This window comes from Hordeum vulgare, chromosome 3H, assembly GCF_904849725.1.
Source record: "Hordeum vulgare subsp. vulgare chromosome 3H, MorexV3_pseudomolecules_assembly, whole genome shotgun sequence".
Lineage (NCBI taxonomy): Eukaryota > Viridiplantae > Streptophyta > Magnoliopsida > Poales > Poaceae > Hordeum > Hordeum vulgare.
In genome coordinates, this window is record NC_058520.1 from 503854522 (window position 1) to 503926610 (window position 72089).

Below are 72089 nucleotides of genomic sequence, written 5' to 3' on the forward strand. Positions count from 1 at the left end.
GGGCTGTCCATGGATGACGTTGGACAATTCGAAAGGATGGCGGTCATAAATATGCAAAGACATGCATTTTTTTAGATGTCGCCCTTTCGAACGGGAGACGCATACTGGTCACGCATACTCATGATTGAAGAAACCTATAGCTAGCAAGTTTCATCGGCACGAAGACCGGAACAGAGCAAATTAAGGGGGTAGGAGGAGAAATCATTTGTGCTCACCAACAAATTCAGGGGCGGAGCTCGTCCAACGCACGTGGAGGTCGTCGAACAACTACACATTGAAATTCACCCGATCAACACAAATATGATGTTTTTATAATTAACATAATCGGAAAATATGTGACCTAACTCATAATTTACAAAACTATGACCCCATCGGCCTCTAGAAGGCCGAAAATCACCTTATCGTTCAACAGTAGGCAGAAGAGGTGTCGGGGGTCGGGGCTTAGTGGCGTCGATGGTCGGTGTTGTCGGGTGTCGGTGGCATCGGGGGTCGGGGGTTAGTTGCGCCGGTGGTTGGGGGTCAGTGTCGTCGGGGGTCAAGGGTCACTGGCGTCGGGGGTTTGGGTCTTTTCGGTCAACAAGAGGCCGAAGAGGTGTCGGGGGTCGGGGGTCGAGGGTCAGTGGCGTCAGGCGTCGGGGGTCGGGGGTCGGGGGTCAGTGGCATCAGGGGTCGAGGGTCGGGGGTCGATGGTCAATGGCGTCGGAGGTCAAGGGTCAGTGGCGTTGGGCGTCGGGGGTCGGGGGTCGAGGGTCAGTACTGGGGTGTCAGGGTTCCTTTTTCCTCTTCTTTCTTCTTCTCCTCTATCTTCTTTTTCTTCTTCTTCTTCTTCTTCTTCTTCTTCTTCTTGATCATCATCTTATTATTATTCTTATTCTTTTTTCTCCTCCTCCTCCTCCTGCTCCTCCTCCTCCTCCTCCTCTTCTTCTTCTTCTTCTTCTTCTTTCTTTTCCCTTTCTTCTTCTTCTTCTTCTTCTTCTTTTTTATTCTAGTTTTTCTTCTTCTCTTATTTTCTTCTAAGTTTTTTGTTTTCTATCTATTGTTTCCTTTTCTATCTACTTTATTCTACCTAATAAACTAACTATCAAATTTAACATAAAAAATAGAAAAAACTAACTATCTAATTTAAAAGAAAAAATAGAAAATAAACTAACTATCTAATTTAACAAAAAAACAGAAAATAAACTAACTGTCTAAATTAACTATAAAATTTAAAAGAAAATGCTAAAAAATAGGCGTACGGGAGGCACTCACCGGAGTTGGGGACGGCCGGTGAAGGGAGGGGCGTCATGGGGAGCCGGTGAGGGGAGGGGCGTTGTCGGAAGCCGGTGAGGGGAGGGGGCGTAGACGGGAGCCGGGGAGGGGAGGGCCTGCGCAGGGAGCCGGTGAGGGGAGGGGGCGGCGACGGGATCCGATGAGGGGAGGGGGCAGCGCCCGCAGCCGGTGAGAGGAGGGGCGGCGCCGGGAGCCGATGCAGTTTTCACCCCACCTTAACGACCGAGCGAGGGATGAAATCTTTCGACGACTAGGGAGGCGTCACCCGAGGCCGATTCCAGTGGATCACTATAGAATCTTCTAGAAGCAGGTTCTCCGGGCACTATGGTAGGACGTGGATCGATCATGACGAGAATGGACTTCTCCGTCATGTAATGGTTTAGAAGAGTCACGGTCCTGTTCCCCGCCGGGCTTTTTCCCTTCTCGACTAGACGAAGGAGATATTCATTCCATTCAGGCAGGTGAGGAAGGGCGGCGTCGGCTTGACCGTGTCTTCTCTCTTGGTCGGGTCGGAGGCTAAGTTTCTCATTCAGTGGGTGAGGCGAGGGGGCGGCGAGGGGGCGGCGCCGGGGGCAGGTGAGGGAAGGGGGCAGCTCCCGCAGCCAGTGAGAGGAGTGGCGGCGTCCGCAGCCCGTGAGAGGAGGGGCGGCGTCGTGGGCCGGTGAGGGGAGGGGGCGGCGCCGGGGGCGAGTGAGGGGAGGGGGCGGCGCAGGGGGCGGCACCGGGGGCCGTGGAGGGGTGGCCGGCCGCCGGTGGTGCTGGAGCGAGGCGCGCACACGATGGAGAGAGAGACAGTGGGGGAGTGGGGGTAGTGGAGCGAGGGGCCGGGGTAACGGCTGTTATAGGCTCGTCCCCTTTGCCATCTACCACTGGATGTCAAAGAGCCCCATGACGGACGGCAAAGGCCAGGCGAACGGCAAAGAGCCCTTCCGTCGGACCTGGCCAGGCCCAAGGTCTAGTGGGACCCATCTATCCTCTTTGCCGTCTGCCCTAGGTCTATTTGTCGTCCGCTGGCAGACGGCAAAGGACTGACCAATGGCAAATAGTCTGTTTGCCATCAGTCAGCCCTTTACCGTCTGATTGAAGTCAGCTGACGGCAAAGAGGTTCTTTGCAATCAGCCACCAGACGGCAAAGAACTGGCTGATGGCAAATTACTCGATTCCAGTAGTGATGGCAAAAATGACCTTGCTGGCGTAGACACCCGACGCCACCAATATGGCGCCACAGTTAAAAAATATTGATGGTGTTGGGTCCCATGCCAACAGTATATTACATGTTTATGGCGTTTCCATTTGTCCAACACGAGCAATTTGTTTTTCATAATAAAAAAAGACTACTTCAGAAACTAAGAGCTTAAACTTCACAAAAGGTACTGATCAACTAAACATACTTATAAACTTCACAGCTTAAAACTTAGTACGGATCACCTAAACATACTCATAATTAAACTTCAAACTTTAAAACATCAGAAAAGGTACTAGAATAATTAAACTACTCTTCATCATGGATTATCCTCAGCTGGCGAAGTTTCTTCCGATTGCTTTCTCCTTATTTTTTGGATTGAGCAACGTTTGTCTTTTGGTTAGCGTTCTTTATCCTGAGTTCTTTTTTCTCTAGCTTGAGGATGTCTGAAAGCACAATTGCTCCCTAGGGTGGTTTTGATAATTGATCACAACATATGCATCATTGGACTAATGTGTTTTCCAAGTATATTTCAGGGAAGTTCAAAAGAAGCTATGGCTTAAGGTTTATGTGGAGATGCCCCTGGATACAAGAAAGGAACAATTGGCTCAAGCTTCAAGCTAGAAGACTCTTCATTTTATACTTGTGAGAAATCACTTTTGAGTCCATAAGAAAGCCAATACTATTAAAAGGGGTGAGGTAGTAAAATGAACTGATTGCCCAAAATGCTCAAAAGTTAGCCACCAAAACAGTCAGTCATTTTTCCCACATATCCACTCTGTCAAGTTCCACATATACAAATTCGGTGTCACCAACATTGCCACATCGGACCCACCGAGTTTGATCCTAAGACAAAACCCTAGCCATTCCCACAAATCGGTGCAACCGAAACTGCATTGGTGCTACCGAGTTTGGGTGACCAACATACTGTTGCCCAGATACACAAAATCAGAATTTTCGAGTTTGAGTATCGGTGCCACCGAGTTTGCCCATCTCGCCGTTAGTCGCATTTTTTAGGCCACCGAGTTCTATATATCGGTCTCACCGAGATTCAAAAGTTCACACCTTTGAGCTAATTGGCACCACCAAGTTGTCCACTTTGGTCTCACCGAGTTTGCACTTTTGTGCGTAACGGTTGGATTTTGGTTGTTGCCTATATATACCGCTTCACCCACCTCTCATTCGTGGGACAAGCACGCAGAACACACACTTCATTTCCAGATCCATTTTCTGAGAGAGAACCACCTACTCATGTGTTGAGACCAAGATATTCCAATCCAGTCATTTGAAACTTGATCTCTAGCCTCCCCAAACTACTTTCCACCAAATCAACCTCTCCTACCCATTCATATCATGTGTGAGAGAGATTTGTGTTGAGGAGACTATCTTTAGAAGCACAAGAGCAAGGAGTTCATTGATCTACCCCATCTATTACATTTTGGAGGGTGGTGCCTCCTAGATTGGTTAGGTGTCGCTTGGGAGCCTCCTACTTCGTGTTGTGGAGTTGAACCAAGATGTTTGTAAGGGCAAGGAGATCGCCTACTTCGTGAAGAACTACCGTGAGTAAGGCTAGTCCTCCGTGGACGTAAGCCGTGGTGGGATAGACAAGGCCGCTTCTTTGCGGACCCTCCGTGGGTGGAGCCCTTCGTGGACTCTCGCAGTCGTTATCCTCCGTGGGTTGAAGTCTCCACTAACATGGATGTATGATAGCGCCACCTATCAGAACCATGCAAAAATCACCGTGTCAACCTCATGCGTTTGATCTCTTTACCTTACTCCTCTACTTTACACTTACATGTTTTACTTTCCACTGCAATACTATTAGAACTGCACGTGTAGGGTGTATTTGACTTGCGATAACTGTTGTAGGTGCCTCTCAAGTAAAATTGGGAAAATGCAAAAAAATTATCTTGTAAAGTATTCTAATCACCCCCCCCCCCTCTAGACATACTTTCGATCCTACAAGTGGTATCAGAGCTTTGGTCTCCATTTCATTGGTTTAGCAACCTAGGAGAGTATGGCATCTAGTGAACGAAATTATCATCATAGAGGTCCTTACTTCGATGGCACTATTTTTTCTAGTTGGAAGCATCAAATGAAAATGCATATACTTGGCTTTAAACCTCATGTTTGGGCTGTCATTCGTGTTGGTGTGCAAGGAAACTTCTTTGGAGAAGGGCATGAACCAGATCGTGATGCGACAGTTGATGAACTGAAGATGTTGCAACTTCATGCTCAAGCCTACAATATCATCTTCAACTGCCTTTGCCCCGAAGAAGTCAACAAAATCAGTCGTCTTGAGAATGCAAAAGAGGTTTGCGATACTTTGGTTGATATGCACGAAGGTACTGATTCTGTCAGAGAATCTATGTTGGATGTGCTTCAAAGTCAACTTGATAAGTTCAAGATGAAGGATGGTGAAGGAGTCGTTGAAATGTACTCTAGGCTAGCTCTCATCACCAATGAGATTGCCGGCTTAAGAAGCGAAGAGATGACCAACAAATTCATCATCAAGAAGATACTTAGAGCTCTTGATAGCAAGTATGACACAATGTGCACATTGATCCAAATGATGCCAAATTACAAAGATCTCAAGCCAACTGAAGTCATTGGTAGGACTTTTGCTCATGAGATGTCAATCAAAAACAAAGATGAGCTGAACAACAAGTCAAGCGGTGCTTATAAGGCTTCATGCTATGCTCCCTCTACTTCAAAATACAATCTTGTCACTCATGAAGAGATAAGCCTCATGGTCAGAAAATTCAAAAAGTTCTACAAGAATAGAGGCAAAGATAGAAGCTCAAGTTCAAGACATGCTGAGAAGCGTTCATCCAGTCATGACCGAAACTGCTACAATTGTGGGAAGCCCAAACACTACTCAAAAGAAGAGAAGAGTCACCTCGAAGACGAAGCTCAAGAGATGAGTCACCTCGCAGAGATAGGAGGGGTAGAGAAGATTACTATGAAAGAAGACACTCACGAAGAGGCAAGGAATTGGAGAAGAAGGACAAACACACCAAGAGCAGTTCAACAAGAAGACATCAAGCTCATGTTGGTGAATGGGTTTCTGGATCCGAATATGATCACCACTCTGAGAGAAGCTATCACTCCCACTCCGACTATAGTCAAGATGAAGGTGTTGTCGGCATTGCACTTGTTTCCACCAACTCCTACGACTTATTTGATTCACCAAATGAGGGAGTCCGAAACTCCTTCATGGCCAAAGTCCCCAAGGTATCACACCCTGAGTATCTTGATTTCAATAGTGATGAGGATGACCTACTAGGAAAAGATGGCTTGCTTCTAGATAAAACTAGTGAATGCACTAAAAATGAACTTCTATTTATCATGCTAGTCAAGAGAAATCGAATGATGACGATAAGAAAGAGATTGAACGACAAACTCAAGAATTAAAAACTCTTAAGTTAGCTCATGAGACTACTCTAGAAGATCATAGAGAGCTTGCAGGAACCCATGAGAAGCTACGCTTTGAGAAGCTCAACTTGGAGCAAGAGCATGAGTTCTTAAAAGAAATAAATGATGATCTTCGAAAGAAGAGTTCTTCTTATCTAGCCAAACGATTACTCTTGTCTAACTTTGTTACACAAATTAAGCCTAAGAACACTAGTAACAAAGGCAAGAAGGTTTCTTCATCTAGTAACAACAATGCTAAAGCAAAATCCAATAATGTTGTTGCTAGTAACTCTATTGATTCCACTAACGATTCTCTTAGCCAAGTTACAGTTGAGCAAGAAAATGATTTATTAAAAGGGATTATAGAGAGAGGTGTCTTCAAGAGTCTTTCCGGAAGTAAGCAATCCGAGGAAACTATGCGCAAGCAAAGAGGACATCGGAAGAAACAAGGTGTTGGCTATTTCAACATCAACGGAGATGTTTGGGAAGAAGGTCCATATCCCACTCCCAAGTTTGTTCCCCAAGAGGACAAGTCCACTCCTTTCGAAGGAACAAGCTCACAAGATGGCCTTCTACCACAAGACCAGAAAGGCAAGGGAAAGCTTCAAGATGACATTGACCTATTTGAATAAGAACCCCAAGCCAAGGTCAAGTGGGTTCCCAAGGATACTACTAGCTCTACCTCAAGAAGTGCTACCACAATTCCAAGGATCCCCATCAATTTGGTGTGGATTCCCAAGAGGAAGAACTAGAAGTTCTTGAGGGGTGACTCTGCCAATGAAATTCACTCTTATTCATTTTGGCAAGAACTATATGCAATCAACCTCAACCTTATGCATTAGTTCAATGAGTCACACATTCGAGGTAAGCAAGGAACTAGGTAATCAATTCATCTTTGGACATCATCCCATTTGTGTTTCACTCCATGTCCATATATATACTTGCATGTGTTCCTTTTGCTTTGGGACTAACCCATGTAGGTGAGAAGAGTATGAAAACAACAAGGATTGCTCCCAACTCAAGATGATCTTCATCAACTTTGAGCATCCACCACTACTTCACCTACTTGAAGTCTTCTACGACAAAACCCAAGGTTCGTTGATCCCTCTTTGTGGGGATATCATATCATGGGGGAGCTTTACTCTAAGACTTGAGTATAAGCATCTCCTAAGGATATGAACACATTAACTCTTATGTAAAAGTGGTAACCCCACTTGTGCTTAACGATGAGTATGACATATGATCAAGTATTCTTGCTTGGCTCCTATGTCAATATACTCATATATAGATGACCTAGTCATCGCCCAAGTGCTTGATAGCTGCTAGGATGTGTGTGCATGTTCACCATGTTTGTATCATCATTCTTGTTGTGTGAGCATGTTGGTCTGCATGATTTTAATCATTCGAGGACATCCAGCTGTTGTTATATGGCTGTTGTTTTATCTTTTGCCAATTGGATGGACAAGAATGCCTAGGACCCTTCTCTAGCTATCTATGCTATCTCATCTCAAGTTCTATTCATGCTTCATCACAAAACTTGAACAAGCACTTGTCGATCCCTCTGTGTGAAGGTGCACTCGGAGTACAGTATCGTCAAAGGCTGCCTTCCAAAACCTCTTTGAAAAACTCGGTGTGACCAACTCCACAACTCGGAGCCACCGATTTTCCAAAGTTGATCAGGTTTTCTCATCTCGGTACCACCGGAATCGCCAACTCGGTTCCACCGAGTTTTTCCGTCTGCTGACAGTTGAGGAACTCGGTGACACCGATTTTGCCATCTCGGTGACACCGACAGCGCATGGGTATATATACCTACGGACCGGACCTTTTGATTTCCTATATTCAAAACGGTTCGTCCTCAAACCCTCGCTGCTCCTAGAGACCCCACGTCATCGCCTTGACTTACCGAGCACTGTCGTCGCTGGGATTCGCCGCCGCCGACGCAATCCGCCCTGCTGTCATCGTTGTAGCCGAACCGCCACCGAGCTAGGGTACGGTTTAATCCCCTCTAAGTTCCCCATCTGATTCACACACATTGGGACAATTTAATCTTCTTTCCACTTTGTGCAAACCTCCTGTCCACTAGATAGAATCAATATAATGGGAGAAGTATGAAATTCCGGATCTGATGTGCCGCAAAGTGCAGCTCGGCGAGACCGAGTTTGCAAAATCGGTTCCACCTATTTTTGTTTTAGGGCTCCTGAGAAGCAACTCGGTGAGACCAAGCAGCTATTTTCGGTGCCATCGAGAATCACTTCCAAGTTTCTGTTAAGCTAGTTTGTTTTCTCGGTGACTCCGAAAATGCCAGCTCGGTGCCACCGATTTACATCCTGCACAAGATCATATTCTGAGCTTCAGACTTCAAATTCTCAAAAATTATCTGAATTTTGTGATGCTCATCCAATTTGTATCTCCTACATCCACTTCACAGGTTCTGTTGTTTGCTGCTTTGCTTGTCGGTCAGTATGTCAGGATCAGATGATAGTCAGAATGATTTCACAAAGCAAAGTGTTGACTTGGAAGCTGGCACTAGTCCAGAGAGGACTGCCTCAGATCCTAGTTCTCCCAGTTACCATGGCTTGCCCAAAGCAGCCACTAGGCAAAGGAGGAAGATAGTTTCTGATGAGGAAGACTCAGGTTTCATGCTTGAAGAAGCTTGAGCACCTCCTAAGGATCCTCCAAGGAAAGCTATCAGGAAGGTATCTGCCAGTGCTGCTGAACAGAGAGCACCTGAGTATGTCAGGAAGGGCAAAGCTGCTGCCAAGGATGCACCTGCAAAGAAGGCCGGTGTAAAGAGGCCCGGGAAGAGAACTATTCATCTTATTGGCAGAAAGACTTCTATGTTTGAAGACCCTGAAGAAGCTAAGGAAGAAGCTGAGAAGATCCTAGTTCCTCGCAAGAAGAAGAAGCTGATGGGAGATGCAATAAAGTCTGCCCCAAAGCCTGGTGCAAAAGCAAAGAAGGTTGTAGCTTCGAGGAAGACCACCAGAGATGTACCTGCGGCTGCTAAGAGCAAAGGCCCTGCATCTAGTGCCCATGCTGTAGAAGAGGTAGAAGATGAGAATGTTCCAGTTCTCAGGAAGCTCAGACCATATGTTCCACTTCATAATGATGCTCATCCTGTAGCTGAAGATATGAAGAAGAGGAAGGATGCTGGAGTGAGAAAGTGGAGAGTTGTTCATCCATATGTTGTCAGGAGAAGAACTCTTGTTGATCTAAGGTTTCACACCAAGGAACAACAAGACTTTTATGAGACTGTCTTGTATGACAAGAGTCCTGTTGTCAGTGATATGAGGTATGTCGACTGGGCATACATCAAGGAGAATGAAGATTACTTTCCACATGTTCAAGAGAACTTCAAAGCAATTGACATAGAAGACTTTGTTGGGAAGGAGATAACCCCATGGAATGATGAGATGATCATGCAATTCTATGCAACTGTGCATTTCTATGAAGACTCCCTGGTTTGGATGACAGATGGTCACAGATATGACGATACAATTGCTGAATGGTCTGCTATCATTGGTATTCCTAAGCAGGAAGAAGCAGATGTTGATGTGTATGCAGATGCTAAGCAGAATCACAACTCTATGGCCAACATGTACAAGACCATTCCACATGAGTACTTGGCCAGTCACAAGTTTGGCTCGGTATACTTTCTGCAAGCTGGTATTCCCACTACAAACACTATACTGCGATACACTCTCATGCCTAAGTGAGGAGATGAGAAGATGATCGGAGGATATTCAACCAACCTGCTGCACCTACTTGATATCCATACCAGATTTCATGTGATGGACTTGATAGTTGAGACTATCCGAAGGGCTACTGCGGATCAAACGAGGTCCTGTGGATATGCACCCTATATTCATATGCTCATCAATGCCAAGGTAGGCAAGCATGCATATATACTTGATCGTCCACATATACCTCTTCAGCCAGAATTTGAAGATAATGAGGTTGTCATGGATGACAATGATCCCAACTTAGCTGCAGCAAGAATGGCAGTAGAGGCAGCAACGGCTGAAGCTGCAAGAAACAGGCCACCTCCAGTTCCACAGCTCAGGACTCAAGCTGAGAAAATGGCATTTCTAGTGAGCACTGTCCAAGGCATGGAGAAGACCATTCAGGAGATAATGCAGAATCATAAGAGCCTTGAGAGAGTTGTGGAGACAAAATTCCACAACATGAATGTGAAGGTAACTGACTTGACCACCATTGTCATACAGCTTCAGCATGAAGTTGACTCTATGGAGATTCCACGCTCAGAGGATGATGATGATGAGGAGGATGATTCTCCTCCTCCCACTACTACACAGTACAGCACCAGACCTAGGTCAGTTGTTGTTCCTATTCAGGAGACAAAACAAACATCTTCAGCGCAAGCTTCAGCACCAGCTCTAGCTCGAGCTCCTTCAGTATCAAGTCCTCCAACTCCAAGGACATCAGCAGAAGCCTTCACCGATGATGTTTTCTCGACTCCATCATCAGCTGCCCAGAGAGACGAGTAGTTCTATACTTTTGAACTTTTTGGTAACTTGTTGCCAAAGGGGGGAATGTATAGATCATAGACTTCGTGTGAGACAGAGCTTTTGACTTCATTTGTTCTCGTTTGGTTTTAAAAACTTTGTTTGTTGGATAACTTTATCCTATTGTGTGTGATCATACACTTTATCCTGTGTGATGCTACCATATTATCTTTTAGCTATCCATGTGATGATCATTCACTTATCTTGTTGGGGTCATGTGCATTGCTATTCTTTTTACGCACCACCAAGATGTATGTGACATGGAAGAGTAAACCATGATCCTAATCGATTGTGCATTTGCATTCAAACGCAAATTTTAAATAATGCACAAATTTAGGGGGAGCTCTTGCTTTTCACATACTTCTCAAAGCATCGATGATAATCATTGATTATATCTTTTGTCGAAGCTTTGATCTATATGTTGTCATCAATTACCAAAAAAGGGGAGATTGAGAGCACATTTGCTCCCTAGGGTGGTTTTGAAAATTGATCACAACATATGCATCATTGGACTAATGTGTTTTCCAAGTATATTTCAGGAAAGTTCAAAATATGCTATGGCCTAAGGTTTATGTGGAGATGCCCTTGGATACAAGAAAGGAACAATATTGGCTCAAGCTTCAACCTAGAAGACTCTTCATTTTATACTTGTGAGAAATCACTTTTGAGTCCATAGGAAAGTTAATACTATTAAAAGGGGGTGAGGTAAAATGAACTAACTCCTCAAATGCTCAAAGTTAGCCACCAAAACACTTAGTCATTTTTCCCAAATATCCACTCTGTCAAGTTCCACATATACAAATTCGGTGTCACCAACATTGCCACATCAGACCCACCGAGTTTGATCCTAAGAAAAAACCCTAGCCATTCCACAAATCGGTGCAACCGAAACTACATCGGTGCTACCGAGTTTGGGTGACCAACATTCTGTTGCCCATATACACAAAATCGGAATTTCCGAGTTTGAGTATCGGTGCCACCGAGTTTGGCCATCTGACCGTTAGTCACCTTTTCGGTGCCACCGAGTTCTATATATCGGTCTCACCGAGATTCCGAAATTCACACCTTTGAGCTAATCGGTACCACCGAGTTGTCCACTTCGGTGTCACCAAGTTTGCACTTTTGTGTGTAACGGTTGGATTTTGCCTGCTGCCTATATATACCGCTTCACCCACCTCTCATTCGTGGGAGAAGCACTCAGAATACACACTTTATTTCCAGATCCATTTTCTAAGAGAGAACCACCTACTCATGTGTTGAGACCAAGATATTCCAATCCAGTCATTTGAAACTTGATCTCTAGCCTCCCCAAACTGCTTTGCACCAAATCAACCTCTCCTACCCATTCATATCATGTGTGAGAGAGATTTGTGTTGAGGAGACTATCTTTAGAATCACAAGAGCAAGGAGTTCATTGGTCTACCCCATCTATTACCTTTTGGAGGGTGGTGCCTCCTAGATTGGTTAGGTGTCGCTTGGGAGCCTCCTACTCCGTGTTGTGGAGTTGAACCAAGATGTTTGTAAGGGCAAGGAGATCGCCTACTTCGTGAAGAACTACCGTGAGTAAGACTAGTCCTCCGTGGACGTAAGCCGTGGTGGGATAGACAAGGCCGCTTATTTGTGGACCCTCCGTGGGTGGAGCCCTCCGTGGAATCTCGCAGTCGTTATCCTCCGTAGGTTGAAGTATCCACTAACATGGACGTACGATAGCCACCTATCAGAACCATGCCAAAAATCACCGTGTCAACCTCATGCGTTTGATCTCTTTACCTTGCTCCTCTACTTTACACTTGATGTTTTACTTTCCGTTGCAATACTATTATAACTGCATGTGTAGGGTGTACTTGACTTGATATAACCATCGTAGCTGCCTCTCAAGTAAAATTGGGAAAAGGAAAAAAATCTTGTCAAGTAGTCTAATCACCCCCCCCCCCTCTAGACATACTTTGGATCCTACAATGTCCCTCTCATCCGTCAACTGATCCCTCAACTCGCTCAGTTTGTTTAACTTAGTGAGGGCATTAGCACCCTTTGTGAGATTACTATCCCTTTCCTTCTTCACCGAGGCATTGGCTTTTTCGAGTTTCTTGATGCTCCACTCTAACCCCTCTAATCTGCACTGAATCCACTGCTCCACATCGCCCACCGATTTGTTGTTGCTTGTTGAAATGTCCATATGTGTTGTTTCAAATTATGTATGCAAGCAAATTAAAACTTGTAATAAAAGCTACAAAAGATCTAAGTTTCTACAACAAAAAATAATTAAGTTTCTACAACGAAAAATAACTAAGTTTCTACAACAAAAAAGAACTAAGTTTCTACAACAAAAAATAACTAAGTTTCTACAACAAAAAAGAACTAAGTTTCTACAACAAAAAAGAACTTAGTTTCTACAACAAAAAAGAACTAAGTTTATACAACAAAAAAGAACTTAGTTTCTACAACAAAAAAGAACTTAGTTTCTACAACAAAAAAGAACTTAGTTTCTACAACAAAAAATAACTTAGTTTCTACAACAAAAAAGAGCTTAGTTTCTACAAAAAAAACTTAGTTGAACTAGAATCCTTGACATTCTAGACACTCAAAACATTTCTACTCAAAATGCACTATTAAATCGGATTTTACATCGGATCATCACTAAAATTTCTACACAAAACAATCCATGGAATCAAATTTTGATTCTACATCACACTAAGCAATCCATTATATATATGTACAAAAATATCTACACAAAGCAATCCTTAATCAACATATAGATGAATCCCACACATATGGAAGGAGATGCAACATGAGGGGCAAGAGAGGATTCAACCTTGCTGGTCGGCAAAGGGGCGCGACGGGCGGTGACACGCGGCGACGGGGCGGCGACGGCGTGACGGCGGGCGAGGACGGGTGGTGGTTGGTCGAGGGGTAGTTTAAATTAAAGGGCACGTGGACTAGGTCTTTTACTAAGGCGTGGGAGTTGTCTAAGGTGGGCCTTTGTTGGTATGGGCCTAAAATGCAACACCATATCTAATGAAATACTAGATTAAGTGGATATATAATGTCTGGCATACAACAATTTGGCATGCCATCACTAATTAATTATCTATGGCATGCACAGAAATGCAACGCTGCCACTATCTTCTAGATGATGCGTACAGATGGGCCAACAGATTTGTGGCTTGTCCAAAAATATCCATGCCAGCACTGAGCATTTACAGCTAGCATACCAATTTAGCCGATGATAGTGCTATTTAAAAAAAATAGTGTTGGCGTTGTAGGAAAATGGTGCGCCGCCAACAAGAGTTGTGGCTACCCATTTCTCCACTAGTGTGGATCCAAATCAGCCCCTCATGAAGCAATACATAAACTAGGGTTTAAGCTTCGGTCACTCTCGCAACCCATCATCTACTTGTTACTCCACAATGCCTTCCCTTAGGACCATAATATGGTGAAGTGTCATGTAGTCTACGTTCATACGTCACCACTACGAGAAGCAACAACATACACATCATCAAAATATCGAACAAATACCAACTTCACATGATTACTTATAACAAGACTTCGCCAATGTCCTCAGGAATAATAATAACTACTCACACCTCATCAACATGTCCAAGATCGGAGGTATAATAATGGTGATCAAGGATCTGAACATAATATCTTTCACCAAATAAACCAACTAGCATCAACTAAAAGATGTAATCAACACTATTAGCAACCCACTGGTACCAATATGAGTTTTTTATACAAAGATTGAATACAAGAGATGAACTATGGTTTGATATGAGATGGTGCTAGTGCATATGTTCGTGAAGATTGGTCCTCCCAGGAAGGATGAAGCGTTGGTGATGATGATGGCTTCGATTTCCCCCTCCCAGAGGGAAGTTTCCGAGGCAGAATCTCTCCGTCGGAGATCAAAAGGGCCTCTACCCTGGTTTCCACCTTGGGACGGCGGTGCTTCGTCTCGAAAGTATCCTTATGTTTTTTTTCTAGGGTAAAACACACCATATAGGAGAAGAGGGGTGCCGGGAGACCTATTGACTTGTGCTCAGTAGGTGGCCCCCTCTGGTATATTTTTCTACCAATAATTAATTCTCATATATTCCATAAATATTCTTCGTGAAACTTCAGGTCGTTTGGATTCGAGTGCTTTTTCAGCTTTTGTCTTGGTTTTCAGGTCCATAATTTCAGTTTCGAGCTATTTCCCTCCTTGTAATGTACATTACATATTCAGAGAGAGAAAACATAAGAATTTTATCATAATGAGGATGAATGGACAATAATATCATAAATATCAATAAGAATTCATGATGCAAAATGGACGTATCAACTCCCCAAAGCTTAGACCTTGCTTGTCCTCAAGTGAAAGCCAAACTCGATAAGGATGGCCACATAATTTGAGAGAGAGGTGTCAAATAAAACAGAATATGAACATGAGAGCATCGTGAATATTAACATAGCAGCAATTTTTTCATCATATAGCTTCTCATAAACAAGTAACAATATATCCACAACATTGAAGTATGAAGCGTAAACTTCATTGACAATCAACAAACTATGTTCTCAGTCATCGAGACAATCATAATTTATCATATTTCAAAGGAGAGTCTATGTAAGAGCTTTCATATTAGCAAGTTCACATAACCAACTATCATTTAGTCTTCTATGATTGCTGACACTCATTGCATATTTTTGGAGCTAATGTTTCCATGAGACACATAGGAAGATATGAGCTTTATTGTGGGCCACCCAACTTCTTTACCTCAAGGATAATGTCAACAATAATGGTTCATGATCACCTACATTCAACTGGATATATATATACCTGGATCTATCCCCAACATATGATGCTTGCCAACTAGAGAGTTAATAGGTTGGAATTAGGATAAAATTTATTGACTCTCGCATAAAAGTAAAATAATGAAAATAAAGAATAATGGTTCATAGAGGGAAGCAGAGGTTGTCATGCGCTTTTAACTTGGATGTGCAAACTCTTAATGCAAAGCATTGTCACTTTTTATTGCCCCTAATGATAGCAAACTTTATTATGCAATCTGTCGCTTTTATTTGTTTACCATCACAAGATCGTACAAAGCTTATTTTCCCTTACAATAAAAGATCATACATGTTTAGGAGCAACTTTTATTGCTTGGTGCACCGATGCCAACTTACTTGAAGTATCTTACTGGCAAGAAACTGGGTTTAAGGGTTATGGGTGCACTAGTAGTATCTCTACTTAGTGCGGCAGATTTTGGCTAGCAAAATATCTAAAGGAAGCACCAAATGTTATAGGATACATGACAAAAATAACTTATATGTGAATGTAAACTATCATGGTCATTATATTCTCTTCCATGTCTAACATCAACACCTACCCATTATATAATATTTGGTGGGGGCTCACAATTATAAAAGATGTCCAAGATGGTGTATTTATATGTGAATGTCCTCTCCTTTATCATAATCTTCCATAGGTTGTATCAATGACTAATGCTATGTTTGTTTATTCCCAACAACTTTAATCACTTATACTTTTTATATGTGAAGTCATTACTCCTCATGGGATTAGCATATGATCTTTTTATTTCTTTTATTTCAATGCTATGATGGTAGATGCATGAGAGTAAAGCACACAAACTCATCTAATCTTTATTATATAACCCTCACGCTCTGTTACAAGGATAGATAGATTTCAAAGCAAAAATTCTAAGCAAATCAAATCTGAAATTGTATTTGTCTAAATCACGACATAACTAAGGATCCAAATAAGATAGATGGTAATGATAAAAGTGATGGTGATACGATACTGGGGCACCTCCCCCAAGCTTGGAACTAACTAGGGGTGTTGCCCATGCCCATATACTCAGGTGTCCTTCTTGGGTGATGGTGGTGTTGAGATAGTAGGTTTGTTCTCCGTCTTCCATGGCATAAGTTCCACATTGAAGAAGGAAGATATCATCTCTAGAATACTGAAATTTGCAGCTATACTCATCCTCTTAAAATGAGATTCATACTCGCAATTTTGGTTTTGTAGATCTAAATTTGAGTCTAAAGATCTTGGAGCCTGTCATGGAGCTTGAAGATCATCTCCACAATTTCATTGATGTCCTTCTTATTCTTATGACTATAATCTGTAATCATGGAGTGTTCGGCGCTGAGCCCACGCTCCACCATCCCTTGGCACTTGTAGATCTCTTGCTCCACTGGTGTGAGTTGGGCCTTTTAGCTTCCCTCCTTCTTTGGCCCTTGTACGTCAAGGATGTGAAGCACCCCCTCATGCATCTCAATGGTTTGAGGGTGTTTAATCACCCCAGGGAGGTAAGGGTTGATGACCTTCTCAAAGAACTTGTCCCTGGAGGAGCTTGATGTTGTCATGGCAATCTTGATATGTCACAAAAACCGCTCAAAAGAAGAACAAATGAGAAAAATCGCGACGCGATGGTCAAAACAGATGGGAGTATATATAATGATTTTTTCTAGGTCAGAATATGAGTCTAGAAACAAAACGGAGTCTAGGAGGCACACGAGGGCCCCACAAGCTATCAGTGCACGTCCAGGGGGTGGGCGCGCCCTGTTGGCTAGTGCCTCCCTCATGAGTCCCCCTGACTCCTTTTTATTTTTTGGGATTTTTTTCTATAATATGAAAACCAACAAAAAATATATTTTTTGGAATTTGGAGTCGGTTTACTTACCGTATCGCATACCTACCCCGTTTCAGCTTTTTGGAGCGTTCCAGAAGGTCTCTTTTATGTGTTCTTTCGGAGTCCTAACTTGAATAATATTAGTTCCAACATCGATGGGCGTATCTAAGATATAGAGTTTGATTCTTTTCCCATTTATCACTCTTGGATTTTTGCCTTCAAAGTTGTTAATCTTTATAGCGCCTAAGTGATAGACCTCCTCGAAGACATAGGGCCCTTCCCGTTGAGAAAGAAGCTTACCTTCAAAAAAATATGAAACGAGAATTGTACAAAAGAACTACGTCTCCTACATTGAATTCCCGTTTTTGGATTCTTCTGTCATGCCATCTTTTAACTTTTTCCTTAAACAACTTGGCATTTTACTTAATCCTGTGTCCTCATTCATCTAATGAACTAATATCAAATAACCTCTTTTCACCGGCAAGTTTAAAGGCATAGTTAAGTTCTTTAATTTCCCAATAAGCCATATGTTCTAACTCAAGAGGTAAATGACATGCTTTTCCATAGACCATTTTATAAGGGGACATTCCCATGGGATTTCTATTAGCAGTTCTATAAGCCCATAAAGTATCATCAAGTTTCTTAGATCAATTCTTTCTAGAACTATTAACAGTCTTTTGCAGAATTAATTTTATTTCTCGATTTCTCAACTCAACTTGTCCACTAGACTGAGGATGATAAGGTAATGCAATTATATGGTTAACATCATATTTAGCTAGAAGTTTATAAAAAGAACCATGAATAAAATGTGAACCACCATTAGTCATTAAATATCTAGGGACTCCAAACCTCGGGAAAATAATATCTTTAAGCATTTTAATAAAAGTGTTATGATCAGCACTATGGAATAGCTTATACCCACTTAGTAACGTAATCAACAACAATTAGAATATGTGTATACCCATTAGAAGAAGGAAAAGTTCCCATATAATCAAAGCCCCAAACGTTAAATGGTTCAATAGCAAGTGAGTAATTTATAGCAATTTCCTGAGTCTACCAATGTTACCAATTCTTTGGCATTCATCACAAGACATGACATACTTACGAATATATTTGAAACGAGTAGGCCAATAAAAACCAGATTGTAGTAACTTGTGTGCACTTCAGTCACGATCATGGTGTCCTCCATATGCCTCGGAGTGACACTTTCGTAGAATCTATCAATGTTCATGCTTAGGTACGCAGCACGTAATAACACCATCTACTCCTTCTTTATAAATATGTGGGTCCTCCCAAAAGTAATGTCTTAAATCATAGAAAAACTTTTTCTTTTGTTGGTATGTGAAACTAGGTGGTATATATTTAGCAACAATATAATTAGCATAGTATGCATACCAAGGGGTACTCTATGAAGCATCTATAACATCAACTTAATCATCAGGAAAATTATCATTAATAGGCAGTGGATCATCAAGAACATTTTCCATCCAGTACAAGGTTTTTAGCTCCCTATTTATCTACGATGTGCAAGTCAACTTATTGAAGTAAAAGCACCCACCTAATAAGTCTAGGCTTAGCATCCTTCGTTTCCATAAGTTATTTAATAGCAGCATGATTAGTGTGAATAATAACTTTGGAATCAACAATGTAAATTCTAAACTTATCACATGCAAACACAACTGCTAAAAATTCCTTCTCTGTAGTAGCATAATATCTTTGAGTTTTTTCTAGGGTTTTATAACTCTGCCTATGTTGTCTCAACATAGCAGGTACAAAGCTAGGGTAAAGGAGGAGGGTTGTGATAGGCTTGGCGAGCTAACATCAAAATCAGCCACTCTTATGGAGATGAAGCCCAAAAGATTTTCATTAGGGCGTAACCCTCTCAGCAACACGCCACATCAGAACCCGAGTGTAGTGGAAAATGGTCAAGGGCTAGGCCGTCACCCCCCAGGTTGTGCATCGTATCGTGATCTTGATACACTGGCAAGTGAGCAAGGATTGGGTCGTTGCATCATTAGTGGCGCGCTACACCGGTGCCCGGGTGTAGTGGAAAATGAGCAAGGGTCTTCGCATTTGACTCTACGAGTGTGACGGGTAAGGAAGCTACCCGAGCCTAGGAGGATTCGCTTAGGTAGCTGGAACATAGGGTCTTTGATAGGTAAGCTTCGAGAGGTATTTGAAACTGCAGTGAGGAGAGGTGTTGATATCCTTTGTCTCCAAGAGACCGAATGGAGGGGACATAAGGTGAAGGAGGTGGAGGGTACCGGCTTCAAGCTGTGGTACACGGGGACAGTTGCAAACAAAAATGGAGTAGGCATCTTGATCAGCAAGAGCCTCAAGTATGGAGTGGTAGAGACGTGGGGACCGGATTATCCTAGTCAAGCTCGTAGTTGGGGACTTAGTTCTCCATGTTATCAACGTGTATGCCCCACAAGTAGGCCCCAATGAGAACACCAAAAGGGAGTTTTGGGAAGGCTTGGAGGACATGGTTAATAGTGTATCAATTGGCGAGAGGCTCTTCATAGGAGGAGACCTCAATGGCCACGTGGGCACATCTAGCACAAGTTTTGAAGGGGTGCATGGGGTATTTGGCTATGGCATCAAGAATCAAGAAGGAGAAGACGTCTTAAACTTTGCGCTAGCCTACGGCATGATCGTAGCTAACACCCTCTTTAAGAAGAGAGAATCACATCTAGTGACTTACAGCAGTGGGCAACACTCTAGCCAAATTGATTTCATCCCCTCGAGAAGAGAAGACAAGCGTGCATGCCTAGACTGTAAGGTGATACCTGGAGAGAGTGTTGTCCCTCAGCATAAGCTTGTGGTTGCTGACTTCCACTTTCGGATTCGTGTACAACAGGACAAGCGTTCCAAAGTCGCTAGAATGAAGTGGTGGAAGCTAAAGGGGGAGGTAGCTTGGGCGTTCAAGGAGAGGGTCATTAAGGAGGGGCCTTGGGAGCAAGGAGGTGATGCAGAGAACTTGTGGATGAAGATGGTGACTTGTACTCATAAGGTGGCCTCAAAGAAGTTTGGTGTGTCGAGGGGAAGTAGAAGAGGAGCTAAAGATACCTAGTGGTGCAATTATGATCTCCAAAAGGCAATTAAGGAGAAGAAAGATTGTTTCAGACGCCTATATCTGGATAGGAGTGTCAAAAACATAGAGAAGTACAAGATGGCAAAGAAGGCCGAAAGAGAGCTGTGAGTGAAGCAAGGGGTCAGGCGTATGAGGACCTCTGCCAATGTTTAGAAACAAAGGAAGGCAAAAGGGACATCTATAAGATGGCCAAGATCTGAGAGAGGAAGACGAGGGATGTTGACCAAATCAAATGCATCAAGGACAGAGCAGAGCAACTCCTTGTGAAAAACGAGGAGATTAAGCATAGATGGCGGGAGTACTTTGACAAGTTGTTCAATGGGGAGCGTGAGAGCTCTACCATTGATCTGGACGACTCCTTTGATGATACAAGCAGGCGTTTTGTGCGGCAAATCCAGGAGTCGGAGGTCAAGGAGACTTTAAAGAGGGTGAAATGAGGCAAGGCGATAGTATGGCTAACCAAACTTTTCAACCTTGTTTTTTGGGCAAACAAGATGCCAGAAGAATGGAGATACAGTATATTAGTACCAATCTTCAAGAACAAGGGGGTGTTCAGGGTTGTACTAATTACCATGGAATTAAATTGATGAGCCATACAATGAAGCTATGGGAGAGAGTCATTGAGCACCGTTTAAGAAGAATGACAAGCGTGACCAAAAATCAATTTGATTTAATGCATGGGAGGTCGACCATGGAAGAAGTTTTCTTGGTACGACAACTTATGGAGAGATATAGGGAGCAAAAGAAGGACTTGCATATGGTATTCATTGACTTCGAGAAGGCCTATCATAAGATACCGCAGAATGTTATTTGGTGGGCATTGGAGAAACACAAAGTCCCATCAAAGTACATTACCCTCATCAAGGACATGTACGATAATGTTGTGACAAGTGTTCGAATGAGTAATGGCGACACTGATGATTTCCCGATTAAGATAGGACTACATCAAGGGTCGGATTTGAGCCCTTATATTTTTGCCTTGGTGATGGATGAGGTCACAAGGGATATACAAGGATATATCCCATGGTGTATGCTCTTTGCGGACGATGTGGTGCTAGTCGATGGTAGTTGGACGGGGGTCAACAGGAAGTTGGAGTTATGGAGGCAAACCTTGGAATTGAAAGGCTTTAGACTTAGTAGGACTAAGACCGAGTATATGAGTTGCATTTTTATTACTACTAGGCATGACAAGGAGGGGGTGTTAGCCTTGATGAGCAGGTGGTGTGTGAGAAGGACACCTTTCGATATTTGGGGTCAATGTTGCAGAAGGATAGGATATCGATGAAGATGTGAGCCATTGAGTTAAAGCTAGATGGATGAAGTGTCACCAAGCTTCTAGCATTCTCTGTGACAACAGGGTGACACAAAATCTAAAAGACAAGTTCTATAGGACATTGGTTCGACCTACAATGTTGTATGGCAATGAGTGTTGGCTAACTAAAAGGCAACATAAGCAACAGCTAGGTGTGGCAGAGATGCACATGCTGAGATGGATGTGTGGCCACACAAGGAAGGACCGAATCTGGAATGACGATATACGAGATAGATTTGGAGTAGCGCCAATTGAAGAGAATCTTGTCCAACGTTGTCTGAGATGGTTTGGGCATATTCAACGCAGACCTCCAGAAGCCCCGGTGCATAGCGGACGGCTAAAGCATGCTGATAATGTCAATAAAGGCCAGGGTAGACCGAACTTGACATGGGAAGAGTCCGTAAAGAGAGGTCTAAAGGATTGAAGCATCATGGACAGGGGTGCGTGGAAGCTTGCTATCCATGTGCGAGAACCATGAGTTGGTCGCGAGATCTTATGGGTTTCACCTCTAGCCCACCCCAAATTCTTTGGGACTAAAGGTTTTGTTGTTTTTGTTCTTCTTCTTGTTGTTGTTGTTGTTGTCTAGAGTTTTACTAGCATAATGAATAACAAAAGGAATATATTTTTAAGAAGATTAGCTAGTGGTCTAGAAATCTTTGAGAAATCTTTAGTGAAGCACCTATAAAAATCAGCATGACCAATAAAACTTCTTATACCTTTGATATCTTTAGGACATGGCATTTTCTCTATTGCATCAACTTTAGCCTTGTCTACCTCAATGCCTCATTCAGAGATTTTATGCCCAAGTACAATACCTTCATTCACCATAGAGTGGCACTTCTCCTAATTCAAGACAATGTTAGTTTCCTCGCATCTCTGCAAAACTCGATCGAGGTTGCTCAAGCAATCATCAAAAGAAGTACTGTATATGGATAAATCATCCATGAAAACCTCAACAATCTTTTCACAAAATTCAGAGAATATAGCAGTCATACATCTTTGAAAGGTAGCAGGTGCATTGCATAAACCAAAGGGCATGCATCTTGCTTGCCTCGCGGAAGTCCAAGGTGACCCGGCAAGGGGAGGTTCATCGCATGAGTGTTTCTACCTCCCCTTGCCTATTGGGAATCCTACAAAGCCATCAGGGAATGTGCCTACCACAGGTATTAAATGTGCATTGTTGAGCTACAATGGTCAAAGTCAGCTTCTAGATGGGACTGACGCATACAACTTTTGACTTTGTGCTCTGATATGGTACGCCCACCATGTGGTTACCAACACGGGCTAGAGAGGCGCCACCAACTCGATGGTGGCTATAGGGGCGTCTAATAGCTACCTACCCGACATGGGCATGGAGGTCATGCCCGTCCCGTCGGGACGCTACGGACGTCCCTCCTCTCTTTGTATGTGCTGGCTATGTGGTAGCTCCTCATGGCAATAAGGGGAGAACTAGAGCTAGTATAAATAGAGAACGCACAACCTAGAGAAGGGATCGACTCATTTGCATTCAACAAGATACATTGTAACCACTGTATTGTACATCTCCCACATCACGGTACCAAACATGGCAGGAGTAGGGTGTTACACCTCCTTGGTGGCCCCGAATCTGGGTAACTCCGGTATCCTTTCCTTTGTGTTACATCCTTGACGTCATACAACACCCTAGGAAGCTTAGTATGTTCAGTCCCCGACCGAGCTCAAGAAGTGGCGTATGCACACCATAATGTCTGGTTCCTAGACACCGACACACTTCATAAGCGATCATGGGACCTAGAAATTTTGTCCATCAAATGGTGATTGTATGGTACAGGTGGATGAAGTTGGCTTGGATGACAAATCATACTTTCAACCCCATGAGCTCCTGTAATATTGCATTTAGCATCTCTGTGACTTGATTTTGTACCTAGTGTTGTTTCACATAATGGATTGCGTGAATTATTGTATATGCATGAAACAAAATTGTTGGTGATGTAGAAATATATAAAAAGATAGATTAAAAGGTGCCGAGTGGTTGTAGACATTACTGACATAGGGATATCTTCACTTGTGCCATATTTCTCAATGTACTAAATCCATTATCAATAACACAAAAAATTTATCTCAAAACTTTTTTACACATTGTTTTCAAGATATGAAAATTGTACTACACGGGAGCAACCTAAGTGTTCTTGCCTAAAGAACATCTTTGTTGCCTATAATAAACAGCATCATCAATGTGTCCTATGTATCAATAACAACATCATGGACAGATTTGGTATAAGAAATATACCCCCACCCCCTCCCCAAGAAAAAACTCCCACAAGATCAAATGCACCAGAAAAAAATTGGCTTGCGAACTGATGAATACGTGTACATCACAGAAGAATTGATTGGATGTGCAAGCAAAGAAGCTTGCTTGCACAATATTAGTGAACAATAGAAACACCTAATGGGATGAGAGGTCCAACTGCAATACACATCAAACACGAACCATGTCATCCACTCGAAAAATGAGATCTAGTAGAAGGGGGCAACTTGGCAAGATCTGCGGCCAAGGGTGTCGGGTCGCCATAGCCAACAGAGGCGAGTGGCAAAACCTTAGGGCGTGTTTGGTTGGCCGCACCATTTTTAGGCATTTTGCATACTTGACTCACTAGGGCCTGGCTAAGCATATGCACACACAAAATCAGCATATGCATGTTGATTGGTTGACTGCATATACTCTTCCTGCATCATAACGACGCCTCTTCGCTCTGCGTTTGGTTGCTCGCATTGTATGTTGCCACACGAGTGTACATTGTTTGGTTCCATATGAGCATACAGTTGTGCTCACCTTGTACCCTACTTGGTGAGCTTACCCACTACTACTACACCTTAGACACGATCACACTGAGCACACCAGCACCACAACATTGCAATGGCGATGAACTGGATGAAGATGATGAAGTTCTTCAGCCAGAATGGACGATCGACCTTGGTAACCTCAACCTTGTTGCATCCCTGCTCTAGCACATACTTGGAGTAACCATCTTCTACCTCCTGCATAGTCTTAAACCCTCTGTGGCTTTGGTTTATGTACCTTGAAACTTGTTTGTTGTAACCTTCCCATGAACTGTAAACCCCTGGAACTCTCCCTTCGGACATGGCATACCACTTGCCCTAATAGTGCAAATGAGCAATAAGTTCAAGCAACAAGCAATGAAGCGCTCTAGGAGCAGGCAATGAAGCCCATAAACAATGGAGCATAAGAGCATTAGTAAGCATGCATGATCATACCACATACAAAGTTCAACCTACCACTACGTTGGTGTCATCCTACCAGCACATCCAAAAGAGGGTGTAATCCTACCACCGCAAGTTCGTGATCACCGTGTGAATCACCGTGAGGGGTTAATATATACCACCTCACCAAAATATACAGACCATAAGATTGTGTTCAAGACCTAACTACACAAAATATATTTCATCATCGTCATCGTCATTGTGGAGGATCATGCATGTCGTCGCCACCAACAGAAGCAGGACTAGTGGTAGTGCTTGCCCAGCCAGGTCCTCAACCGGAGCATTGTGTGAGCCTCTCCCATGGAAACAAACCCAACACCCTAGGATTTGTTGTCAAGCAGGTGGCTGAGAGCCACCATGAAAGCCTCTGGGTTGAAGCCGATCTGGTCCATCATGTCGTTGTAGAGCTCAGGGTGGACGTCGACCGTCTTGATCTCCCTGATACGATGGCCACCTCCTTCACAGCCTGAGTCATGATGCTGAAGTGGTCAGCTCCTCCTTCATGAAGCCTACCCGCTTCCTCTTCCTATCAAGCACACGAACGTGCTTACCTTCCTTCTCACGAGCATCAGTGTTGATGGTGTCTGACTCCTGGGTGTCTGGATATTCGGGCATCGAGGGCATCCCAGGCATCATCAAGCCCAGCGGCTAACTAGAGCCCATGGCATGCTTGCCGATGGCAAGCCTGAAGGAGAAGATCTGTTGCACCTGGTGGTAGTTCTAGATAGATGTGTTGAGAAACTTTGCATCCTTGGGGTGATCCTAAGAAAGAGACAGGGTAGAGTGGTGGTTAGTTAGTGGTTCATAGGAGATGATTAGTTAGAATGGCATGGTTTGTGATCTAACCGTGATGTGGCCTTGGTAATGCTCTGCCTCCAACATGATTGTGTAGGTCTCCTCATCCCATGAAGCACCGCTCAGGTCTCTCAACTTGGAGGAGATGATCCACCTCGTTCTCCACTTCCTCAGGTGATTGTAGACCTGGGTCGAGGTGACCTCCTATCCACAAAACTCGAAGAATTGCTTTGCCACGGAGTTTAGATGCACCTCCTTGTACCCCTTGGCGGTCCTTACTCCATTAGGTATGATCTCACACATCTTGTTAAGCAAAAAAGTGGAGAGAAACGGCTGACATTTCATGCTGCATCCCCTGCCATCCTTCTTCTCCTTTGTGACTGCCTTTCGATTAGCCACATGAGATGCTACATTGGGCTGAGCCAGCACAAATGAATGAACCGTAGGTGTCTCCTCGAAAACCTCTGAATCAAGACGCATTTGGTCGATGTTAGCCTAGGAGTCCTCGACGCAGGACGCTGGGAACTGACTCTAGAACGGGACAATGGCTAGACTAAACTCGTGCATGCTCATGTCCTACAAACGTACGCATCATCAAGAACACAACACAACACAACACACATCGACAATACGAATTAGTTGTAAACATGGACATCACACTACACATCGAGAGTATGAACTAGTTGCAAAATATGAACACATGGATGATCTAGCTCAAGACAACACTAATCATGGACACATATGGATGCATCTTGTTCAACACTTGCACACTACCGCACCATACATCTAAGCATACTACCAATTCATCCATAAACATCCAAGCATACTACCAATACATCCATAAACATCCAAGCATACTACCAATCCATCTATGAACATCCCCTAGCATGCTTCAAATCCATCCCAACTAGCTATTACAACATCACACTCGAACAGATCGGACGATCTAACCCCACCCATAGTCGAGGTGGTCGAACTTACAAACGCCATCACGGGAGTCGCATGCTACACGAAGGAGAAGAGGAGTGGGTCCGCCACCGTAGCCAACCAGCGGTCAGAGTAGTTGTGCCGCTTACCTCGTCGTCGAGGTGGATCCAGGCCGGAGTGAAAGCTTGAGAGGGGGGATGGTGGCAGGAGTTTTGGCGCCGGTCACCCTGGCTCTGGCTATATAAGGCGACTGCGAATCAACATGCAATGACGCGAATTCATCACGCCGCTTTTTCAAGGACACGCCCTCGCTCCTGCCATCTCGCTGCATGCAGCTGCAGAGCGTCACATTTCCTTCCCCTACATCGCTAGAAACTGCCAATTGAGCCGTTCGGCCTGGCTGAACACTACTATAAGATTCGTACATGTCAGGCAACCAAACGGATCACTTTCTTCTCCATGGACGTTGTTGAGGCTAATGTAGATCATCTTTAATGACAACTTAGACAATGTTAAAGCTAATGAAGGTAACCAAACATGTCTTTAGTATGACAAGTTAGGACGCTTTTAGTGGCTGAGCTGGACGGGCGAGGTTGTGCGGAGACAAAGGCAGGGTGCCTCGGAACGACCAGATCTAGCGAAAGCCTGGGATAGTTGACCCAGCGAGGTCGGCCCCACACTGCGAAGGCTGCTCGTGCTGAAAATGATTAATTTTGGTTGTTGCCTTGTGAATCGTGGGGTGAAGAGGAGCTCGGGCTGCTATATTTTAGCGCGTTTGTTTCATCCAAAATGCATAGCACCTCTGCACCTTGCTCGACCAGTACCATTGCTTCCGAAGGCTTGACAGTATACAAGCTCACCCGGTTTAAATAATCTTATTTTTTCAAAGGTACTTTTATACCAAGTGCGTCATGATAGCTCAGTTATATTCAGACGAATTGCACAGAATATTTCAACAGCTAAGGTAACCAACCGATGCAAAAAATCACTGCAAAATACACAGCTTACAAAGTGAAACTTATCTAAGCAAAAAAGTACTATCAATCCCTGTACAGTCAGCGTTAATTTTCTTTCGACAAGCCACAATACATCCGCTGTATGCAACGTCCCCTTCAAACACATACTAACTCAGCACAGCACCCTCTCAAGTCTCAACAGCCGGTTCTACATCTGTATAACTACCAGGTCAAAAAGCACATCATAATCATGGATTTTGCCACCAATCTGCAGAGTGTGCATAAATAACAATGCTATTCTTGCCCATTCGTTTCAAGGAACCATCAGGTCGGAACTGAAAATATCACCATCTTTAGTTGTAGATCTTCACCGGCTTTTCAAAAGAATGGCGATTCTGCAGTTGTCGCCATTCAACAAGAATAGCTCAGTTATATCCACTTAAGAATAAAACAGCAACTAACATATCTGTTATGTGTCGGCATTCTTTATAGCTAATACCTGGTTGGCCATGTATGGTTTTTTGGAGGGCATGTCTGAGTGCTCCAGTCCTAGGGATTGTTCCCATGCTCCATAAATATTTTTCTGCTGAAAGAAATACCAGCAAGAATAACTTTTGAATAAAGACACCTTTTCTGTCAAACAAAAGAAAAACTAATGTACTCCACCTGGAATCGGCTCAATACAATATCTGAATCTTGGAGATAGTCCGGGCGATTGTAGGCAACATAAGCAAATTTCCACTGAGACAAACCAACATTAAATCAGATACTATCCAACAAGCTGCAACATAAACTGGAAAACACCAACAAAAGTGCACCCAATATCCCTCCAATGAACCAAGATATACCTATTTTACATATTTAGATCGCACACCTATAATGACAGACTATTCAACATTGATTTTCAGATGACATATTCGACAGAATAAAGGAATGGACCAAGTGATAGAATGACAAACTATTCAACAGTAAATGGCAGCCACTACGTTAGCTATGCCCAGGATGTCTAGATAATAGCAGTGAATAGGAATATATATTTTGCAGAAAATGACAATATACGTAATAAAAGGTCAAAATTGCACCTTAAGAAACTGCTCGTCTGGAACCTCAAATTTCTTCTGAATGCGCAGTTTGATATCTGATAAAGCCTCGCCCTCACGAATAAGGAAGAAGAAGGGCACTCCATAGTATTGAATGTGCTGCAAAGATGAAAGCAACTGATTCAGCAACAATAACAACCAAAGTATTATTGCTTCTCTCTAACAGTGCGCAAAAAGAGTAAAAGACCAAGATACCAAGATACCAAACAATAGAAAAGACCAGAAATGTTGTGATAAGCGTCATAGGTGTTGGACCTGTCATCGTTTCTTTCTTTTTTTCTTTCAGGACCTGTTAGGTCATGCTCTAGTGGAACCCAGCCGCAAGTTTGCAAGCCCATGGAAATAAAACCATTTACCGGTGTGCAAAGTAACGGAAGTTCCACAACGTTAGCTCAAATACCTATTCATGCTTTAGAATAACGTCAAAGTTTTATTTCAAGGTAATCAAAATACTTGTGTTTGTTAAAAAATGTCGGTATGTTTGAATTGAAAATGTATGCTAGCGCAAAGATTCTAAATAAATAATACTCCATCTATAAGATCTTATATTAGTTTACAGAGGGAGTACAAATCATCATAACTACCGCACTGGTAAGTCCTCTAATTCTGCCGGTCAAGGGTTTGAACCCCACACGTCAAGCTAATTTTAGTTAGAGACTTGAACACTGGTCAGCACAAAGGGATAGCAGGCACACACCTAGGACAATCAAGCTGTTTCGACTGTTTCGGCATTCATGTGTTAAGACTGCACAACATTCCAAACTATTTTATCCGGCTGTTTAAATTTAAATCAACGAAACTAAGCAAAAAAAATATCAAATGAAATGATTACGGAAACCACCGAAATTTTATATCAGAGTTATAAACCCTGTATGACACAACAACAGCCCAACAACTTTTTGTGCCTACACAAGAAAAGTTTTGATGGATTATTCATACAAGCCCAAAGGTAACGGATATTTTTTATGCTGAATAAGTTCAATCTATAACACGGATATTTTTTATATCAAAAATGTATATCTGTTTTTTTTCAGGCAATGTATATCTGTATTGGCATAACAACACTTCACAGTGCCCACCAGTTTCTTTGGCATATACAAGACGACGACTTTTAACAGATATTCATATAAACCCAAAGCGCTTTCTGAAGAGGCAAAGGCATGCAAGTTGAAGCATTAAGATGTCAGAGCTAGTAACAGTTGCAGAGCAGCCACGATCATGCTGCTAGTGACAGTTGCAGAGCAGCCACGATCATGTTGCTCCTCAGTACATAAACTTTTTCAGCATAGGTTTGCTCAAGTAAATCAGCCAGAGCACATCTCAATCATGGCAACCACTAATTACCAGCACTTTTAGAGATCACTATGTTCCCTAGACTAGCTTCGAAGGACCTTGAAGCATCCCACGGATTCAAAACTGTATATGGAATCCATATCTATACATGCAACGTCAATGCTTTAGGACTAAATAGATGCATAAAAAAAGGACCACAGTAACGCCCGAACATTCGGGATTTGACCATGGTAAATCGAATGTTTTTTATGGCAATTTAGTGACGCGAGGATGACAAGTTTAGTTGGCAAGCATGGCAAATCCGTGCTCAGTGTATTTTTTTGCCAGGAAATTGCCATGCATGTCAACTAAGCTTGCCATCCTCGCCTCACTAGAATTACCATCGAAAACGTCCGATTTGCCATGGTCAAATCCTGAACGTTTGGGATTTATCATATCCGAAAAACAATAGTACCTGGTTATCTTTGAAGAAGTGGACGACGTGAACCAAACGGTCTCGCGGACCGGCACTTTTCTCTTCTTCAGGAATCTGACAATAAAAAAATTAGGAAACTGAAGAGAAAAGGCACCAGGTAATTACATGAAGTGCTTCTAATGCATGAGATGGACATGGACCATGTCACTCCGTTAACAAACCAAGCAAAAAAAAATAAGGGATGGATTTGTAATAGGAGTAAATGGCCTGAGGATAAGCCTTTAAAGCTTCTAGGAGACGGTAAACAGTATTTATGTTTATGATGCATACCTCCTCAACATGAAGTGGTACATTTGGATCATGAACTGCATCTATTTTCTCAGCAGGCTGGTACACCTGAAAATAAGGCAAATGACTGATAAGGCATACAAAGGTCAACCAGATTATTTGTGAGTATGTGCATCATCTTAATGAGACTGGATTCATAAAGGAGAGACGGAACTTTAAAGAAGTAAAATGAAATCACGAACCATGACAAGATAATTTGTACTTTCCTTACAGATGGATATCCATGGTTACAATTTATATTTTAATTCATTTTTATTGCACAGACGGGGGTAGTACCACCCAGGCAAGGGCTAGTGCACTGCCTTCCTAATTCCTGCCAACATGCTGTCACAGTCAGCAGTCCCATTGCATTCATCTATAAGGCTGTATCATATTTCAGCCATTGCAACCTATTCCCCTCCGTCCCATAATCTAAGACGTTTTTTTGACTCTAGCGTAGTGTCAAAAACATCTTACATTACAGGACGGAGAGAGCACTAAACTAAAGACATGCAAGTTGCCTTCATGACAATACAACTCTGCCGTTTCCCAACCAAGATTTCAATAGTAAAAAATAACTGAATATTACCATACATTATAAAAATTTAGTCTAGAGGAATGATAACTTCCATGGTGCAACTGAGATAACAAGTACCTTCCATATCTTGTTATTGTTGACCTGAAATAGCCTGAGTTCAGCATCACTTCGAGACAGCTCAACCTAAGAAAAGGAAAAATAGAAAAAATCAAGATCAAGTTGGCAGAACATAGAAACCCTTTCAGAAAACTAACAGTATTTACAGCGAATTCACCTTTGATTTTAAGTCGTCAATCAAATCAGAATAAGTGCTACCTTTCGGCAATCGTAAAATGTGAAACAGCACCTGATAAACAAAGGTTATTGCAGGACATGTTCAGACACATAAAAGCGGCTGCAAGCACAAAATTTGGTGCAAACTACCTCATTGTGTGTCGCTTGGTGAAAAGCGACTCTCAATGTTATCAGTCCTTGCAGTAGTGGCAAAGGAATGTCCAGTATCTCATAATATAAAATGTCAGACATCTGCAAGAAAAAATAAAGCTCACATAATCCCATGCAATGTAGTAAATAAAGAGGAAAACATATAAGAAAAAGGTGCCTGACCTGATTGGGGTTATGTAAAAGTAACATTTCTGAAAGATGATCAATACTTCTATACTTGATGTATTGATGTTTCGGTTGCTGTAAATGCGGGATGTGCTGTGTAAGGCGGAGTTTTGAAGGATCATCCATACCAAGATGTTGTGCAACTTTCTCAACAACATCATCGTATGTGGAACGTTTTGATCTACAAGTATGAAAGTAAAAGCAGTTATCAGTACTTATTTATGTAAGAAAACGGTCAATGTGTTAAATGAAGGTTCAGAGATTCCTGACACATACAGTTCTAGGGAGAAATCGTCTTGTTTTGGCTTATCAAGCAATCTGAAATGCACAACCTATAGATAGCAGCAAATATTATTTTACAGTAAGAGCGACCATTAAACAACAGCTGTAATAAGATTTTGAGGAAACAGTAGAACTGCCTCATGTATATATGTCAATGAGTCAATGACTATTGAAGGAACATCAAACACCAGACTAGCACACAACTACAAGTGGCACACAAGTTAAGAGATCACACAGAATGAAGAATCACCTATCCTTCCTGAATCAACTAGACTAAAAACTTATGCTCCTCTCGTCTGCTCTACTACGAACCATAGTAAATAGTGTGATTAACATTAATAAAGGGAGAAGTTTGAAAGACTAGCTTGATAAAACAAAATGCCATCCATTTTGTGACACAAAACTTATTCTACAGTACCACCCTGCACAGAAAAGCACCATATGTTTTGCAATGTGGGGAGCATGTCACATGAGCAATGACTACTTCCTACTTAAGATAGGTCCTGTACACAAAAAGCTACCGTGCTAATGATCTTTTATAAAATATAAAAATATATGCATTATATTTTATAAAAGCAAAAGAGCTAAAACAAATTCAAATTGACATCAAATATTAACAAGCTAAACTGAGCACTGTACTTCGACAAGATATTGCCAAATTTGAGCTCAACAGCAGGCTTAACTCAACAGAGTTTATTTACTTTCATCAAATGATATGTACCATCCATAATATAGAGTGATTTTACGATCTGATTTTACTCCTCAGAACCAGCATGCAATTGAAAGCATAATGATCTACTTTTGTTTCACAAGCAGCTAATATATATTAAATTAGCAGTCAAACCCAAACGTACATCACACACCAACACATGCATGCATGCCAACCCAAGAAAATATCACTTTGCCCAGTGCATGGTCGGTAACTTCTCTCACGCATTATTTCCTACAGAGAACCAAAAACATAGAGAGGAAAGACATAGCATAAGGCTACAATTGAAGCACTAGCTCCATGAAGCAACACATACTTCGGCCTTCAAGCAGTTTTACCGCAAACAAAAACACCATGGTAACAATCATTTTGCAGCAACTCAATCATGCCAACAATCTAACCACCATAGAAAAGGAGTTGGGATAAGTCCTGGACCAATCATTGCTAGCAGATTAGGTTCTCAAACAGATACAGAGGACGTAACATGTAAAACCTCTAGCTTTATGATTGATAAAGGCACATGGCCAGAATGGACACAAGACTTTAAGTATAACGAGCATGAACTATGAAATATTAAAGCAAGGCAAGGTATTGCAAGGGGAAAAAAAGGTTCCAAGAGCCAGAAAAACTTACCTGTCTATTATGGACATATTCAAAGAAAGAAGATACATTTGGATGTCGGTGTTGGTCCGTTATATCCAGAGAACAACGTTTTTGGTAGCACAATATGTCTCCATCTACAAGCTGAAAGCCGCAACAAACACACCGTAAGTAATACACAGACAATGATAAATATTAAGCATAACTTGAATGGCACAAACCTGGTTCAAACTGAAGGAAACATCATAGTCAATTTGTTCGCACATAATATTTGGCTCAAATTTTATTTCCTACAGAGGTACAAGTAAATGTCATCGTGCTACCAAAACTTCTTTAAAATCGAAAAAAAAGAAACTCAACTCCAATTCGAATGACGTCAAAACAAACCTCATACAACTCAATATCTTCATCAGGCTGAAATCCTGCTATCTCATTCAATTTTGGCACTATATCAGATGCCTTATATGAGGCTTTCAAGAAAAGACTTCCAACATATCTGTTTCATAATCGCAGTGGATAATATTAGACAGATTCAGTGTTGCTGGGTGATTACATAATAATAAAATGGCAAGCTGGAGAAAGAAGCAACCTTAGTTCTTCTTTTTCAGGGTCATAGAGCTTGAAGAAAAGTAAAATATCATCCTTTGTCTTCGAAGCAAGAGTCAAATGATTCTCCTGTAAGTGTACAAGCAAATATTACATGGTACACCAGTAAACAAGACCAATGCACATAGCTAGAGATGGCACACTGCAATTGGGTAGATGAACTATATCAAAAGATACACCGAGTATAAAAAGCTGCTCATAATATTAACCTGCACAACCTCCAAGTACAACCTCAACTCAGAACCGTGCACCCGAACTGCTTGATCTTTAAGCTGTCCAACCTGAAAGAAAAACAATTATTTAAGTGTGAATCAAGAAAACTAATAGTGATACATATAATAAATGGATGCTAATGTACATGAAGGCGCCAGTCAGGCAGTAAAATTAGCACCACAGCACTCGATCACCAATTAGGCAGGCCAAGGCATGGTAAATTGGCAAGGCCGGCAAGGCAGGAAACACACGGCTTCATAGGAATATATGGGAACTCAAGACACATACAACTAGGAGACAAACATTTAATGTGGTGGCCACATGCCCTGGATAATTGTTTGAAAAAGCTCACATCTATGTGTCTATACCTGAACTCAGAGATTTACTTGGGCTCACTTAATCATTTCAACTTTGCACTTAGCTAATACTGTTAACTGGGGGTGAGATGATCAATGTTCAAAAAAACGGAAAGCGTAAGCGAAGCAAAAGGCCACAGCTTAGAGCAATGGGTGCATAGGAAAATAGGAAACATAGCACATAGGTAATTGAAATATCATCTAAAATGCAATTCACACAATACCAAATATACATCAGGTTCACACAGCAAGCAAAATAACAACTAAATTGCAGTTCAGTTCAATAGGCATAGCCTAATAAAGATCATGTGGCCAGAATCTGAAGTAAATGGTTCCCAAACAGACGCGAATAAAGTAATGTGATAAATGGCATATTACCATTATTGCGCAAGCAGACAAGAAGATGTAGTTCAAAAACAGCACAAATAAACAAAAGAAATGCTTAGGGACATATCAAAGCGTATTGCGATTGATCAGCACTTAAGCGACGCTTAAAAATGCCTTCGTGAACACTGGAGATAATGCTACAACCGCTGACATCCGCCACAGGGTAAACCACCACCTCTCAGGCCTCCCCGACGGATTCTACCATAGAGGCCAACGATAGACAATACCCCCCTCCCCGAACACAGCTTACAACTTTCAACGTACTGTGCTCTCCAAAGAGCAACTCTTCTCAAAATCTCAAAACAAAAGGTGCTGAGTTGGAATCCCATTCTAAGGATTCTTGTGGTTCCGGGGAATCCAGTTACAGGAGAACCAGGAACTGGGAGCTCTCCCCTTTTTCCGCCCGACTCTTTGATCTTAAACTTAAGAATGCTGGTTTTAAGAACGAGTGGTTGCCCAAGGCTAACAAGGACAATTACATGGCACCTCTGATGTGCTTGTATTTTTTCTTGAACACATAGGACAATTCGTACCAGTGAGGCTCCAGCACGTACTTGGGAGTGCAGGAATAACTTTTTTATTTACAGGAAAATAAAAAAGGCTACACCCCAATGTAACTGTATATTGGTATGGTTACCCAATTGGCACTGTGAAATTGATAAGAGAGATGGAGGAGATTCAGCAGCCATTTTTTAAACAACAGATCAGAGAGTTGCATGTTGGCCCCTCCTGAGATCTGATATATGTCACCGCCTGCTGCCTACATGCTTTATTGCAACGGAACCAACGAGAGAACAAAAGGAATGTGCATGAAGATGATTTGGCCAACGAGAGAACAAAAGGAATGTGCATGAAGAAGATGATTTGGTCTAAGTGGCTGAGATAAGATATTCAGAAGAAAAGAAGGAAAAGATAAGACAACAGGAGAAAACGAGATGTCCAGCTTTTATAATTTGGACAGGTAGTGAAAGCATAAAATAGTTACTCCCTCCGATCCTGATTAATTCATTAATTGTCGCTGATTTAGTACAAAGTTGTACTAATTCAAGCAAAGTTAAAGCAAACAATTAATCTATGTCAATATTCACTTACGGTATATGATTCCTCCTGTTGAGTTAATGGACGAGTGGGCCTGTAGGTGTTGTTCTGACGCTTAGACCACCACCAAAATCTCTGGGAGTGGACGGGGATACCAAGTTCTTTCGAGAACTCCTCCTGTCAAGTAGAATTCATTAAATCAAAACGCATATCCTTTGGCATTGTAGTTAAATGCAAACGAAAAAACTAAGAACAATCAAAAAGTGGATTCCCATCAATATGAATGTTGCAACCAAAGTCAACTAAACCATTTTGTTTGATTCCCAATAAGCATTGTTCAATATATTACAGCTTTATTCCAATCCCACACACAGAAAGCAAACAGAAGCACAAATTTCAACTATACATATACAGAGAAGAAACACTAGAAAAACTATACCACTGGATTCACAGTCAAAAAAAAATTCCAACTGTATACTTTTTCTGGCAAACAAATTATATTTTTTCTAAACCGATGGTCAAAGTTAAGCTCAAAATAGGGGGGGAGGGGGGCTTGTAGACCGGTCAGAAGGAGTAATATGCACGCACAAATTTTCATTTTAGTAAACTTGCTGCATAAATAAACACACGTTCATAGAAAGCATTTACTATGGTAACAAGCGTAGTGGATAAAATTTTATTTAGTTAACCAAATCAAATAGATAACTGTTTTAGTTACCCAATCACAAAGTAGCAGAAATTACTGTACCATGCCTATAATGCCAAAACTGAAGAATTATATTCAATAACGCCAGTCTAACTATTACAAATGCTTGAAACAGAAGAAAAGAAGGAAAAAACTGCGGCCAAGTACAACTTAAAAGGGCATCAGAAATTCTACAGTTGGGAATTCCTGACTATACCAACACTATCATATGCAAAGAGCACACATATTTAATTTACAAAATATCTTCATATCCAGAGCAACATGGCTATTCGGTGAGAATAATTACCTTAACCTGGTTGAATGGCATGTCTTTAAGTACACGGATAGGATGAATTTTTTCATAATCCACGAGATCAAAAAACATGTCTCGTCCAATCTGTGCTGCCAAATCATGATCTCTGGCCACCTGGGTAATTGTTTAAATGAAGAGCCAAGTGAGAACAGCAACCAAAATGACAATCCCAGTCAGATAAAGAGATAAAGACAAACCTTGAATGTGGTGAACATGTGAGCCTCGGCTTTCTCTTTTTTCTTGTTCTCCTTGTCTTCGTCTTCCTTTCTTAGCCTAGTCTGGGAAGAATTTACACAATTTTGAAATTAACTCTATGATATCGAAAGGCAAAAAAGAAAAAGAAAAAGAATACTACCTTAAGGTGTTCAGATACGTCTGTCTCTTCCAAATCACATACAATTTTCTCTTTGTCACTTTCACGTATGTACACAAGCATGTAAGCATTTGAATACTTGGTAAATTTAAGTGGGTTCGTATTCAGTCCAGGATTAGTATGGGGGAGCTGTAACCAAGAAACAGATAGCATTGCAAATAAGAAAATTTAGCAATGGCCAACATGAGACGTTTTAATATTTCCGAATGGATATTACCTCTTCCTCGCCACCGTACTGCTCCTCCAACGCCCGTTTCATGTCTTCTTTTGTCACTCGTTCATCGTCGAATTTGTACCTACATTGCAAAATTGTAAAACACATGAATTGCACACAATCCACTTGTGATTGTCCAATGTAGTGCTGAAACATATAAAGAGGGCCCTATAGAAACAAAGCAATCAGCCAAACAAGCACGTCTTCACTGTAAGTTAACTAATCCAAATTTCCCCATTCTGAAGTTCTGGGTATCCAAAAATATCAGCAAAACATGGACCTTATCAAATACTCCCTCCATCCCATAATATAAGATTGTTTTGTAAGCTGTTTTAGCTTGCAAAACAATCTTATATTATGGGACGGAGGGAGTAGCATTCAGTGATGGCAAGACATAGTGACTACTGCTAAGAATATGTAAAAGAGGGTGACTATGTGACCTTTTAGATATTATTAATGCGACAGATGATACGACAAAGGTCAGTTTTAGTAGTTATGAGGCTATTTACATATTAATTAGTAATGCACTGCGACAGATGATACAACAGAGCGATTGTAGTGGCATGCAACAGACAAAGGTCAGTGTTAGTAGTACACAGATCAAATCTGTTTCGCCTTACAAATGCAAAATGCAAAAGCTAACAACATGATGTTTCAGGCGGTAAGTCAAGGCGATTCAAATGTCCATATGTTTTTTTTAAATACTCTATTTTAGTTCTTCCAAATGAACTGATAAACCTATAAAAGCCAACACCTTAGCGGGAATGCGAGTCAGCCCACCCCTTTTCACCTTTCAAGGGCTTAAGGTATGGTGCTAGGCAACGCCTTAAGACACATAACAATTGGTCAAAAGTAGTTCAAATTACAGCGACGCCTTTAAGACCATGGGAAACATCAAGTTCTTTTTAGGATAATAAATAATGTGGGAGAAGGTTCATATATTGATGAAAAGGAAGAACAATGTTTTTTTCTCATAACGATCAGCACTATAGAGCCCTTTTGCCACAAGTCCAATGACCAGTGTGGGTCCAGGCAACAATCAGTTTGTGACTACGGCCCTGTTTGGATACTCTAACCTGGTTAGAGTTAGAGTTAGATTCTAACCCTTGAACTAACCTGAACTAACTCTAACTCTAAAGGTGTTTGGATGGGAGGGTTAGATGGACAATAAATATTCTTTCTCAATCATTTGGCTACTTTGGACCTCTCTCTTTCCCTGGACCCCACCTACTCTAACCCCAAAAAGCACCTCTTGGATGGGTTAGAGTTTTTGGGTGGGTTAGATGCACCTAACCAACTCTAACCCACCTGTTTGGATCTTTGAGGGTTAGATGGCTCAAATCTAACCCACTCTAACTCTAACCCTAGGATCCAAACAGGGCCTACATCAGTAACACAGGGTGATGGTGGAGCAAAATCAAGCAACCACGGGAGCAGTTAGAGCTGAAGAGATTGATCATTAAGCTAAATATCAAAACATTTTGGTCCAATGACCAGTGTACTCCCTCTGTACCAAAATGTTTTTTGGTTTTGGTTTTGCATAGGGCATAAAAAACTTCTTATATTTTGTTACGGAGGGAGTCGTCATTTACAGATAGTCTCCATAGTAGTGGGAACTCCTCTTATAAGGAGTGATTCTCCATCTCTCATTTCATATATAACTATCAAACTTCCCTGATGTAATTGTCGCCCACAGCCGGGAAATGGCCCCTACACAGAAGGACAAGAACCAACGTCCTCACAACTTCCATCACCAATGACTATTTCCAAAGATGAACCAAGGCCCGTATCAACTTTCAAAGATACAGTCCCCCAAAGAAGATCAAAAACACATACTAGGTACATAATTTTGATCATAATAATTTCACTTCACTCCAATCAATTTCTCACATGAGGATTAAATTAAAAATTTAATTAAGTACTCCCTCGGACCCCCAAAACAGGTGCTGCTGATTTAATATTAAATTTGTATTAAATTAGTACTAAATCTGCTACACTTACTTTGGGAGGGAGGGAGTACAAAATAATCATATCCAATAAGTCTGCACATAAGAAAGCGTCTACTCTACAATTTACAATCGAACCATACCATTGATTAGAAAGGGTAGGGCGGATGAAGGCATAGTAGTGTCCACCACTAACTCCACCACTGTGAACTAGGACACTGCATTCAAGGAAAGCCATAAGGTTCAAAGTCAACAAGACAAACTCCAGACCATGTCCCAGTGCACAATATACACAATCCAAAAGTTGTCACTGGAAAGTGCAATCCAATATGCATCGTAAAAAGTTCCATGTCCTCAAGACAGCAAATAAAGATAGAATGGAAGACACTGATAGTGTGTGCTATTTATTCTAAAAAAAAATAGACTGTATTTGCACCACATTAGTTCATTCACTGCTACTACCTCCTTTCCGGTTTAAAAGGCCCATGCATATCCCTAGAGCAGCAATTTGACCAATATTATACAAATCGTATATATATGTCATAAAAGTTCTACCATTAGAAAATGTAACCTTCAATATTTAAAGTTTCTAATGGTATAATTTTTGTGATAAAAGACTCGTGTTACGTTGGTCGAATTATCAATCTAGGTACACATGTGGGCCTTTTAAACCAGAAAGGAGGTACGTACAACAAGAAAGGGATGAATAATGAAGCGATAACACATGCATAGCGTGTGATCAACGCAATTGCTAAGAAATTAACTGGGCAAAATTAACATTTGCAGCACATAAATTGTAACTGTTAAATAATTAACCACCTATATGACACTAAAAATGGCATAACGAAATATAATGCAAAAACTATTAAACTATTACCTGTGAAGAGTATAGAGGTTGCGCACACTCCTATCAGCTTCTGGAGAGAGATATTTCCCATCATCTCTGTCAAGATCCAACTGAAGTGGGAACTCATAACGGTCGTTTATCTACATTCAGAATGCATTTAATGTAAACGCTGAAATAAAACCAATAGCATATGTATGAGAAAGTACTTTACACAAAAATAAACACACCCAGCCTTTGCAACCCTGGTTTTTCATCAAATATTAATCAAAGAACATTCAAATCACCGGCAGACTATTGATCACTAATACTGAACTGAATATAAGAATTACCCAGCTTAATTTGTTCAAGCTATCAGAAATCATCTCTACGTCAAGCACATTAATAGATATGTAGACTATAATAGGTAAACGGAACAATTTGCCGATGGCAGAATATCTTTTGTTGACTCTGTTTAATGCTTTAGATTCCAAGGACGTTGACTAATAAAGGACGGAAGGTTTCTGCAGTCCATCATAAAACTACCCTTGAAGTTGCTAAATATTACCCTCAATACCTACTAATAAAGGACCGAGCATTTCTGCCCGTCCATCATAAAATTACCCTCAAAGTTGCCAAATATTAACCTCAAATGCCACAACTCAAAAAATGCTTTGTTTTCTGCCAGAAAAAAAAATTGTACGTCGCCAATATATGTGCATCTCCTTGGGCTGGCCCATTGGAGGATGCTGTACACCAGTTCGCGCAAGTGAAAAACGTCCTAGAAAAAAGAGCGCCGCAAAGATTCGAACGCAGGTGCTCCTGCTGGAGATCACGGAATGCTAGCCACCATACCCAAGGAGCGCTGGTGTCTACATATACAGCTCGACATTTTAAAAGAAACTAAAAGCAGCACCAGATCTTGAAACAAACACGATTTTTTTTCTTGGAAAAAATGCATATTTTCTCATAACTCTAGAGTTAACGAAAAGTTGTTTCAACTATTAAATAGTCCCACCTCACTCCCTTGCACCCAATAAATTGAGATAAAGGAAGGAAATAAATTGAGGATTAGAACCAACGTTGCAACGTGATAGAGAAACGAGGAGGAAAGGAATTGAGTTCTCTTGACAGAGAAATAAGGAAGAAAAGCAATCCACGCCTTCTAATAATAGCCTTCTATATTGAAGGGATTCCTGAAAGTATGCATAATAAAAGGTTACGCATTACATGGTGGCTCTAATTAAAACAGGGTGATGAGCCTACATATATATTGGGAGCTTTTAGTGTCGATAAAATCACCTAATGAATGAAGAAAGTAGCACATTTTTGCAAAGCACAGGCATATGTGCTAGCGTTTTGATCAATTTTCTCTAATACTACCATTGCGTTTCGATCAGTTCTGACATTCTGGTGTTTGCTCATTCGGGTTGAAAACAATATTTCCTTGTTACTTGTTGCAAAGATGGTCGGCTTGAAGAAACTCTTCATGTTAGGGATATTGATTATACTCATTGTTTTTTAGAGAAACCATAATAATTGGATTAGAAGTGCTGTAGTGCGATGAATTTTTAGCACGGGTCATTTTCCTACCCAATGCTAGTCACCACCAGGTGAGGTCTGGGGAAGGAGCCTGCAGCACCACCCGAAATGCCTCCTCTGCGACCGCAACCCAGAGACAATCCATCATTTGCTTCTAGCGTGCCCATTTGCTAAGCAAACTTGGCGCATCATCCTGGACTGGACGCACATACCAGCGCAACCACCAGGTAACAAGCCCACCATGCTGGACTGGTGGCAACGAGCGAAGGCACAAACACCGCACACACTCCACAAGGCTCTACAATCCATAACAATGCTTGTTCCTTGGATGATTTGGAAATAGAGGAACGAATGCGTCTTTGACAATGCGACACCCTCGATAGATTCATTAGTTGATAGGATCAAAGCAGAGGGCAAATGTTGGGCACAAGCTGAGGCACAGGGGCTGAGGGTTGTGCTGCCCGCCTCCTGGGATGTCCATTTATGAGGAATTGGCCTTGTAACCACTACCTCTTAGGAGGCCTGTAATCTCCTACCTTTTCAATGAAATGAAACGCAAACACTCTTTGCGTTTTCTCGAAAAAAAAGGTCTGGGGAAGGAATACAAGGCAAGTCTTACCCCTGCACAGTGCAATGCAAAGAGGCCACGTCAAACCTATTGGCACAAGTGGAGAGTACTTCACCACTGCGCCAGGCCAAGCGAGGACCTCTTGATAGTATGAATACAAAAGAGAAATATTAAAAGTAAAGTACACACGTGACACACATAGCTAATACTTTTTGCATGTGCAGTTGGTGTATTACTGAAATGAGTGAAACAAACAATTGTGGGGAATGGGCATGTCAATAGCTTATGTGCAACTTGGCTTGGTATATATTCTAACATTGGCAATACATGTGTTTCAAAACTTAGCTAAACTGCAACCAAACAAAACACTTGGGTGAACAGTGAAGCATAAGCTCACCATATTCCACAAACAAAAATGATCGACATGGAATGAGTAAATAGATAACAAATTCCACCAAAGGGCTAAATTACAAAAAATCAATTCACATAGACCAGACTTACAACTGAATAATGTATTCCTTGTTACCCTACCCCTGATTTTCTGACAGAATGTTGAACATAGTACATTATTAAGTGCAGACTGCAGATCCTATGTAGAGACGTATTGTGCCCTTCTCTGTGTGATACTAACCACCAAACTGAAAATAATAAAGTGATAACCTACAAAGATGGTGAGAATGCATAAGAAATGAATCCACACCTTAACCATTATATCTCGCGCATGATCATATTCAAACCGCTTTAGTTGAAGTTGCAGAACTGGAGGGAAATCAATAAAAAGCATCCCTTTCTTGGCATCCTGAAAAAAGGGAAGAAATGCATTAAATAAAAATATCAAACAATCATGAAGTATAATGTAAAAACAATTTCCTGTAAATGAACGTCAACAAAGCACATTTCCCTGATAATACTGAAGAATCAAGCAGTAAGTCCAGCCATATTGAACTTAAGTATGCATATACAATCTCTTATGACCCAATCATCAGCCAAGAAGAAATAAAAGAATAGAGGTCTACCAGTCAAAATCCAGATTTAAGTTATTTAACCATGTCCAACAGCATTAAGGAGGACCTGAGCAGGTGATCATGCATTTGTTTACTTATATTAGTTATTATTATTCAGATTGAGAGACAATCTGAGATGGGCTTTGCCACAGCTCCTGGGCAATATGATCTCAGGAATTTTCTAGCACGATAAAGGAAGGGTGTGTTTGGTTGCTGTCATGGACTGGAATGTCACGGGTCGGACCCGTTCCTAGCCCTCGTTCCTGCGTTTGGTTTACCAACCGGAGTAGAACCCACCCATTCCACTTTAGGGAATATTCCCCTCAGATCCGGAATGCGCTAGCACCAGCAAATCCACGGAATCGCACGGAACGGCTGTCTCGCGCAGCCCTATCCTCATCTCCTCCCCAGCTGCGCCGGCGCTCTCTCTCCCTCTCCAGGTGCGCCGCCGCCTCCCTCTCTCCCTGCCGCGCCGCCTCCCTCCCTCTCTCCCTGCCGCGCCGCCTCCCTCTCTCCCTGCCGCGCTGCGCCGCCGGCCGCCGGCCGCCTCCCTCCCTGGCGCGCGCTCCGCGCTCTGCTGCTGCGCGCGCCGCCCCTTCCTCCCTGCCGCGCCGCGCTCTGCTGCTGCGCGCGCCGCCCCTTCCTCCCTGCGCGCGCCGCCCCTTCCTCCCTGCCGCGCTGCCTGCTGCTGCCTGCTGCTGCCCGCGTTGCCTGCTGCACTCTCTGCCGGCTTGAAATTTCGAATTTTTGTTATTCCAATTTTCATTCCATGCCTCCCAACCAAACACTGGAACGGAACCATCCCGTTCCACTTTTTTGCTCGTACCAAACACAGGAACGGAACCGACCCGTTCCTCTGGAATGGAACCATTCCATTCCATGACAGTTGGTTCTCCAACCAAACACACCCGAAGATTATAGTTCTACTAAAAATCCATTGAACTGCACAAAGAGATTTTAATTTATACAAAAAAACAAGATGAAGGTTTCAGAAAACCACAACTTCTGTCATTTTCTTCATTTAACGACAACTTTTGGGGCAAACAATCACAGGTTGTCAAAATCCAGCATTTCAACACAGTTGTTGACATTTCTGACCTATGGGACCCACTGGTCAGATCTGACAAGGCAAAAACTCTGCGGGAGGTGCCTTGTCACTAGTGGATGCGGACACGCCCGAATCTGATTAGGGCATTTCGCTGTCCCATGATGTGGCCGGGCCATTCCAGGTTCGGACATGTAAACTTCAGCATGCGTGACAAGACATCTCCTGCTGAGTTCCTTTGCACCATCAGAACTGACATGTAGGCCTCACAAATCAGAAACCCAATCAACTGCGTTTAAACACAGCATTTGGGTGGTTTGTGACATTTTGCCCTAAGAGTTTGGTTAAGAGAAAATCCTAAGAGCTGTGATTTTGTGACAACTTCATCCAAATTGTCATGGCTCCTTGATATTTAGTAAAAAAAATGAACTTATTAAACAGTTTCTAGACTCTGGATAGCAAATGCCAAGTCAAACTAACCTGCAGGCCGTATTTTTCAGATTGATACTTATTATCACCATCCAACATCTCGACAGCTACATACTTATCAAAAGATGCATAAACATCTGAGCAGCCCTTGACATCAAGTGCGAGATCTGGAAATTTTGATAAATATGGTGTGAATTTATGGCCAAAAAGAGAGCACTACAGAAATAAGGTCCAGATTTCACCTTGTTACTTATTACCTACCATAGAATGACTCTTTTCTAGTTGATTTGTAGTCAACACCAATGCACTCAATATAATTCATATGGTGACCTTCAAATAATTTTTGTATTGTTCCTTCCACAATAGTTCCCTGGACAAAGGAATAGTTGCACATCAATGACTGTGTGTTATTGCTCAGTAGAAAAATCAGCATGCAAATGCCTAACCTTCATTTTATCTTCCAGCTTTTCACATAGAACCCGATTTAACTCTTGGACATCATGCTGCATAAACGACTCATAGGAATCCCATCCAAAAGATTTAGTCAGCTCTTTTGTGGAAATACTATTGTCACCATGCTGAAGTCTGTAGAAAAGACTTTGCAAAGCTAAAGGAATGCTCCCTGAAGGTGTATCGACAGTAGGCATATGGTACACAGCCTACAGTATCATTCTTTGTATCAGAACCACAGATGGATTATCGGCAAAAAAACTAGAGATACAGCCTTGCCTTTCAAAGTAAACAAAAATCAGAAATACAACTTACCTTCCGGAAGTAGGGAATGTGATAGAGTGTCTGGAGCAGTGAATTCATGTAACAAGTGGCACCTTGATTCTTGAGACCGACATAGCCAGTCTCCTTTTTTGAGTCGTAGTTCCAGTAGTCCACAATTTTACGCACAGCAACCTCAGCTTCAATTATGCATTGATCGTTCACAACATAACCTTTACTAGGATCATATAGATCAATTAAAGGCATAAAGGATGTAAAACCCCAATCACTCTCTCGAGAATTAAAAGTATGTGTTACTTCTGCAGGGGGGAGGGGGAAATCATCAAATAATGACTAACATAATGTGTCAGTTACCATGCTTAACATCTGAGTACGTTTCAAATATAACAAATTGAGCAAAAGAAAAAAGAACAGCTGAGAAAATTGTGAAGAAAATATATCAGTGCAGACTTTATACATCAGGAGATTCTCCTTTCAAGGTTGGGGAAAATTTAAGAAGTATGGCACACTTCACTGTGGAATAAGAATTATGCAAGTGTTATGAACTTATAGTACATGGCCCACCCAACACCAAGACAGAGAGAGGATCCCCGTGATCTCGGTTAGGAAGTTTCACATAGTACATGGCCCACCCAGCACCAAGCACTCAGTTAGGAGGTTTATATTCTAAATTATAACGTACTCCCTCTGATCCAAAATAAGTGTCGCAGTTTTGAACTAAGGTTAGTTCAAATTCAGTTCAAACCTGTGACACTTATTATGGATCGGAGGGAGTATCTTTTAGACTGGGTCTTACACCAACAAGAGAGACAATATACAATTTGTTACTTAGTTTAGGGCCTTTGCATAAAGAGGACCCTCTATGAGGAATTAATCAAGCAAGAATTAGAAGAATAGTTTATATATCTTGCCCCCAAAGGCGGGGGCATCTACCTAATCCACCCTAGTACACAACAGGCACATATAGACTACATGAAATGTGTCAATTCCCATGCTTTTACTTCAAAGGCATCAAGCTACAGATAGTGAAAAATGCCATAGAACACATAGATACTGTTCAATGAAAAAAAAGGCAAGTGAATATGTATCTTAATAAATACTCCCTCTGTCCACAAATTAAGTTGCTTATTACTTTTCGGTCTCCAATGCAAGACTTGGACTATGATTTCTTATCATACTATGCCAGCAAAAATCAATGTAACACAACATTATGGAAGGACTTCGCAACAAATTCAATGACATTCTTTTCGTGGTCAACTTACATACTTGCATACATAATATGGACAAAGTTCTAAACGTTGACACCAGGGCTCCCACAGAGGCCTACATTTCTGAACAGACAGAGTACGCAATATCTACTTCACAATAGCTATATGAACAAACATTTGAGGTGGTAAAAACTCGGATACCAGTAAAGTTGCTAGTGAAATCAAACTAAAGTTAATACTTCAAGATAAGTAGGCCCACAATAAGGTCTGCTGAGAAACAACTGGAGGTACCTTTTCTTACTGAGTGCTTGCTGTCTAATTGGTTGATCACAGCAAGGCTAAATTGGGCACTCCTACTCCAGCCAGTAGGTAATGACTTAGCATCAGCAACATCCAGGTACATTGAAAGGTGATTTACATTGTTTCCTGTGGGGAAAACCAACACTCGCCTGCAAAGAGGTAATAGGAAAAGAACTAAGCCACAGAACTAAGGGATGTGAGATAGCAATAAGAGGATGTGTTTACTGACCAGCTGTAACCCCCGACAACAAAAACATCAGAGTGGATCTTTCTACAATTCTGCTTGGATATACTTTCAATCTTCCATGTAAATCTGGAAGTTGATGCATCAGGCAAACTTTCATTGTCGACAGCTGGCATGGATTCTGCAGACCAAATAAGAGTAAACAAGAGAAGAAGAAATTAAAACCTAACCTGACTTTTTTGTTTCTCCACCGTTTGACAGCTGTGTTACTATTTAGCGAAACATAGCATGCACTAATGTCAAAAATTGCCTTTGTGAAATTGGCTACGCATCCAACCTAAGGTTTAGCATATGTTAATTAATCAACATGCACTTACAACAGAAACACCATCACCTCCATAACCTCACCATGTCACCCACCCAAAAAGGCAAAACATGTACAGCGCAAGGGATTCCACGAAATCCAACATGTTTTGGAATGGAAGTTCAGGATTCATCTTTCAACGTTAGTGTTTTTGCCTTCACATCAAACACCAGCAGTACAGAAACTATTAAAGCCATACAGAATGAATGCATACATTGTGGCGACGAACTTTACAGGAAGCTCCATATCTCCCTCCCATAAAGCACTCGCATGCTACAATTGAGGACGATTACACGTCAATCAAAATCAAATCGTGTTTATTGATAACATTTTCTTTGGTTATAAGCTGGATGCTCAACCAGCTTCCTTTGGTTTTGTGATGCAACATTTTCTTGTTCTCTCGAACATTCATTGATGCAACATGTAGGTTATATCAACTCATCCGGTAATACAGATACTGTAGGGTGTAACAGACAGGCAATTCAACTTTGAAAGGAACATGTCACTGGTAGCAGTACATGGACCAAACATAGGTAGACCTGCATAACCTGCCGTAAAATCACCCTTAAACTAATACGATTGCAAACCAAAGAAAATCTAGCATCAAGCTAAGACTGAAAGGAGTGACCATAAATCATGAATCATGAAAGTCAAACAGACAATGGGAAAGGACAGAACATCAACGTGCGGACAAGAGGACACATTTCACCATGAAGACACAGATAATGCATAGCAGATCAAACCCTTAGTCGAAATTAACCAGAAAGGGGACACCGAAATCCCTCACCTTCCATCGGCTGAGGCCCCTCGAAGACTTCCACTTCCTGTTGCGGCACCAGCATCTCCTCATCCTGGTCCTGCGGCGGCGGCTGCAGGCAACAACGGGCACCCGAACAGTTCAGCACGGGGAGCTAAACAACACTAGAACCGAACAAATCGCCACCACAAAAGGCCGCCCACGAAACCACGCGAAACCGAATCCGGTCGAAACAACCCCCTAATCGCAGAAAACCTAGAGGAGACACAGCGGCGCGCTCCGAGCCGAAGCGAGCGGACCCCGGGCGGAGTGGCGAGAATGGAGAGGTCGCTCGGGGCTTTTACCTCGGGGGCGCGAGGAGTCACCATGGTCATGTGCGGCGGCGGCGGCCGCGACGGGCGGCCGCGGGGCTGGGTTGCGTCGACGATCGCCGCGGAGCGTATGGGGATTCGCTGCTCGCGTGCTAGGGTTTAGGGGAGAGGCGGGGGGGAGAAAGCGGGGGGAGGAGACGAAGACGACTGTGGGGAGGGGGTAAAAAAAGGGATGGGAGGGGAGGGGAGGGGCGCGTGCTCCTTGCGGTTTCTGTGAAGAACGCGGGTGGGGAGGGGGCGCGGCTTTACTCGAGGGTCGGTTTGATATTTCAACGGGGCTCGAAGGAACAGAATGCACGGTGTTTGTTGGTTGCAACAAAAACGATGGTGAAAAAAAAAAACATCGCTTGTGGAATTAGAGATTTGAGTTTTGATGAATATATTGTACTCACTCCGTTTCCGTTTCTAAATATAAGACATTTTAGAAAGTTTATTATAAACTACATACGAAACAAAACGAATGAATGTACACTCTACAATAGGTGTATATACATTAGTATGTAATTCATATTAAAATCTCTAAAAGGTCTTATATTTAGGAACGAATGGAATATGATATAACAATTTTAATGTTGAAAATGTATGAAAATGCAGCAATTAGGAAATAATTATAATATAATAGGTTAAATATGCGATGATTTCAATGGAAAGAAATGTGATGAGTAGATGCAATGAGATTTAAAACACTTTTGAAATGCATATTGCATGGTATAATGATAGAGGGACTCCCGTGTGTATATCAGATGGTTTTATGGACCAAGCTAGCAAATTCAAAATCCGATGGTCTGTGTCATCTTAATGATGTGACTCGTTGTGAAAGTAGAAGAAAACAACTATGATATTTAGTGTGGTTTGTTGATATATGATACAAGTACATTTGATAACAGGATGATGATTGTGTCTCGAAGAACCTCTGGCAAGTGGTTTACCCATGGATCATTAAAAACAATTAAAAAAATATGAAATCCCGAAACAATAATAACTACAGTCTCACAAACAGCAAAACTAGTACCATGCCATTGAAACAAGCAACGAAAAAATTGTTTTTGGTGCTTCAAACAATGAAAAGGTAGTTTTCGGTGTTGCCAACAACGAAAAGAAGTATGTTGTTTTTCACAGCAAAAAGAGTGTTGCCATAGTTGCGTCGTGGAAAGATCTTTTTATTGATGACGACAACAAAAAGTGGTTGTGAGTTGTCTCCCTCGGCTCCCATAGCTCCCCACCAACCGACATTTATTAATTTGACCGTTGCTGCAACAAGAGGCCTTCGACCTCGTTGCCCACAAAAAATTAGGGGATAAGCCTAAGGCTTTCTTCTTCCTCGGGTCATTCTCCCATATCTCTCGTTATATGTGCTTTGTTTTCTCGCCCGTTGATGGTATGCTGGACTTTGGGTACTTCCCACTTCGTCTTCTGGTCAGGTGGGACGAGCGGAGGACCCCCAAGATGATTTGTCAGCGGGCCACCTTCATTGGGCCCAGGAGCTCCAGGATGGAAACTTCCAGATATCTAGCACCTACTCCAAAACTAAGAGGTCGTTTACACCACGATTACCCTAGATGCAACCGACCTATGTATGTCCTTAGTGTTGGGGAAGGAAGCATGGAAAATAGTTTTTTTTCTATGAACACCCAAGATCTATCTGTGAGATGCAGAACAACGAAAAAGGAGAGTGTGTCTACGTACTATGGTAGAACGTTAAGCAAAAGCGTATATTACGCGGTTGATGTAGTCGTACTCTTCACGATCTAACCCGATCCAGTGTCGAACGGACGACACCTCCGCGTTCAACACACGTGCGGCTCGATGACGTCTTCACCTTCTTGATCCAGCAAGCGAGGCCAGAGTAATAGATTGGATCGTCGGCACCACGATGGCATGGCGGCGGTAATGGTGAAGTGGTGCCGACAGGCCTTCGTCGAGCACTTCTGGAACGATGAACAAAGGAGGAAATGGGGTAGCGGGAGAGGGAGGGTTGCGCCAACACTTTGGGGGTGTGGCTACTCACGGTGTCCTCGACTAGGGGGGTACTCACCATGTCGTCTCCCGACTAGTGGATCGAGCCGAGGACCCCCATGGCGGTTCACTAACGGACCGATTCGGGCAGCCCATGGCTTTTACGAGGAAGATTCCGCAAGACTTGGTGATCAAGACAAGGACTCCTCTGAACCGACATAGCCGACTAGGACTCCTATCTGGTGCATTATATAAGACAAGGCTAGGCTAGTCGATAGATCATTATGATGACACGAAATCATTATCCTACCCATCTAGGGTTTAGTTCATCTGATCTCGTGGTAGATCTGTTAGATGGGATAGAGAGACTGGTGGGGTAGTTGTTGCATCGCTTGAGCCTCATGGGAATATATATATAGGAATACAATGATAAACTTGGAGTACAATGACAGGTAGGACAAATCCTAGTATATCTCATATTTCCTAACTAATCAATATACTGAACATCCCCCCGCGGTCACAACGGTAGTGACGCAGACGGTGAGACTAGAGAAGAATCCGAAGGTAAGCCGACGGGCATCCCCCCTCCCACGGTCGTAATGGTCGATGCATCGCGGAAGTTGTGGTTGGAGTGGAAACCGACGAGGTTGCTCAAGCTAGGCGGTAGCCATTTGTGGCGATGTCGAGGTAGCCGAAAGCGTGGGGTGTTGTAGCCGTGGTCAAGGTAGTCATGCGAAGAACGTCATGGTCGATGTCAAGTCGGGCTAGCCGGTGTCAAGGAAGTCGTTGTGGAGCCACGGGCGCAAGGAGGCGCTGAGTTAGCCATAGGCACAATGATGTCGAAGTAGTGGTGCGCTGCTACCTCTTGAGCTTGCGTTGGTTTTTCCCTTAAAGAGGAAATGGTGATGCAGCACAGTAACAGTAAGTATTTCCCTCAGTTTGAGAACCAAGGTATCAATCCACTAGGAGAATCAAGCCAAGTGTCCAGAGTACCTGCGCAAACACAAACGAGCTTGCACCCAACGCTATAAAGGGGTTGTCAATCCCTTCAAGATTGATTGCAAAGTGAGATCTGAAGGCGGAAAGTGCAACGAAGTAAAAGTGTAAGGCTGAAAATATGATGTGAAGTAGACCCGAGGGCCATAGTGTTTACTAGAGGCTTCTCTCAAAATAGCAAATATTACGGTGGGTGAACAAATTACTGTCGAGCAATTGATAGAACCGCGCAAAGTCATGACGATATCTAAGGCAATGATCATACATATAGGCATCACGTCCGAGACAAGTAGACCGATACTTTCTGCATCTACTACTATTACTCCACACATCGACCGCTATCGAGCATGCATCTAGTGTATTGAGTTCATGACGAACAGAGTAACGCCTTAAGCAAGATGACATGATGTAGAGGGATAAATTCATGCAATAGATATAACCCCCATCTTTTTACCCTTGATGACAACAACATGATGCGTGCCTCGCTACCCCTTCTGTCACTGGGTGAGGTCACCGCACGGTATGAACCCAAAACCAAGCACTTCTCCCATTGCAAGAATCATAGATCAAGTTGGCCAAACAAAACCCACAACTCGAAGAGAATTACAAGGATATGAAATCATGCATATAAGAGATCAGAAGAAACTCAAATAAGATTCATAGATAATCTGATCATAAATCCACAATTCGTCGGATCTCAACAAACACACCGCAAAAGAAGATTACATCGGATAGATCTCCATGAAGATCATGGAGAGCTTTGTATTGAAGATCCAAGAGAGAGAAGAAGCCATCTAGCTACTAGCTATGGACCCGAAGGTCTATGGTGAACTACTCACGCATCATCGGAGAGGCAATGGTGTTGATGAAGAAGCCCTCCGTATCCTAATCCCCCCTCCGATAGGGCACCAGAACGTGCCCCAGATGGGATCTTGCGGAGACAGGAGCTTGCGGCGGCGGAAAAGTATTTTTCGTGGATCTCTTGCGTAGTTTTGGATTTTTCGAGAATTTATAGGCGGAAGAGGTAGGGCAGACGAGCCACAGGGGGCCCACAAGCCTGCTAGGCGTGCCCCCCCCGGCCGCGCCTAGGGGGCTTGTGGCCTCCCCTGGTGGCCTCTGCCTTGGTTCTCACGCCCCCTGCGTATCTTCTGTTCCGAAAAAATCTTTTCGGAAGTTTTATTCCATTTGGACTCTGTTTAATATTCTCCTCTGAAAAGGGTCAAAAACACGGGAAAAAACAAGAACTTGCACTTGGCACTGAGCTAATAAGTTAGTCCCAAAAAAGATATAAAAGGCATACAAAACATCCAAAGTTTGACAAGATAATAGCATGGAACCATAAAAAATTATGGATACGTTGGAGACGTATCAAGCATCCCCCAAGCTTAACTCCTGCTCGTCCTTGAGTAGGGAAGTGATAAAGACTGATTTTTTGATGTGGAATGCTACCTAGCATATTTGTCCTTTGTAACTTCTTTCATGTGACATGAATGTTCAGATCCGTAAGATTCAAAACAATAGTTTGCTATTGACATGTAAACAATAATACTTAAAGCAAACTAGCAAGGTAATCATGAACTTTCGAAATAACAAGGCCAAAAGAAAGTTATCCCTACAAAATCATATAGTCTGGCTATGCTCCATCATCCCCACACAACTAATTTAAATCATGCACACCCCCGGTATTGGCCAAGTAATTGTTTTCACACTCTTACTTTCTCAAACCTTTTTCAACTCTCACGCAATACATGAGCGTGAGCCATGGATATAGCACTATAGGTGGAATAGAGTGTAGTGGAGGTTGTGAGACAAAAAAAAGGAGGATATGGTCACATCGACTCGACGTATCAAAGGGCTATGGAGATGCCCATTAATAGATATCAATGTGAAAGAGTAGGGATTACCATGCAATGGATGCACTTAGAGCTATAAGTATGTGAAAGCTCAAAAGAAGAACTAGTGGGTGTGCATCCAACTTGCTTGCTCACGAAGACCTAGGGCAATTTTGAGAAAGCCCATCATTGGAATATACAAGCCATGTTATATAATGAAGATTCCCACTAGCATATGGTGGTGACAAAACGAGAGACTCTCAATCATGAAGAACATGGTGCTATTATGAAGCACAAGTGTGGAAAAAGATAGTAGCATTGTCCCTTCTCTCTTTTTCTCTCTTTTTTTGTTTGGGCTCTTTGGCCTCTTTCCAAATCTCTCTTTTTTTTGTGGGCAACTTTGGCCTTTTTTTTCCTCACATGGGACAATGCTCTAATAATAATGATCATCACACTTTAATTTACTCAAAGCTCAATGCTTAGAACAATGATGACTCTTATAGGAAATGCCTCCGGCAATGTACCGGGGTGTGCAACAATCTAGCTTGGCGTATGACTCGCTAGCTATCTTACGATCATGCAATGGCAATATGAAAGTGACGGCACAAGTCACGAGACGGAACGGTGGGATTTGCATGGCAATATATCTCGGAATGGCTATGAAGATGCCATAGTAGGTAGGTATGGTGGCTGTTTTGAGGAAGGCATATGGTGGGTTTGTGCACCGGCGAAAGTTGCTCGGCACTAGAGAGGCTAGCAATGGTGGAAGGTGAAAGTGCATCTATACCATGGACTCACATTAGTCATGAAGAACTCACATACTTATTGCGGAAGTTTTTATTAGTAATCGAAACAAAGTGCTAAACGCATACTCCTAGGGAAAGGGTTCGTAGGTGTTAACCATCGCGCGATCCCGACTGCAACACAAATGATGACAATCAATAGATCAATTATGCTCCGACTTCCTAACATAGCGGTTCACCATACGTGCATGTTACGGGAATCACTAACTTCAACACAAGTATTTCTATATTCACAACACCCTACTAACATAACTCTTAATATTACCAAATCCATGTCTCAGAACTATTTGAGAGGAATCAAACTTCTCTTTCTAATCAATGCACATAAAGATGGAAGTTTTATTGTATCCTCTTTGGATTCCTATCACCTTTGGGACTACTTTCATAGCACACGCCAACTACCAAGTTGCTCAGAGAGATCACTCTCAAAAAGATATAAGTGAATATCGAGAGTTCTTATTTCTCCAAAATATGACACCTCGTGCTCTAAAAGATCTAAGTGAAGCGCATGTGAGCTAAATTGCCTAACTCAAAAGATATAAGCGAAGCTCAAAGAGTATTCTAGCAAAATCACGATGAGTGCATGTCTCTCTCAAAAGGTGTGCAGCAAGGTTGATTGCGACAAAAAAAAAGACTCCTACGATACAAGACGCTCCAAGCAAAACACATATCATGTGGTGAATACAAATATAGCTCCAAGTAATGTTACCGATGGATTGAAGACGAAAGAGGGGATGCCTTCCCGGGGCATCCCCAAGCTTAGGCTTTTTTGTGTCATTGAATTTGGCTTGGGGTGCCTTGGGCATCCCCAAGCTTGATCTCTTTCCACTCTTTATCCCTTTGTCCATGAGAACATCATCCAAAACTTGAAAACTTCACAACACAAAACTTAAACAGAAACTCGTGATATCATTAGCACAAGAAAACAAACTACCACCTCTTGAGGTACTGTAGCAAACTTGATTTCTATTTATATTGGTGTTAGATTACTATATTCTCACTTTTCCATGGCTAATGCCCCCCGATACTATCCATGGTTTCATCAAAACAAGCAACCAACACAACAAAAACAGAACCTGTCAAAAACAGACCAGCCTGTAGCAATCTGTATACTTCGTATACTTCTGGTATCTCAAAAATTCTGACAAATTACGACAGTTTGGGCAAAAGGCATATCAACCAGCAGCAAAAAGAATAAACTAAAAAGCTCTTTCTGGATAAAAAATGAAAAATAATTTCGTGAGTGAAAAATTTCTGTCTTTTTCCAACAGGATCAAACAACCATCACCAAACTAGTCATAAAGGTTTTACTTGGCTCAAACACAAAAAGAAACACAAAAGACACAATCATAACAGAATTATGATGGTGTGGACGCAACAAAACATAAAGCAAAAAAGCAAAGATAAATTCATTGGGTTGCCTCCCAACAAGCGCTATTGTTTAACGCCCTTAGCTAGGCATAAGGTGATAGAATCACGTATCGTCGTCTTTGGTGCTCAAACCATAAGTAGCCCTCATCATGGATTCATAAGGCAATCTTATTTTCTTTCTAGGAAAATGCTCCATGCCCTTCTTTAAAGGAAATTGAAATCTAATATTCCCTTCCTTCATATCGACGACAGCACCAATAGTCCTTAGGAAAGGTCTACCAAGAATGATAGGACATGTAGGATTGCAATCAATATCAAGCACAATGAAATCCACGGGTACATAGTTCCTATTTGCAATAATAATAACATCATTGATCCTTCCCATGGGTTTCTTAACAGTAGAATCCGCAAGATGCAAATTAAGAGAGCACTCCTCAATCTCATTAAAGCCTAGAACATCACATAAAGACTTTGGAATCGCGGAAACACTAGCACCCAAATCACACAAAGCATTGCACTCATATTTTTTGATCTTGATTTTGATGGTAGGTTCCCACTCATCTGTTGGGGAACGTCGCATGGGAAACAAAAATTTTCCTACGCGCACGAAGTCCTATCATGGTGATGTCCATCTACGAGAGGGGATTTCCGATCTACGTACCCTTGTAGATCGCATAGCAGAAGCGTTAGTGAACGCGGTTGATGTAGTGGAACGTCCTCACGTCCCTCGATCCACCCCGCTAACCGTCCCACGAACCGTCCCGCAATCCGCTCCGATCTAGTGCCGAACGGACGGCACCTCCGCGTTCAGCACACGTACAGCTCGACGATGATCTCGGCCTTCTTGATCCAGCAAGAGAGACAGAGAGGTAGATGAGTTCTCCGGCAGCGTGACGGCGCTCCGGAGGTTGGTGGTGATCTAATCTCAGCAGGGCTCCGCCCGAGCTCCGCAGAAACGCGATCTAGAGGAAAAACCGTGGAGGTATGTGGTCGGGCTGCCGTGGCAAAAGTTGTCTCAAATCAGCCCTAATAGCTCCATATATATAGGAGGAGGGGAGGGGAGGCTTGCCTTGAGGCTCAAGGAGCCCCAAGGGCTGCGCCACCAAGGGGAGGAGGAGTCCTCCTCCAATCCTAGTCCAACTAGGATTGGAAGGTGGAGTCCTTCTCTTCTTTCCCACCTTTCCTTTTTTCTCTTCTTTTGGTTTTTCTTTCTCTCTTGCGCAAGACAACCTTGGGCTGACCCCACCTACTTGGTGTGCCACCCCCAAGGTCCTTGGGCCCTCCCGGGTGGGTGGTCCCCCCTCCCGGTGAAGATCCGGAACCCATTCGTCATTCCCGGTACATTACCGGTAATGCCCAAAAACCTTTCGGTAACCAAATGAAGTCATTCTATATATCAATCTTCGTTTCCGGACCATTCCGGAAACCCTCATGACGTCCGTGATCTCATATGGGACTCCGAACAACATTCGGTAACCAACCATATAACTCAAATACGCATAAGACAACGTCGAACCTTAAGTGTGCAGACCCTGCGGGCTCGAGAACTATGTAGACATGACCCGAGTGACTCCTCGGTCAATATCCAATAGCGGGACCTGGACGCCCATATTGGATCCTACATATTCTACGAAGATCTTATCGTTTGAACCTAAGTGCCAAGGATTCATATAATCCCGTATGTCATTCCCTTTGTCCTTCGGTATGTTACTTGCCCGAGATTCGATCGTGAGTATCCGCATACCTATTTCAATCTCGTTTACCGGCAAGTCTCTTTACTCGTTCCGTAATACAAGATCCCGCAACTTACACTAAGTCACATTGCTTGCAAGGCCTGTGTGTGATGTTGTATTACCGAGTGGGCCCCGAGATACCTCTCCGTCACACGGAGTGACAAATCCCAGTCTCGATCTATACTAACTCAACGAACACCTTCGGAGATACCTATAGAGCATCTTTATAGTCACCCAGTTATGTTGCGACGTTTGATACACACAATGCATTCCTCCGGTGTCAGTGAGTTATATGATCTCATGGTCATAGGAACAAATACTTGACACGCAGAAAACAGTAGCAACAAAATGACACGATCAACATGCTACGTCTATTAGTTTGGGTCTAGTCCAACACATGATTCTCCTAATGATGTGATCCCGTTATCAAGTGACAACACTTGCCTATGGTCAGGAAACCTTGACCATCTTTGATCAACGAGCTAGTCAACTAGAGGCTTACTAGGGACAGTGTTTTGTCTATGTATACACACATGCACTGTGTTTCCAATCAATACAGTTATAGCATGGATAATAAACGATTATCATGAACAAAGAAATATAATAATAACTAATTTATTATTGCCTCTAGGGCATATTTCCAACATCATCATGAAGCTTTCTAGGAATAGAAACTTCCAATTCAAGTTTCTCTTTAAGAGATTTCATCATAGCATCGACGATATGATCGGTAAAGGCCTTGTTTTGGCTATAAGCATGTGGAGAGTTTAGCATGGATTGCATCAAGGAAATACATTCAATCAAAGAGCAACTATCATAATTGAATTCCTTGAAATCCAAAGTAGTAGTTTCATTACTACTCAAAGTTATGATATCCTCTACTCCACTTTCAATGCATTTAGCATCAACATAGATAGACTCCGAATCATTGGGGTGTTTTTCAACCAAGGTGGATTCACATACAGCCCCATCATCATTAGGTTTGACACTAGAAAACAAGGATTCAATGGGAGTCACACAAAGCACCTTAAGATCTTCGTGATTCTCATCACGAGAACACGCCTTTTAAGCCATTCATGTCTAGCACGAATTTGGGCGGTTCTTTATTTACTCTCATTCATGGAAACACACATATCTTTCAAAGTTTCATCCATATTTATCTTGGGAGGAGCACATCTAACTTTCAAAGCATCAATATCAATAGACATTCTATCAACGCTCCTAGCCAAATCATCAATTTTGAGTAGTTTTTCTTCTATGGACGCATTGAAAATCTTTTGCGAGTTGATGAAATCTTTGATATTACTCTCTAGATCAGAGGGTAATTTGTTGTAATTTCCATGAGCATTGTGGTGGGAGTTGCCAAAGTTATTAGAGGGATTACTAGGAAAAGGCCTAGGAACATAGTTTCCTCTAAAAGCATTGTTGTGGCCAAAATTATTCCTACCAACAAAATTAACGTCCAAGCTTACGTTGCTACTCTCGATCAAGGAAGACAAGGGCATATCATTTCGATCTAAAGGAGCACCTTTACTAGCAAACAATTTCATTAACTCATCCATCTTAGCACTCAACGAGTTAATTTCTTCAATAGCGTGTACCTTTTTACTAGTAGGTGACCTTTCAGTGTGCCACTGAGAATAGTTTGTCATGATATTGTCTAGGAGTTCTGTGGCTTTTCCTAATGTGATTTCCATGAACGTTCCACCGGAGGCGGAGTCCAAGATATTTCTGAAAGCGAAATTCAAACCAGCATAGAAGATTTGTATAATCATCCAAAGACTCAAGCCATGATCAGGACAATTTCTAATCATCAATTTGATTCTATCCCAAGATTGTGCAACATGTTCATGATCAAGTTGCTTAAAATTCATGATATCATTACGGAGAGAGATAAATCTTAGCCGGCGGAAAATACTTGGATATATAAGCATCTTTGCACTTGTTCCAAGAATCAATACTATTTTTGAGCAAAGATGAAAACCAAGTTTTTGCTCGATCTCGCAACGAGAACGGAAATAGCTCAATTTAATCACATCATAATCCACATCTTTCTTCTTTTGCATATCGCAAAGCTCAATGAAGGTATTAAGATGGGATGAGGCATCTTCACTAGGAAGGCCGGAGAATTGCTCTTTCATAACAAAATTCAGCAAAGCAACATTGATTTCGTATGATTCCGCACTAGTGGCGGGAGCAATCGGAGTACTAATAAAATCATTATTATTAGTATTCGAGAAGTCACAAAGTTTGGTGTTTTCAGTCATGGTGACTTCAGCAAGCAGACAAGCACACAAGTGAACATAAAGCAAGCGAAAGAAAAGGGCGAACGAAAATGGCAAATCTTTTTGTAAATTTTTGTTTTTCAGAAGTGGGGGAGAGGAAAACGAGAGGCAAAAAAGTAAAAGCAAGAGATGAGTTTGCGACACTTACTTGGATAAGCTTCACTTAGAATAATTGTCACGCCCAAGATGCAACCCTATCCTCAATTTGGCACGAAGGCCTCGTCAGGGATAGAAGCGCATTTCGTCGTGTCGCAAGAATGGATATCGTTACAAGTACATGTACTGAAAAGATGAGATATATATATAGAATTGGCTTACACTCGCCACATGCTACATCAGAGTCACATCAGTACATTACATAATCATCAAGAGTAAGAGCAGGGTCCGACTACGGACGAAAACAAACGACAAAAGAAGAACGACGTCCATCCTTGCTATCCCAGGCTGCCGGCCTGGAACCCATCCTAGATCGATGAAGAAGAAGAAGAAGAAGCAACTCCAAATGAACAATCAACGCGCTCGCGTCGAGTAACCTTTACCTGTACCTGCAACTGGTGTTGTAGTAATCTGTGAGCCACAGGGGACTCAGCAGTCTCATTTCCAAAGGTATCAAGACTAGCAAAGCCTAATGGGTGAGGCAAGGTTAAGTGGTGAGGTTGCAGCAGCGGCTAAGCATATATATATATATGGTGGCTAACTTACGAGTACAAGAAATAAGAGGGGGAATATCTACGCATAACGGACGTGAACTACTCATGATCAAATGAATGATCCTGAACACCTACCTACGTCAGACATAACCCCACCGTGTCCTCGATCGGAGAAGGAACTCACGAAAGAGACAGTCACGGTTACGCACACAGTTGGCATATTTTAATCAATTAACTTCAAGTTATCTAGAACCAGTGTTAAACAAAGTTTCCACGTTGCCACATAACCGCGGGCACGACTTTCCGAAAAGATTTAACCCTGCAGGGGTGCTCCAACTAGTCCACCACAAATTACCACAAGCCACATAGAAATCCTCAATCACGAAGCTCGCGATCTCGTCGGATTCCCTAGTGGAAAACCTCAACTATGAGATTACCCAAAGCATCACCGGAATCCCGATGCACAAGATATTTCGCCAAAGGTAAAAATAATCCAGCAAGGCCGCCCGACGTGTCGACGATCCCGATAGGAGTCGTGTACCTCGTTCTCACGACACGACGGATGAGCGATGGTTACCACGCCAAACGCCAAGTTGCCCCGGGTAGCGTTAATAAGCTGCTCTGTTTTGGACCAACACTCATGAGGAGCACCGGCCCGGGGGTTGATTAAATTATCCTCGGGGTCCGGAAAGGCCATATGCAATTTTATTAAGTGTTTAGGAAAATATAGTACCAATGTTGGGCCTTGCCAGACCAGCTTTAATCTAAAACGAATTATCAAGGGGGTCCCCATAACAACCCCGATCGTGTTAGGAGCGCTCAATTATGGAACATAACACCGGTAGCCGAAACTAAGGGGGCAAAGGTGGAACAAAACACCAGGCTAGAAAGGCCGAGCCTTTCACCTTTTACCAAGTATATAGGTGCATTAAATTAAATAGCATTTAATATGGTGATATAACAAGGAACCCATGTTATCACATGGAAGCAACTGCACCTGCAACTAGCAACGCTAACACAGGGTTAAGCAAGCAGTAACATAGCCAATCAATGGTTTGCTAGGTTGAGAACAGTTGAAGGTTTCTATGGCATTGTTCAGAGGCTGATATTTAACATGTGGTAGGCAACGAGACATAATCGATAGAAGCGATAAAACTAGCATGGCAATGATAGCAATGGTATATGGGGAAATGGTCATCTTGCCCGAGATCCTGCTTGGAAGAAGAATGACTACGAGAAGTCGGCGAACCAACGTAGTCGAACGGGTCCTCACATTCTGACACGCTTGCGGAACTCTATCGAGACGAAGCAAACCGGAAACAGACATCAACACAAATATCCACCACGGCGAAAGCAAGACATGATGCATACCCTAATATGATGCATGATCAGTTCAATGATGCAAGGCATGGCATGGCAATTCACCTCACACAAACTCTACACATTAAGTGAAGCTCGATATACAACGGGTTACATATCGACGAAACTCCACGATTAATTATTTAGTTCACTCTCGGTTATTTACACGACAATATTAAATTGTAGTTAACATGGCAAGGGTGAAGCGACGTTCCTACATGGCAATCCTAGATGGTTAACACGCGGAACATAGAACGGAGCTACGGCGCAAGAGGCATGCAACACACGATATATGCCATGAATGCGTCATGCATGGAAGTTACAACAACACGGCAAGAAGGGAAAGAAGCATATGTCGCCATGGCGAGCGAGACGGAACCATGGCGGCAAAACGGAGACGAAGCCACGGCAACGTCCCTATCCCGATACTCAACGAGATATTGGTGCCACTATCTGGAAGCGTGTGCGGCAACGCTAAATAAAGAATGGGGTGATCCCGTATCTCGGGTTCCCATGTGTCGAGGCACGACGAAAGAAGACAACGTGCAACGGGCATACATACGGTGCAACACACGATACAACTCATACATCACATTCGTTCGTTACACGACACGTCCCATCGGTATACCTTCGAAGTGTGCTATTCGAAGCGGTTCGGGTCGTAGCGAACCAATGGTTGTCGTGGAAGTCATGGTCGTCGTGGAAGTAGTTGTACACGGTCTCGTCGACGGTAGTCGTACACGGTTCTTCTCGTCGGCACAGGGTCTTCGGCGTCGGTTCATGGTCTTCGGCGACAGTAGTCGATCACGTCTCCGTCGATGTTCGGGGTTCGTCGAGGATGTCGTGGTTCCCGACGAACTTGTCGACGAACCACGGCAGGCGGGGAAGGTGCACACGGCCTTCGGCGTCGGTATCAACGACGCAACAACAGCAAGCAACGGCACATCAAGCTAGCTACAGCGACAGCAGGTGCAGCAGCAAGCAGGCAACACAATCAGGCACATCATGCATGCCACGGAACAGCAAGCACGCAGCATCAACGACAGCAAGCACCAGCAGCAAACACCGACAGTAGCAAGCAGTGGCATGGGCAGCAAGGCACATCAAGCAAAACAGCGGCAATAGCACTAGCATCAGCGGCAGCACCACGGCACGACAGCACGCATCAACAACAACAAGCAGCTATGGCAAGCTAGCAGGCAGCATGGCACCGCAGGCAACAGCAACAGCAAAGCACAACAACAACCTCAACAACTTCAGCAGCAATCGCACGGCTCAGCAACCTCAAGCGATCGGCAGCGGCAGCAGCTACAGCGCGGGGCGAGCAGCACAACCCAGCAACTCAAATCGCAGCAACAGGGCAAACCGGCGGCGGGGCAGCACGGGGCCAAGGGCGCTGGCACGCGAGGAACTCCGGCGAGAGGAGACGGCGCGTGGGTGACGGCGGGGCACGGGGGCGAGCCGGGCTCGCGTGCACGACGGGGCGGAACAGGCGGCGAGGCGCGAGGCTGGCGGCGCGCGGCAAAGGTCGGCCATGGCGCGGGGAACGAGGCGAGGGGCGGCACTCGGGGACGCAACATGGCGGGGCACGACATCGGTGGAGGCTGGGAGGAGGGAGGCAGCGCAGAGGGGCGATGCGGCCGGCGCGACGGCCAAGAGGATCGGCGCGGCGGCGCAAGGCGCAACGCGGGGAAGGCAGGAGGCGGCGCGCAGGCCATGGCGCTAGAGGGGAACGAGGGGAAGAGAGGCTGACGACACGAGGGGAGGATGCGAGGAGGACGATGGGCTGCGGGGCGGTTCGCTAGGGCAGGGGAGGGGAGCCTGGGCCTTGGCCTGGGGTCCTCCCCCTTTGTTTTTTTAAATCCTTTTAAAACAGAAATTTAAAAATAAAGAAAGTCTTTTAACAAAAAAAATATGATAAATGCTTTTGAATCCTTTGAAAAAAATATTCCCAACTACAAGAAATAGTTGGGCATTTTTAGAGGAAATAAAATAAAACCTTTTGAAGAATTCAAATTAAAACTCCTTTACAAAAGAATAAAATCAAACCCCTTTTGAAGAATTAAATAAAACCTCTTTATTTAAAGAATAAAATAAATGCCCTTTAAAAGAGAAAAGTAAATGAGACGGTTTTAAAATAAAACCAAAGGAGAAAAATAAAGAAAACCCAAGGGTTGCCCCCGCATTTAATAAAAGGACCTTTTTAAAAGAAGACGCTTTTTTTAAAGGGGTTAAAACAGAAACTTAGCAAAACCACAAAATGAAATAAGAGGAGAGAGAGGGGGAACTACTATTGCTCTACGACTCGGTGAGCACTCGAGCACAACACTCAATACACCACACGTGGCAGACGATGCAAGATGCCATGCATGATGCGACAATGCAATTTACATGATGATGCAACAAAATAAAATAACCACACGACGGGAACGGAAATAAAGGGGAATCTTCTGGGGCGTCGGCATCGGGCTGTCACAACTCTCCTACACTACAAGAGGATCTCGCCTTGAGATCCAAGAATGAAAGGGGGGAGAGGATGAGAAAGACACGAGGTAAAACTTAGTCGCTTCTTTGACAAACGAGTGAAACCAACAATCCTTGAAAGTTGCAAAGAGATGAGGAATGATATGTGAAACAAGCAAGAATTCACGGAAAATTTCGGCAGCACTTCGGTAGGAAAATGGGACAAAAAATTCGATAAGAAGAGAGAATTAGACAATATTCACAACAAACAAGTAAATAGAATAAGGGAACACCATGATCTTGATAGAACAACATAATAGACCCAAAAGAGCAACATCACAATGCCTCCGGAACAAGAGAATATGAACTAACTCAAGCAGAAGAAGAGAATGAAGAAAAGAATGACAACTACCATCACAATAGAATTGAAGAGCCTCCGGTCATAGAATTGACGTAGTAGTTGGAAAACCAACAACGAAAAGAACAAAATAGTAGTGGGCTTATGAAAATCATCTCAACAAATATGAGGTGACAACCAACCACTAAAAGAAACAAGGATAGATTGGGAGCAACAAGATATGAACACTTCTTACACCAAAAGGATACATTAAGGACTGGGATTAATGACAAGCACCATGATAACACAATCCATAGGAAAAGCTTTAGGTGAAGTCCAAACCAAAATAGCTCAATGAAGAAATCATGGGTTGACAATATCTCATGATCATAGAATTGGTGGGTTTAATTATGTTATTCTTGAAAGGAAAACTCTTCGAGTCTCCTACACTACAAGAATGCTATAATACCACCTCAAAGGATAAAGGAATAACAAACGCATTGGAAATGCAAGAGAAAGAATACTTGAGGTACTCCAACAAGAATCTTGAAGAACACATGAGAATGGATTGAAACCTTGATGAACCACCAAGAAGGACGTCCGTATACGAATGAGTGATGCAAAGATATCAAGGTAGAAAAGAATAAAATTATGACCTTGCCAGGATTTAGATTAAGCCTCACAAGGAGATACTTGATAAAACTTGGAACTCGGGAAAAGAAAAGATAAGAACACTTGAGAAAAGAATTGATATCATGAGACACTCCGGAAGAAGAATTGAAATCATTTGAAGAAGGAAGAACAAGAATAAGAATTATGTTATGCTCAGCCTTCATCAAATTAAATTGATGACAAGCAACGGATTTAGCATACAACTTATTCCTCTTGAAAGAATCTTGAAGAGAGAGAGAGATAAGCACCACTTGATGCATAATTGAAGGAAGCACCGGTAAGAATTCACAATTGAATGGAAAAACCGAGAATTAATGGAGATGCAAGAGAATGAAGAGATCATAAGCCACCTGAGAGAACACTAGAACAAGGCACCAGATAAACGAGAGACGACGAAGAGGCAACAATTGAGAAGAATTGAGGATGAAAGCTGCAAGCTGAGAACGAAGAATCTTCTCAAATGATGGCCTTCGGAGGAACGAGAAATAAAAACAACTCAGAGAAGCACCGGATAGCACGAAAGGGATTACTCATGATTGGAAACAATTCCAGATGGTAACACAAGGCTGAAATGATGAATCTCCAAGAGAATGAACCAAGATTTGAGAGAAAACACTCCTTCGAATAGCAAGCTGAGAATGATGACGAGAAACAACACCATGAATAACTGAGACACTCCGGAATAAAGAAGAATGCAAGGTTGAGCCAAAGACGAGAAATAATTCAAATAGATCTTGAAGAAGGGATATGACTGATGAAATTCATACTTACGTCATAGTTGAAAAAAATTAAAGATCTCCAAAAAAGATTACAAGAACTAAAAGATCCTGGGAAAAACCTGTGGGTTATGGGCCCACTCAAAGAAATCACCGGTGAAAAGATTGCTAGAAAGAGAGATATTACACCGGTATAAAGAAAACTTGATGAGGTTAGCACCTCGAAATAATTGAAAATATCTGAAAACAAGAAACTCTGAGACATCTTCAACACACCGGATAGAACAAAGATGAACGAATAACAGGATAGGTTGATAAGAATCTCCAACATGGGAAAGAATTGCAGGGATGAAAAGGATATAGTGAACACGGATAGCTTGAACTGAATTCATCGGAAAAGAACAAATTTAAGAAATGATGAACTCGACTCTTGAGAATCTTCACAATGAATCACCGGATGAGACACGGAAGAAAAATATAGCGGAATCACAATGAAATGAATGCGCTTGGATGAAATCCAATCACCGAAGAAAAAGGCCGGGAGGGCGGGGAAAAACAAAGACAACTTGGGCTAGATGAGATGAACTCCAGAATAAATTGAGAGAATGATCTTGCAAAAATGGAGAGGATAGAATTCACTTGTAGAGAAACACACCGGTTGGAAAAGAATAAACATGACGACTCCGGTTGACAAGAAATGATAAGACAATCTGATTAAGCAAAAGGATTAGCATTCTCATAAAATATGAGAACACCTCTTAGGAAAGATCTGAAATCACCACTTGACATCGAAGCAACTTGAATTACCATATTCAACAAAACAAAGGATGAGGCTTATGAAACAAGCCAGAACAAACTCATGAGAAAGATTTCATCCGATATTTTCATGGACAGGATCGCACGGGCTCGATTTTACAGTAGCCATCAAGTGCAAGGCAGTGCACCCGACATACGAAGCGTCCCCGAGTCGTAGCAAGCTACAAGGACTCTTTAAGACACAACGTGTACCGCTGTAAGTCGACCGTGAACAAACGAATCCACTAGATGTCGAACCCAACCTAACATCATGCATTTGTTGGAAGATTGTCCTATAAGCAACTACTTGAATTCCCACCTATGAATTCCCGAAATATCTGGTCATGCAATCTGGTACACGGATACAAGGAGTAATATCACGCAACTCCTATACTAACCCGTCACCTGTATCACATCCGTCAACACACAACCAGAATCTCGGACCTTCATCTACTACAGACCCTCGTGATCACAATGATACAAAGTATGGCAGTACTCCCGAACAATCTGCACCAGTACTGGGGACATCGGGGTTATCTCGCCACTACTAGTATTGAAGCAATTACGAACATCCTTTGTCCTGAGATACTAAGAAATTTGAATGATAACGATGTGCTCGAGAATCCCCTGGAGCTCAACTCCCCTGAAACTCAAAGCAGATAGGAGGCACCAAGACAGAACTCCGTCACATCGGCATCATATAGATTTCAAAAATATCCGCGTGATCCTAAAAAAATTTGAGTGAGAAGAGGAGTAGAATTAAAATATTACGTCAAGATTCCTCACCAGAGCATAGAAGAGGAGAAAAAAGAATCCTACTCTCCGATATATAACTAGACTCAGAGTATTTTTTTCACTAGACTCGACTCGGCCAAGTTTGATCAATCAAGGGGGCTCCTAGGTCGGTACTGCTTTGATACCAACTTGTCACGCCCAAGATGCGACCCTATCCTCAATTTGGCACAAAGGCCTCGTCAGGGATAGAAGCGCATCTCGTCGTGTCACAAGAATGGATATCGTTACAAGTACATGTATTGAAAAGATGAGATATATATATATATATAATTGGCTTACACTCGCCACATGCTACATCAGAGTCACATCAGTACATTACATAATCATCAAGAGTAAGAGCAGGGTCCGACTACGGACGAAAACAAACGACAAAAGAAGAACGACGTCCATCCTTGCTATCCCAGGCTGCCGGCCTGGAACCCATCCTAGATCGATGATGAAGAAGAAGAAGAAGCAACTCCAAATGAACAATCAACGCGCTCGCGTCGAGTAACCTTTACCTGTACCTGCAACTGGTGTTGTAGTAATCTGTGAGCCACAGGGGACTCAACAATCTCATTTCCAAAGGTATCAAGACTAGCAAAGCCTAATGGGTGAGGCAAGGTTAAGTGGTGAGGTTGCAGCAGCGGCTAAGCATATATATATGGTGGCTAACTTACGAGTACAAGAAACAAGAGGGGGGAAGATCTACGCATAATGGACGTGAACTACTCATGATCAAATGAATGACCCTGAACACCTACCTACGTCAGACATAACCCCACCGAGTCCTCGATCGAAGAAGGAACTCACGAAAGAGACAGTCACGGTTACGCACAAAGTTGGCATATTTTAATCAATTAACTTCAAGTTATCTAGAACCAGTGTTAAACAAAGTTTCCACGTTGCCACATAACCGCGGGCATGGCTTTCCGAAAAGATTTAACCCTGCAGGGGTGCTCCAACTAATCCATCACAAATTACCACAAGCCGCATAGAAATCCTCAATCACGAAGCTCGCGATCTCGTCGGATTCCCTAGTGGAAAACCTCAACTCTAAGATTACCCAAAGCATCACCGGAATCCCGATGCACAAGATATTTCGCCAAAGGTAAAACTAATCCAGCAAGGCCGCCCGACGTGTCGACGATCCCGATAGGAGTCGCGTACCTCGTTCTCAGGACACGACGGACGAGCCATGGTTACCACGCCAAACTCCGAGTTTCCCCGGGTAGCATTAATAAGCTGTTCTGTTTTGGACCAACACTCATGAGGAGCATTGGCCCGGGGGTTGATTAAATTATCCTAGGGGTCCGGAAAGTCCCTATACAATTTTATTAAGTGTTTAGGCAAATGTAGTACCAATGTTGGGCCTTGCCAGACCAGCTTTAATCTAAAACGAATTATCAAGGGGGTCCCCAACAACCCCGATCGTGTTAGGAGCGCTCAATTATGGAACATAACACCGGTAGCCGAAACTAAGGGGGCAAAGGTAGCTAGAAAGGCCGAGCCTTCCACCTTTTACCAAGTATATAGGTGCATTAAATTAAATAGCATTTAATATGGTGATATAACAAGGAACCCATGTTATCACATGGAAGCAACTGCACCTGCAACTAGCAACGCTAACACAGGGTTAAGCAAGCAGTAACATAGCCAATAAGTGGTTTTCTAGGTTGAGAACACTTGAAGGTTTCTATGGCATTTTTTTGACCGGCTACTGTAGGGAAAACCCCCCACAGCCTTTTTTTCTTTAATTCCCATATATGAGATCACTATGTACAAGAGGAAATTAGAATGTACAAAGGGGAAGAGGAGCAAAGACTACAAACCTCAAGGAGGCAAAAAGGAAACCCATTTAAGGAGATCATCCCTGAAACTAGCCTTAATTCTATGAGCTCACAGGGAAATGTCATGAATGAATCCAGATCTCCATTTTCTGAACTTTGGCTGCTCCTGGTTGAAGACCTTTGCATTTCTGATAGTCCAGATGTTCCAACATGCAGTGAAGACCACCTCAACAAAGAAGGGGTTATGGAAGTCCCTTTTAGCAGCAACAGTAGCACTCCACATGGATGGACCCTGCCATGTGATCTGCAGGTAATTCCAAACCCTGGTACTGAAAAGGCAGTTGAAGAATAAGTGATCCATGTCTTCCTTGACTCGAGCGTGACATAGAACATAGAGATTGGAGTCGGAAACATTCCAGTGACGTCGTTCAAGCATGTCTTGAGTATTCAGCCTGTCCATGATGAGCATCCATGCAAACATCTTAATCTTCATGGTACAGCAGCTTCTCCAGATCCAGTTGAGTAAAGGGTTTGGTGTAATACTGCTGTGAATGTGAGCATAGTAACTCTTGGCTGTGTAGGCCTTAGCATCCTTTCCCCATACCCATCTATCAGAGGCCTGATGATCAAGATCCAGGTCTTGAAGCAAAGATTGGACCGAAAGCATCTCCTTGTAAGCTTGAGCAGACAGTGGTAAATGGAACATGGAGAGCATGCTGTCATCATAAAAGGCTGTAAAGACCTCTTGAGCTGTGCAGAAAGGATCAATCACAAAAGAAAACAGTCTTTGGAATCTGGCAGCCAGTGGCATAATGGAGTTTCCAATCAACCAGGAGTCGGACCAAAACAGGAAGGAGTCACCCTTGTTCGGCAGAACATATGTGACTGATCTGAATTTGTCAAGCCGTTTAAAGATATCCTTCCACCAAAAAGAACCACAAAGGGCAGTTCCCTAAGGTACCGTGTCATGATAGTAAGTGTTCCAAATCAAGTGAACCCAAGGGATATCAGCATGATTGAGGAATTTATCAACATGCTTGAGCAGGAGTGCTTCATTCTGGACTGCTAGGTTCATAATTCCTAGCCCCCCTTTATTTTTAGGCCTGCACACCAGAGGCCAGGCAGCAAGAGAGGGTGCATGATCATTCCCATTTCTTCTCCATAGACATTGCCTTTGAATTCTCTCCAGCTGCTTCAGTATGCCTGGTGGGATATCCAGACTGCATAGAAAGAAGATGGGCACAGAAGACAGTGCTGAGTTTAAATACTGTAGCCGTCCCCCGTGAGCAAGAAAGGATGAACTAGCACTGAGTCTTCTTTCCATGTTATCAACCAGTGGCATGAGATCAATGATTCTTGGTTTAGTTGTCCCAACAGGAAGGCCAAGGTATGTGAAGGGCAAAGATCCCAATTTGCAACCGATGGAGTCTGCTAGATCCTGTAGATGCTGAGGAGAAGTGTTAACAGGTAGAAGGGCAGATTTGTGATAGTTCACCTGTAATCCACTGGACTGGGAGAAAAGTAAGAGCATTTTCTTGAACTGCAACAACTGACGTTTGTCAGCAGGTAGGATGATAAGGGTATCATCAACATATTGCACTATGGGGAAATCCTTATCATGACAAGGTATGGGCAGCTGAATCAGCCCCTCCACGAGCAGTTGATTAATCAAAGTTTGTAAAAAGTCAGCAGCAATAGCAAAAAGCAGTGGAGACATGGGATCTCCCTGCCTGACACCTTTCTTGCACATAAACTTCTTTCCAGGCACACCATTGATCGGAACTGAAGATGAGCCAGAAGTTAGGAGCTGCTTGACCCAAAGTATCCATCTGTCATTGAAGCCTTTGTGCTTGAGGATGTGGAAAATGAACTCATGTTCCACAGAATCAACTGCCTTTTCAAAATCCAGCTTGAGAATGACTATAGGTTTCTTGGATTGATGGCATTGGTGCAGGTACTCTAGGGTCCATCCAACACAATCTTGAATGGTCCTAGACTTGATAAAACCATACTGATTCTTGTGAAGACACTTCACAATCTGCAACTGCAGCCTGTTAGCAATCATTTTGGACAGAAATTTGAGACCCATCCCAGTAAGTGATATTGGTCTGTAATCTCTCACATGTTCAGGTGATCTCTTCTTTGGAATCAGAGTAATATAAGATGAGTTCATGTTCTCAAGCTGAGCCTGACCAACATGGAAAGCCGCAACAAGTTGATAAAACTCAGGGGAGATAATGGGCCAGCATTTTCTTGAAGAAAAGACCATTGAACCCATCAGGACCTGGAGCTTTGTCAATGGGCATATCCTGAACAGTCTTGTCCATTTCAGACTTAGAAAAAGGTTCTGTGAGAATATCTAGACCCTCCACCTCATGTAGCATCGATTGTAAATCAAATGCCATGGTAATGCCAAGAGAAGTTCCCATTCTATCCTTAAAAGATGCCCAAAAGCATGCAACAATTTGATCATGGTGAGATATGATAGAACCATCATTTAACTTGAGAGATGCAATGGAATTCCTCCTATATCTCTCAGTAGCCATAGCATGGAAGAATTTAGTGTTTTCCTCACCAACCTTAGCAAATATGATAGTGGCTCTCTTTTTCTAGTATAAGCACTGAAGATGCAGAAGATGCTCCAAATGTAATTTGACAATTTTCCTGAAATTAGCTTCTGGTCTGAAAAGTGACATCAACTCCTCAAGCTCATCCAAACACAGCACAACTTGGTTATATCTGGAAATAAAAGTTTTTAACTGTGATAGATTTGTCTGCCATTTTTTCAGAGCTTGTCTAAGATGCTTCATCTTATCCATAATGACAGCAGTAATGTGGGTTTTCCTTGAAGGAATGA

General features: G+C 42.5%; 1 protein-coding gene across 3 annotated transcripts; it reads right to left on the reverse strand.

The window, feature by feature from the left end:
- Positions 1 to 27322: 27322 nt before the first annotated feature.
- Positions 27323 to 48824, reverse strand: LOC123444525 (ubiquitin C-terminal hydrolase 13-like). 3 transcript variants are annotated; one of them, XM_045121265.1, is made up of 32 exons: positions 48674 to 48824; positions 48360 to 48441; positions 47254 to 47389; positions 47016 to 47173; positions 45550 to 45815; positions 45231 to 45443; positions 45046 to 45154; positions 44836 to 44951; positions 43007 to 43105; positions 40251 to 40360; positions 39517 to 39591; positions 37431 to 37509; positions 37196 to 37342; positions 37038 to 37118; positions 36835 to 36954; positions 35897 to 36019; positions 34067 to 34129; positions 33832 to 33917; positions 33630 to 33738; positions 33464 to 33532; positions 33276 to 33386; positions 31928 to 31983; positions 31649 to 31832; positions 31466 to 31567; positions 31317 to 31388; positions 31160 to 31225; positions 30508 to 30573; positions 30217 to 30291; positions 28452 to 28568; positions 28036 to 28110; positions 27869 to 27955; positions 27323 to 27764 (listed from the first exon to the last, which is right to left on the reverse strand). In XM_045121265.1, the coding sequence occupies exons 1-32, from the start codon at positions 48701 to 48703 to the stop codon at positions 27723 to 27725; spliced, it is 3324 nt and encodes a 1107-aa protein (XP_044977200.1). In that variant the 5' UTR covers positions 48704 to 48824; the 3' UTR covers positions 27323 to 27722. The 3 variants fall into 3 exon arrangements, with proteins under 3 accessions (XP_044977200.1, XP_044977199.1, XP_044977198.1); XM_045121264.1 differs by having other exon boundaries at positions 27869 to 27952; positions 34058 to 34129; XM_045121263.1 differs by having other exon boundaries at positions 34058 to 34129.
- Positions 48825 to 72089: the final 23265 nt, after the last annotated feature.

Excerpts from the sequence above, each read along its gene's own strand:
- LOC123444525 (XM_045121263.1), bottom strand. The coding sequence starts at position 48,703 with ATGACCATGGTGACTCCTCGCGCCCCCGAG. Across the intron at positions 31,833-31,927 it reads GACGATTTCTCCCTAGAACT|ATCAAAACGTTCCACATACG; the intron begins GTATGTGTCAGG and ends TCATACTTGTAG. Across the intron at positions 30,292-30,507 it reads TACCACTTCATGTTGAGGAG|ATTCCTGAAGAAGAGAAAAG; the intron begins GTATGCATCATA and ends TTTTATTGTCAG.